Consider the following 72,089-nt stretch of genomic DNA (forward strand, 5'->3'; position numbering starts at 1 on the left):
GTGCAATAAGCGACTAAAACACATAATTATAGTCCACCATCAACCCTCTCCCTATCTGTAGGGATCAAGATAACTGCATGGCGGGATAAATCCAGGAACCTGGTTTCATACTAAGTAACGGTCATGCTACCTTGCTGGAGGTGCTCAAATTGATTGCGGAAGTTCTCTCTAAGTGAAATGGATGAATTTCTCCAAGAATAGCTATGTGAACTGAGCCCAAGTGAGAGGAGGTGAACCTGTTGGTCTGCCTCGAACATACTCCTGCCACCACCTCTTAGTAGAATCGTGCATCTGAAACACTACAAAGTCAACTCCGTTGGACTCCACTATACCCATGTTGGGCAATACCTCATGGCAACAGTCCAAGAAATCATGTGGTCCTCAGAAAGTGTACCACCAAAGCGAGTGGGAAACAACTTTGTAAACTTGTCCAACCTCTTCATCCCATTGGACGATATCGTAGAATGTGTAGCAATAACAAGCTGAACTACTCAAACTGGTGGAACTATCGACATCTAATATGCGTGAATCATCTGCTCTAGAGTGTGAGTAGCGGGAGTTTGGGCTCCTCCCCACGCCTAAGAGACAATTGGTGCCATAGGGAACACACCGACCTGGGTCACACTCTCCATAAGGCCAACCAGCAAACTAGGGAGTCCTGAAGTACTGGGGTAGCAATAAACCCCTCTAGGACCTGAGGTGTTCCAACTAGCATAACTGGAACAAGGATCTCCTCATCATGCTCGATCTGAGGCTCCGTAGTAGGTGTTGTTGTGCATGCTCGAGGTTGAGCTTTGCCTCTACCTGTGGATCTACCTTAGCCCCGGTCTCTACCCCTAGTAGTGGCTACAGCTTGGGGCTCCGACTCCTGATCAGCTAATGATGTAGTACGTGTCCTCACCATCTATGAGAGAATAAGAATAGAATGATTCAAACTCAATGATAGAATAAACTCGCACGATAGAAAAAGAAAGAAGGTAAAATTTCCTAAAGCCTTATTGCCTCTAGAAGATTAGTACAAACGTCTCCATACCGATCTTCAAGACGCTACAAAGCTTTCTCATGACTCGAGAGACCTAAGTACCCTAGTGCTCTGATACTAACTTGTCACAACCTAAAATCCCAACTAATCAAGGTCGTGATGGCGCCTAACACTGCTCGCTAGGCAAGCCAACATAACAGATAATACGAAAAGAAAAAATAATAAATATCAGACAACAGATCAATAAAGTAATATAAAAATAACTATTTGATAACATAATAAAATTTTAAACCAATAACAAACTTAAACCAAGATTTAGTGTCACAAGTACATGAACATCTAGATCGAGCTAAATACAAGGTTCTGAAAGAAATACAACAATGTCTGAAGTAAAATGGAAACACTGCAAAGAAAATATGAAAGTGACTTCAAGGCCTGCGAATGGGATGCAGTTCTACCTTTAATCACCGTGTGGCATCCGCTAAGTACCTCAGGCCTCCACTGGTACCAATGTCAAAATCTGCACAAGAAGTGCAGAAGTGTAGTATGAGAATTACCGACCCAATACACTCAATAAGTGACGAGCCTAATCCCGACGAGGTAGTGACGAGGCTAAGACAAGATACCTATTAAAAACTTGTGCAGTTTTATACATAAAGCAACGGAATAACAAATAAAGCATAAAAAATAACAACAGAGCTAGGACATGTAGAAAGGGACAATAATCAAGAGTCACCAAGTAAACCTCTTTCAAAATAAGCACCAAAACCATCAAGTCAAGCTCCCATTTCAATTATCTAGTCAATGCAATAAAATTAACAAATCGCACGGCATCACCCTTCATGTTTTTACTCTCATCCTCGTCATATATCAGAAATGCAAGTGCACGACATCACCTTTCGTGATTTTACTCTCATCCTCACATGATCATAATGAAAATGTATATGCATGACATCACCCTTCGTGCCTTTAACCTCACAATCACTCAATCTATGATATCAATATGAAAATAAGGCACGACAACACCCGTCATGCTCTTCACTCTTCCTCACCAAGCAATAACAACATAAATATCAAGCAAGATGGGAAGCAAATACACTTTAGCAATAGTATTGAATTCCACTTGCTATACAAGAATCTTTCTACAATTTGAGCCAACAACCAATTACTAGTTCCACGTTTACAACACCCATAAACACAACAATTCAATATAAGAAATAACTCGAAAGCAACTAATCAAAGAATAAGTAATCTATCTAAGGAATGGAAGGCATAGTGAATGAAATAATATGATACAATTAAGGAAAATTCCACCCGCATGCTTAGCCCATGGCCAACGCATATGCACTAGTCGTCTTGCATATATGTCACCCTTAACACATAGTTCACATAGAAAATAAACTCGATTCTATCTTAGTTCCTTCAAATATAAGTTAACCACAATACTTACCTCTTTCCGCAATAAAATCACGATCAACCACTGCTTTTCCTTTCGAACAAGCCTCCAAACCAACCGAATCTAGATAATTATTGTTCAAACAATTCAAAATAAGCTTTAGAAACTAACCACGAGTGAAAAAAGTTCAATTTTGATCATATTTGAAAAAGTCAACAAGAGTAAACCCCGGTTTTGCTTGGTCGAATTATGAAATTTGGACCAAATCCCGATTGTCTATTCATCCTCGACCCCGATTATGTGATTTATTTTGAAATCCGACCTCAATTTGAGGTCTAAATCTTAATTTTACAAAATCCCAAAATTCAACCCAAAACCCCTAGATTCTACCTTGAAATCATAGATTTGATCCTAAAATTCATGGGAGAGTAATGAGAATTGATCGAAAACTAGTTAAAGTTGCTTATAAATAAATTTTGGAAGAAAATGTTCTTCGAAAATTGTCTCTAGAGAGCTTAGGGTTGAAAAGGACTGTAAAATGAGCCAAGTCCCATTTTTTCCAACTTTTACCCAGCTGCAGATATCACAATTGTGAAACATTAATCACAAAAGCGACCAATGCAACAGACCCACGGATGTCGCAAATGCGGATGCCCATTCGCAATTGTGTAGAGCCCCTCCATCGCAAATGCAAACTTGTGAAGCTTCCTGCCCCCAGCTCTAAGTCGCAAATGTGACACCAAGGTCGCAAATGTGCCCACCCGCCTGTCCGCAAATACGACTATTTCTTCGCATTTGCGAAGTCTTCAGTCCTAGCCCCAAATTCGCATTTGTGAGCCTTGACATTGCAAATGTGAGGCTTGCAATTGCGATCATTTCTTCGCAAATGCGAGACCTGCAACTTGAACACACAAGCTGATGTGTATCAGCAGTTCCAAGCTCAAACATAACACATCTGAAACTCACTCGAGCCTCTCGAACTCCAATCCAAGCATTCACATAAGTGTAATAATATCATATAAACTCGCCCGCTTACTCAAATCATCAAAACAACATCAAATATCAGAATCAATCATCAAAACTCAAAATTTCAAGTTTTAAACCAAAATTTTCCAATCTTTCACATAATGTGTCGAAACGCCCTCGAGTCACTCGGGACCCCAACCGAACATGCGTACAAGTCCAAAAATATCATATGAACCTATCGAAATCGTCAAAACACCGATCTGAGGTTGTTTGCCAAAAATGTTTACTATGGTCAACTGTAGCCTCATTTTAAGTTAAAAAATCATGTTGTCTTCAAAATTTCACATAAAAGTTTTCCAAAAAAAGACACAGACCACACACGAAGGTCATATAACATCAAATGAAGCTTTGAGAGGTCTAATGATACAAAAATTAAGGCTAGTACTCAAAACGATCTATTGGGTCGTCACACCCCTGCACAGGATCACGATGCACAACACACTATTGGGTTCCCATTAGTGATCTCTACATGACCGTGATTCACCATTCAGCTCCACTCTACGATTGCGACACCTTTTCCGCGATTGCATAGCACAAAAACATATTGCCTCCATATCCTTCTATGCGATCGTGCGACTACCTTCAGCGACCGTGATTCAATTCTATGCACCAAAAAATAAAAAATCACAAAATGGCTCAAAATGATCCGAAATCACCTTGAACTACACCTGATCCCCTCTGTACCCCCCGTCCAAACATACTAACTACTATATATATATAATAACCCGGCTGATTGTTTTGAGTATTTGAGCCTCGTTCCTCTATTTTATGTTTACCGTATGTGTGTTTGTTATTTTGTGACTTGCGGAGATGGCTGGTTTGGTTCCGGAAATATTTTGGAGTGAATTCGAACACTTAGTTCCTTTGTTGGAAACTTAAGCATAAGAGTTGACCAAGGTTTGACTTTTGTGTAAACAACCTCGGATTGATGTTTAATAGTTCCAATAGGTTCGTATGATGATTTTTGAATTAGGCATATATTTGGAATTAAATTTGGAGGTTCTTAGGGTGTTTTGGCTATATTTGCCGAAAGTTAGCAATTTGTAGAATTGGAGAGTTCATAGATTTGACAGGGGATTGAATTTGATGATATCAAAGTTGGATTGTTGTTTCGAAACTTAGTATAGGTTTGTTATATCTTTTGAAACTTGTTTGCAAAGTTTGGTTGGAATCCGGATTGGTTAGGCTTAAATCGGACTCTAGGTTGCAAGTTGGAAGTTCTTGATTTTAAGAGAGTGATTTTAATCGTCAATCTTGGTTTTGATGCTACTCATGGTGGTTCGCGTCCTTGTAAAAGTTTGAATAAGGTACTAAGATTTGTTGGCATAATTGGGTGGGGTCCTAGGGGCTCGGATGTGATTCAGGGTGGTTTTAGACTATTTCCCCTTATTTTGGATTGTTGGTTTATGGTGTAGGTGGATTCTGTGGGATCGCAGAGAGAGGCTATCGATCACAGAGTAGAGGAGTTGGCATATAAAGATTACCTTTCGTGTTTGCGGGAGTGGCAATGCGTTCACATAAGGCTGAGGTCTGTTGCTTCGCGTTCACGGAAGCTTGTAGTTAGGCAGGAGGATTACCTTCGTGTTCGTGGGTAAGGGACCGCGTTTGCGCAGGTTTAGCTGGGCAGGGATTGCATTAGCAAGAATATCTTCACGTTCGCGAAGTGGAGTTTATAGTTGGGCAGATATTTAGCCTTCGTGATCGCAGAAGTTGTGTCGCGATTGAGTGAACATCATTGGGTAGAATATTTAAGTTGAGATTTCGGGACTTTTACCCATTTTATCATATTTTGAGCCCTAGACTTCGAGAATGAGAGATTTTGAAAGCAAATTCACTACATCATTGGAAGAAAGTAGTTTACACTTGGATTTGACTTTTAATCATATTTTCCATGGATTTCTACACCTAAAAGCTTGGATTGTAAAGAGATATTTTTTACTATAATTTTGGAAAGTGAATAATTGAGATTTGGATCCTGATTTGGAGTCGATTTTGAATGAAACTTGTATATTTAAACTCGTATTGGAATGAATAATCGGGTTTTGTGAGTTTTGTCGGATTCCGAGAAGCGGGTCCAGATTGAATTTTTGCTTGACTTTATGTATTTGATTAAAGATTCGAACTTTACTATTTGGAATTGATTCATATGGCTTTATTTGACGTTATTGGGTTGTATTCTAGATTCAAGCCATTTGGAGTTGATTTTTTGAGGATTTGGCATCTTTGGTGATTTTTAGCTCACGGGGCAGATATTAGTCTCTTGGCTAATCTTGTTAAGAGGAAACATTGACATTTCCGCCTACAGAAGCTATAACTTAAGATAGCCGACAAATATGTATAATACATGTAAAATATGTGTATAATTACATATAATTATTGTACAATTTATATATATTGACTAAAAAAATAAACAGTTAATTTGACCTGCTATCTATACCAAGATCCCTAATGGAATTTTTACATTCTTATTCCATATAGGAAACTATATTACCCTCAATGTTTAAGGTTTGATTTAATTACATTTAGTATACCTAATTACCAATTCTATACCATAATGTGTTTTAATTGTACAATTAATGTACCGTATATCACTCTTAATTAACGCTACCGTATATTCCTCCAAATCCCCCCCACGTTTCTCTCTCCCAAACCCACACCCACACCCATGTATCTCCCCATACCCACGTTTCAAACCCATTATTCCCTCTGCTAAAACCAGAGACATATGTAACACCCTTCCATTAATGTCCAAATTCAAGCGTTTTTCTTCTAAAACCAGTTAAAATTGAAGTCAAATCTTAAAAGTTCATACACACATTTACCTTCAGCTTCAAATTTTCTCAATGAAGAAGAATAAACCTTCAAAGAGACAAGAGAGCAGCAATTCCACCATTGACAGCCATTAAAAAGCTTTGAAGCTTTGAATTCAAATTTGGGTTTTCAAAAATCATTATTTGTTTTGATTGGGTGTTGTTGTAAATAATTGGGAATATATTTTGGAGTTTATATCTCAATTTTGAGGGGGTTTTGGTGAAGATTTAGACTTGGTTTTGGCTGAATTTCAGATTGAAACTCGAAGAAGAAGAAGAAGAAGAAGAAGAAGAAGAAGAAGAAGAAGAAGAAGAAGAAGACATGCCATACATTATATTGCAGTAATTGTAGAAAAAATGTAGATAAATTGTAGACTGTTTTCTGCAGAAGATTTATAGAAGTTTTAGTCGTTTTTTATTTGTGTAAACAGAAAACAAAACATCTACAATCAGAATACAAATAATCCATAATTTATCTACAAAATGGGTACATTGAATTTTAATATCTTAATTCCCATTCAATTGTAGCTTAATTGGTATTTTCGACATAATTACATTTTTTGCAGAAGATTTGTAGAAGTTTTGGTCATTTTTGATTTGTGAAAACAGAAAATAAAGCATCTACAATCAGAATACAAATAATCTACAATTTATCTATAAAATATCTACAAACTGGGTACATTGAATTTTAATATCCCAATTCCTATCGATTGTAGCTTAATTGGTATTTTCGACATAATTGCATTTTTTGCAGAAGATTTTGTAGAAGTTTTAGTCATTTTGGATTTGTGAAAACAGAAAATAATGCATCTATAATCAGAATACAAATAATCTACAATTCATCTACAAAATCTACAAACTGGGTATATTGAATTTTAATATCCCAATTCCTATTCGATTGTAGTTAATTGGGATTTTCGACATAATTACGTTTTTTCTAGAAGATTTGTAGAAGTTTTAGCCGTTTTTATTTGTGAAAACAGAAAATAAAGCATCTACAATCAGAATACAAATAATTTACAATTTATCTACAAAATATCTACAAACTGAGTACATATTTGGAATCGACATGCTTCCCCTGAAATGTATGTGTCACATTTTTATACATATTTTTGTCCAAAACAGTACTAAATCATTCACTTTAATACAATTTTTATACAATGTTGTTCAACTTTCATACAAATAGGTAAATGAATAAAAGATAAATAAATAAACAACAGTCTACAATTTATCTACAATTTCTGCAATATGTCTTCTTCTTCTTCGAGTTTCAATCTGAAATTCAGTCAAAACCAAATCTAATCTTCACCAAAACCCCTCAAAATTGAGATATAAACTCCAAACCATATTCCCGATTATTTTCAACAACACTCAATCCAAATAAATAATGATTTTTGAAAACCCAAATTTGAATTCAAAGCTTTCAAGCTTTTTAATGCTTTGTATTACTGAAGTTTGCGATTGAGAAATAGAGAGAGATGTAGAGAGAATTTCTGGAAATAGAGTGTATCGCAAAAACAAAGGGAAAATCTTGTTCTGCATTGTGGAAGATCAGAGTGAAGCCGACGATAATTATGGAATGTGCGTGATTTGCGTTGGGGAAGATCTGAAAAATATTTAATTCCCCTTTTTTAGCGCGCAAAATAAGAAATCATAAAGTTACAATGATTCCTTATTTAATGCATTGTATATATTAAGTAAAAATACTATTAGCATAAATGATAATAAACAAATTATGAACATATTTGATAATATAGTTCCTATGGTATATATCCGAAAAAGCCTCATCCTAATTTCAACTATCAACCCTATGTTTTTCTATTGGCAAGCTGAGCCAGGTGGGCCCCTGGCCCAAAAACATGTGGCCGACACCGATGTAGAATTTTGGGCAAAGAGCAAACGCGTTTTGGGTTTCTCTATCGGTTCTCTATAAATGTCCCATCTATCAGATATTTTCAACTCCTTTTTATCTCCTCACGCTTCTCATTTTTTTGGAAGCGTATTTCTCTCTCTGTCTTGTAACCCTAGAGAAAAAGGGAGAAATCCTTGGAGGTGGAAGTAATTTGTGTCCACTTATTTTTTCTTATTTATTTTAAGGTCTTCAATTTTTGCTGTCAGATCGACATCGTCAGGTATAATTCTCTATCAATTTCTGATTTGTTTAATGTAATACTTCAGATCTGGATTAACTATATGTTTTTTTTTCATTCAATCGCTGTTATGTGTTATCAAATGATAATCTAGGGTTTCAGATCAGCTTTTCTTTCTTTGTGGTTGATTATTTGTCCTCAAATTTATGCCTTTTGAGCTGTCATTTAGGGTTAATGGTTACTGCTCCAGGTGACTGCAGAGCTTTGAATTAGTTTTCCTGCGCGTGATTCTAGACCTGCATATGTGTTTTTCTCCTTCTGACTGGAAAAGGCTAGCTTGGACCAGCTTAGTTTTATTACTTATACCATGTTTTTTGTTTGTTTTTTAGATGACATGTACACGCAAACAGTGATTGTTGTAGGATTGAGAGATAGTTATTGAATGGTAGTTCATGATTGTTGTAGTTCAGGAGGTTACTGGAGCGGTTTTCCTACTAGCATAAGAGAAAAGGAAAAAGAAAAAGAAAAAGAAAAAAAGAAGTGATATAGGATGTGTTTGGTGCACCCATGGGTGGCCCAGTGGTCATTGAAGTGGGGTGGAGAACCTGCTTAGCGTTAGAACCCCGTACTTCTGCTGATGGGTGGTAGCAAGTACCCGGTAGAATAGTTGAGGTGTACTCAAGCTGGCTGAGACACCGTTGTGATAAAAAGAGGGATGTGTTTGGTGTGGAAGAATTTTCAATTTCCATGTTTGGTTGGTCAAAATATTCTGGTAACACAATTTCTCTAGGAGCACAAGTTCCTTAAAAATTGAAAAAATGACCACTTCCCTAGTGGGAGTAGGGAAAACAAGTTCTATAAGTGGCTTTACACGTGAGTGTCTCCCCCACCCCCAAACACCAAAAAATAAGTAAGAAAATTATTTATTCTCCAAGATAACATTTTGTTACCTTTTTCAAAAAAAAAAGAAGATAACGTTTTCCTTCATATCAAACACATCCATAAGCCTTATAAGTTTAGGAAGAAACTATTTTGGCTTTTGGTGCATCTTGCTATGATATATAGCTGTCCTTCTGTCCAAGAGTATTTTGTTTAAATTTATACCACGTAGCTGTGATCTGTGTCTACAAATTGAAGTGATTGAGTCATCTACTGTTGGATACTATTTTTTTGAACTAGGCATCTCTTTAATTGACATTTTGTTTGGCTGTAGCATGCTTGCTTTGCCTTGACTTAGATAACTACTACTACTACTACTACCACCTTTTTCTAAGTTGTGGTTGGTCATTGGTGATACAAAATAAAAGGAAGAAGCTTTTTTGTAGTCCTTTTTTTTCAGCATAGTTGCTCATTTCTCTCCAAATTTACTTTTCATAATTTTGCACGCTGATGTTATATGAGTCCAGTGGTCATTGGAGACTGAAGTTTGAGATGGCCGTTGTAACTGCATCTTCCGCTGGTCCAAGTTATGCGCCAGAAGACCCTACCCTCCCCAAACCATGGAAAGGCCTAGTTGATGGTACCACTGGATTCATCTACTTCTGGAATCCAGAGACCAACGATACCCAATATGAGAGGCCTGTTCCCTCTTCCCATGCAGTGTCTGCTCCAGCACATAAGTCATCTGTATTTGTAAGTTCATCTGTTGAAAAGCCTTCTCAAGGTCAACGCTATGATGCAGACGGTGGACACAACAGAGGTAGCAATAACAAGGTATCATGTGAAGGGAGATCAGTTGTCTAGTTTTAATGTATCTCTGTCAGTTTAGTTCCTTCTTTCTCCATCTCTTTCTCTCTCTCCCCCCATATCCCTTTTTCTAAAAGAACAGTTTTTTTTCCTGTATTCAGTTTGGACACAGATACAACAAAGCGAATATGTTTAACTATTTGTTGGTTAAGATTTTTTTTGGGATTTCATATTATCGTGTTCTTAAATCCATTTGACATCATTGTCATTGATTAAAGAGAGATTGTCAATGGATAGGTCATTTCTATTTTTGGGATCCTTTAAAATCTATCATTTATGTTGTCATCAAAAGAACTAAGTATCAAGTATTAATAATGAATTTTGGGGTTGAATTATCTTATTATTATACATATGCTTTTGAGCCTGTATATTTTACAAGGGATTCTAATTTGTGAAAAAGAGAAGGTGGTCTACGGTAACTCAAAAAGAGGTTGAAATATCTTTTAGTTTGCACTTTCCTTGTATCTTTGTGGAGACCAGTTTTCTCTTTTTTTTTTTTTTTTTTTTTTTGTAGTTTTAGCTGAGAAATGAGCAAAAAAGTATTAGCATGTGGTTAAAATTAGGTTCAGTTCTTAGTTGAAAGGAAAAGAAAGATCTGTCCCCTTACTTACGCTGATAGGCAATGGGTAATGCAGAATTTCCTAGAGGTTATGAAGGTTTTTATTTAAAAAAAGAATCTGTTCTTAAGTAGTAATTATGGGTAATGGTCAACACTAAATTGCTATAGTAACTTGAACTTTAGTAGTCTAATGTTATTTGAGTTTACCCGTCAGGTTCCCCCCTCCCTGGATTTGTTTCTTTATATTTATCTCTCTGTGTGCAAGTTTCTTTTTCTTATCTTTTTTTTATTTGGTAGATTGCAAGAAGCAGTTCTGATCGTTTTCATGATGGAACATCTGTCCATGAAGGCTATGGTTCTCTAGGTGTAGGAAGTGACATATCTCAAGAATCCTACTGCCGCCGCAATGAAATCTCTGTTACGGTAAGAAACTGTGTCTTCTTGATTTATCTGAAGAGCCATTTCATTTCATTTCACTTTTGGAATTTCACTTTAAAACTCAAATGGGTGTTAACTTGATCTCTCGGAGGATGATTAGTGTTTCCTATGATTTCAATAATTGTGAAATGAGCCATCTCGTTTTTTGCATATTAGCATGTGTCTATTGGACTACCGGGGTTGCAAAATATATTTGGTGGTTTCCTGGAAAGGTAGGATATAATTTAGGCTTTGCACATTTAACAATATGAAGGAAGTCGTGAAGATTTCAAATGTAATCTATTTAACATATAGTAATTGCATTTGATTTTCCTATGCCTTTTGTTTCTTATCATGTTTACGAAAGGCATAGGAATACCCCTCCATTATAAACATCAGATGCAAGTCTTCGACATCATGTAAAGATTTTTAAGAATTTTATACCCTAGCTAAGTCAACACTAAATCATAAAGCACAAAAAAAAACACAAGATTGAATGTGAAGATTTCAGTGAACATTACATCATAGGAAAGGATCATAGATTAGAGTTTATTTTCCACTTGTTGAACTTCATTATCATCATCATTAGTATCTAGCTCAACTACTTTTTGGTAGATAGCTGACAATTCATAGAATATGAATAGCAAAAGGCTCATAATGAAAACAGGTGAATGAATTGTTTCAAATTATTGTTCTTTTCATTACATTTTCAAAAAAAAAGCAGGTGAATGAACTGGAGAAAGATTAGTAATGTGAAAGCAAATAAGGGAGCTAGCAGTATCGTTGTAGAGAATAGCATCCAGATTTCTAATTGAGAATAGCAGTGTCGTCCATATTGCAATATGAAAGAAAAACTTGACAATTTTGCTCGATCAACCAGAAACTTTGGTAAAACAGATGCCCTGCCTATAAGTGCGCGCCCTTTCCCATACTATGCTCTGCTCCACATCCAACACTATAAAATCTTTTTGTTTCAAAAGGTTTTCTTATCCTATTGCATCTGTGAGCTGCCACTATCTTTTGGTGAGAGTTGTATGGGTTTGGACAAAGTAAAAGGTTGTCTTATCGCATTCTAGAGGGCAATTCTCCTCCATTATCATTAGGATGTTGCAGGGTTTGTATGACATGTTTCTGTATATTGAGCTATCTTCACTTGGCTACAGTTGCACCAAGTCTGAATTATTTCATCTTTTTACTACTACAGCTTGGATGATTGAAGGTCTATAGTTTCTTGATTTGGTTTCATTAACTCAGAACACAAGTAAAGCACAAGAAATGCAACTTCGACTACCTTTTATTTTAGGGCCATCATCTTGAAGATGAAATTGTTTAGTCTCTTCTGTCTGGTACTATGTCTTGTGATTTTCCAGTTGTTTATTTGTCTTCTACCTGCTGTAGCATAAATCAGAACTCTAAGTGACTGTGTTCTCTATGTTCAGTTGAAAGTTGTATTAGTCTAGCTTTTCAAAAGAGCTTCATCTTCATCTTTCATGTTAATTGTTCTTCCCTCCCCACCCCCAACCTTGTATAAAAAATTGTCAGTCATACTCATGTTTGCGTCATACTTTCTGTTCCATTTGACAGGGAGGTGATGTTCCTGCACCTTTGACATCATTTGAAGCGACTGGGTTTCCTTCAGAGATTGTGAGGGAGGTATGAATAAACCCATTTCAATTTGTGTTTTAAACGCTCCTTCAGGAGAACCTCTTATCAAAGAATTTACAGTATAATCAAGCGTGTTCTTTCTAAATTTCAATGGTTGCTGGAGGTCCATCTTTGAGCTTCAGTACTCATCCATTTTCCCGTCTGTACTTTCACGCAGGTGCGATATTTGCTCCAAGGAGGAGCTAAATGTCGTACGCTGTTCAACCATCCTTTGGGGGCTTCCATGTATGTGGAGCACCCTTTTTTGGTGGACCAAATCGTCTGAAGGCTTTCCGAATCATCCATGTTCGTGGCTGGGGCTGCTGTCGGTGATGATTCAGTCTGCCACATGGTCCAAACTGAAGAAGAGGCGTCCTCCTGCTCTTGTTTGTATTAGCAAGTGTTGGCTGCCTACTTAAGGGGGATGATGCTTCTTCTTGTGTTGGCCATTCAGATTAGTCAAATAAGTGATCTATGAAAAACAATGCTGAGTTCGTATATATGCTGAATGATGTTGCCAACATTTACAGATGCATCAAGCTGGGTTTTCGGCTCCTACTCCAATACAGGCACAATCCTGGCCCATTGCCCTTCAGGGCCGTGATATAGTGGCTATTGCGAAGACTGGGTCTGGCAAAACTCTGGGTTACTTGATGCCTGCCTTTATTCATCTACAACAGCGTCGCAAGAATCCTCAATTAGGCCCAACTATTTTGGTACTATCACCAACAAGAGAATTAGCCACACAGATACAAGCTGAAGCAGTGAAGTTTGGGAAATCGTCAAGGATATCTTGCACGGTATGATGTTTATGACTTGTGACTGTCATAGTTTTAGTTCTATTACTCCCTCATAGTTTTCTGAAGTCTCACAAAAAGTTAGGCAGTCTGACCCTTGTCTTCCGAATCATGTCACATAAGGTGGAGTGAAGGGAGTACTAGAACTTAATTATCATTTTGAAGTAGTAGTGCTTAGTCTGGCATCTATTTTATAATTAGAACATTTGCTATATGACTTTCGTTCTTGCAACACTCAAAAGCAACAATGCTTTTCAGAAGGCTTTGGTTCTGGAATATCCCCACCCTATAGAATGCTACGTCTGGCTAGAAATCTAAAACTCACAGGTTAAATATTGCATTCTCCGTATTGAGCTGTGAATCATGCATTTTCTAAATTTTTTTGCAGCTTATTCCAGCTGCATACTCACCTGCATATAGAATAGTTGAATAGTTGCTATTCAACGAATGCAGAGATGTCAATGTCAATTACTTACGTTTGTTGATGAGCTTGAAAAATTATGATCTTAATTTTGTTTGAAAACTAACTATGATTTATGTTCTGATGGTTAGTGTCTGTATGGAGGTGCACCAAAAGGTCCTCAACTACGGGAGCTTAGTAGGGGTGTAGATATTGTTGTCGCCACTCCTGGTCGTTTGAACGACATCTTGGAGATGAGAAGAGTTAGCCTTGGTCAAGTTTCTTACTTGGTGTTAGATGAAGCGGATCGTATGTTGGACATGGGATTTGAACCTCAGATAAGGAAGATTGTGAAGGAGGTGCCTGTGCAGAGGCAAACATTGATGTATACAGCTACATGGCCGAAGGGGGTTCGTAAGATTGCTGCTGATCTATTGGTTAATTCAGTTCAAGTTAATATTGGAAATGTTGACGAGCTTGTTGCAAACAAGTCTATCACGCAGGTGTGTTTCTTTATTATTTTCCTGGACAGTTTTCATTATTTAAGATCTTTAAGTACTTGGCTTCTCCTTATTGGGGAAGATGGCTGGGAGGTATGATAGTAGAATCTAACTGATCAAAAAAAAGGTATTGTAGTAGAATCTGTATTATATATGCCTAAGCATAAAAGCTAAACCTGGTGTGGTTACAATTAATTCAAGTAGTTGTCGCTTGCAGCACATTGAAGTCGTGCTGCCGATGGAGAAACAACGGCGAGTAGAACAAATCTTGAGATCCAAAGAACCAGGGTCAAAAATCATTATTTTCTGTTCAACAAAGAAAATGTGCGACCAACTATCTCGCAATCTTACTCGCAATTTTGGAGCAGCTGCAATTCATGGGGATAAATCTCAGGGTGAGAGGGATTATGTATTAAGCCAGTTTCGTGCAGGCAGGTCTCCTGTGCTTGTGGCTACTGATGTTGCTGCCCGGGGTTTGGACATCAAAGATATCAGGTTGGTGCCATTAAACATAATGTTTGATTATGCATTGCTCACGTGCTCCTCAATTCTGATGTCTAATTGGATAAGAAAGTGTTGGTTACGGTATTAGACGTTGGATTGACATATGCTGTCCATTTCTTTATGTAGTGGTGTTTTGACTGGCTGCGTTGTTCAGAGGAAAACAAGTACTTTTTCATGCATAAGCTAAATTTGTATAACATACCAAAGTACCCTTAATATCTAGTAGTATTCAATGTGCCATGTTAATTTCTATAAGAGTATGTTAAGGAAAAATTACAAATGTTAAAATGACTTTCCTTATAGAAAGGTGGCTGTCTTTTAGGGATCGACAAAAACAGTAATAGGTCCCTTTGGTGTGTCTTGGTGGTTTTTTTTTTCCCAAGATGGATGTGCTTGATAACGAAGTTGGTGGTGAATGCATTGCCATGATTTGGATGATTAAGTAGACAGATTAGAAGTTGGCATTTACATTCTGTCCTAGAAATTGAACTTGAGCCAAGTAGTCAAGTTTCTCTCTACAGTTCTGCCTCTTAGTGTGGGATGTGAATAATCAATAACTACTTTGGCCTTCCATAAGTACATACAGCTCCAACTTGGACCATGGTCTTGGACCAAGACCTAATAGTATATTGTGATGTAACCTACTCATTTGATGCGCAATAAGCATAATATGTTTATGCATCCATATGCATATTCGTTTTTTGAAAAGAACAAATGAGGGTTTTGGAGTAATGGCAGTTAATGAGATCATATTGTCACAGGGTGGTGATAAACTATGACTTCCCAACTGGAATAGAAGATTATGTTCACAGAATTGGTAGAACAGGCCGGGCAGGAGCATCTGGTCTGGCCTACACATTTTTCTCCGACCAGGATTCTAAGCATGCTTTAGATCTTGTTAAAGTTTTAGAAGGTGCAAATCAATGTGTGCCAACTGAGCTACGTGATATGGCTTCTCGCGGTGGTGGTATGGGAAGGGCTAGGAATCACTGGGGTTCTGGCCCAGGTGGACGTGGAGGACGTGGTGGACCCTATAATTCCAGCTATGTTGGACGGAATGGAGGACATGGTTATGACCGGGGATCACGTGACAGGTATTCAGCCATTCATAAGTTCCTCTGGATTTTCTTTTTCCCTTTTTTACTTGGTTTTGACTAGTTTCTAATCATGTAGTGACAGATATGGTCATGGTACCTACAATGCGGATGCTCCACGGAAGCGCAGTCGTAGCAGAAGCCCCAATATAGGTTCAGGATGGAGTGGTAAAAAGAGCCGATTTACTGATTGATTTGATCAGGTTCTTCTGTGTAATAGTGAGCCATTTGCTAATGGATCTCATTTGGTTAGAAGAGTAACAAGGCATGATCCGTTAGTAAGTATACTGGGCTTCAGAGTGAACTGTAGGTGTATTGTTTTTTATTATATCCATGATATTTGTCCAGTTGGCTCTAGTGCCTGCTGGCCGCCTCATTTGCTTTTCGGGATTAACTGAAAGAAAGAGGACCCTGTCTTCTGGTTAAACCATCAATAGTAGTACTTCATTCTGGCAATTTTTTCTGAGCTTGTTAGACTGTGTTCTTGAAAGAATCATGGTACCTCAAGTGTAGAAAAATGAAAATGTTACATGAGCGCACACAACAGTGGAAAAGTTTCAATGTATGTAAACGTAAACAGTGTTAATGTTGGTTTATAATTCTTATCGTGCATTACTCAACTCCTGTCCCTCCTGTTTTTTGCAGGCAATTGTGTGGTTTCTCCTAGTTAAATTCTGTGTTTGGCACTTAATGCTGTTGTAGTTGTGAAGTTTGTTCTTTTCATGCATAGGCCATTGCTATGGTTATTAAAGTTTCTCAGGGTATGGGAAGTAAGAGGGGGTTATCTTTCCCATATGTGCTAAAATTGAGGTGAATGAAACTTCACCCTTTTCTGTAGGAGAATTTGAGCATCTTATCTGTGACGCAAGACATCTTAAACAAAATTTTGAGCCGGCTCTTGGGAGATCACAACTGCCTATACAAATATGACTTCCTTTAGGGATGTTGGTGTTTTCTTTGACGGGCAGAAGATAGTGACATGTCGTTGCTTATCCATGCATTTTTTTTATGAGGTTTCAAGAATTATATATCTATTCATTTGGCGTGTAAAGTCCTATAACTCGTATCAATCACTTCTAAATGATTATATGCATTCAAATGTGTGATTTAACATTCAATAAAGTGTGATAATCATGAAAGATTAAAGTTTAAATTCGCAAAAGTGATAAAAATCAAGTGCACATTTGCTAATCGAAGATAGTAATTACTCGATGGAATAGTGCAGTTGCGCAACAGTTGGCATGGACACTACCTTTATAGAAGCCAAAAAAGGTGGTGGCCATGTATTACTCATAATCAGTGACTCTTGTAAATGCTTACGTAAGCTAAATCTACTCTTAACAGTCCCACTTTCCAACATAAGAAAAAGTATTCTACCACATTAAGTTAAGAGAAAATACACAAGATACGTCCCGTACTTGTCTCGATAAATTAGTTTCCTACTTAATCTCTACGGATGTTCCAGTACCACCCTATACTTGATTAAACTGATTTTTTTAAAACTTTTTTAGTCCCTCACCCAGGCGCGTTAAATGTTTTTATGTAATCATAAAATTTTTAAAAAAGAAAAAAATTAATTATCCGCTTTAATTACCCCCCCCCCCACAACTATAATATTTCCCTTTGCATCCAATTAAATACCCCACCCACATCATTTTTCTTCTTTTATCATATCTACCTCAAAAACCCTAATTTTCTTTTCTACCAAATTAGCTTTAACTGTTGTTCAAAATTGAATTTTTGAAGGTAAGTAATTTATTTTGATTTAGGTAATTTTTCAGTCTGTTTCTACTCAAACTCTCTTCCTCCCCCCCCCCCCCCTCGGCCCCCAATTTTTTGTTTCTTTTGTTTGAAACCTACAAGGACAACCTTCAAATACCTTCGAAAAGATTGACTAGGCTTTGTAATCGTGTATCTACTGAAGAGGTGCAATGTAATCATGGATATTTGCTGCCACTATTAACCTCTTGAACCCCTAGGAATCCTAGTAGAAGGTATTAGGCTTGTCCATAATACGGGGAAGTTGAACTGAGTAAGATTGCTAAGTTAATAATTGAACAACTGAACACTGAAATATAATTTTTATGCTTGTTTATGATAGGGTGCTCAAGCATGTGATTTTTGGTGTTGGAGGGATGATGAAATTGACCCTAGATCAAAGTTTGTTATTCCTACATTGAAGAAAGAGATCAGAAAACTTGAGAGATCCAAGTTGAAGCTTTTGGAAAACTTGACAATCTGATGGAAACAAAGAAGGATGACATGAGATTGATAAGATTAGCATTCAACTAGATTAATTGAAAAATAGAGTGAGAAGATGAAAGAAAGGGAGAAGAAATGGAGGAGCAAAACTGCTCGATCAATGTTCTTTGGTTTATCATGTATGTTGTGTTATTATCGACATTAGTACTAGGTTTCAAGTGTTGTATTTGAAGGATGATGGAATGTAGTTGCCATAGGCTCTTTGTTTTATACATTTGGTGTAATTGTTGAACATGGTTAGTGTAGGATTAGTTGTATTTAATGTTGGTGAATACCTTTTGTAAACAATTTTGCTTTATGGAATGAAGTTGGTGCTTGTTTGATTCTCATTTTTTTTTCTGTTTATGCATCTTGAATCAATAGAATTGCAGGCAACAAGCAGTCTAGAATTATATATTGAAAGAACATAGTAAACACAAATCTGTCCCAATTGCAGTCATTGCTGCTCATTCATTAGTTACCATGATAACAGTAGTAATTGTTTTCAAACATAGCAGTCACGACTGCCAACACAAAAAGAGTACTTAAATATAGTCTAAGCTACATAACCATACAATATAAAAGTTTCAGACCAATCTGCTAAGTACACATGACATTTCTAAAGTATTCAGGTATGCGTTGTGGAGCTTCCTTGACTCAACTGTGCAGCCTTGGATCTTGTCTGGATGACCTTCTTTCCTCTCATCTGCTGGAGTTGTCTCTGTGTCATAGATGCTTTTCCTTTCTGCTTCACTCCAGTTGATGATGTGTGTGCAATATCTCCAGTGACCTCTTCTAAAGATATAACATTTCAGGCTGTTAAAGAAAGATAAAAATTGGTTAGTGTTAATAGAATGTACCACTTAGCTTAGCCGTTATATAAAATATGGTAAAACTTACATTATGGCTAGTGAAGCCACTTTCTGTTTGCAGCACCCTATTTCAAAATTATTTTGGGTCTTTTGTAGGGTCTTGCCACATTAGTGGAACTTTTTGGTTTATCCCTTTCTCTTCTAGTTTTTGGTGTTGCACTTGGTACAAAACTGCCACTTGGTGCTCCAATTGATGCTGCATTGGAAGTTGCACTCTTGGTCTTATGACACCCCCTTTTGTTATGTTCCCTTTCGTTATATGTTCTACATATCATCTCCAGTCCTCTCCTAGTCAGTTTACCTATTTTTTTTTTTTCAGTTTGCTCCTTTTTTCGAACTTTGTTGGACCTCCCTGGCATCTTTCTGTCTTGTGGTGGAATAATAGACATATTTTGGGAGTCTGGCCACATTGACATATCAAAGGCAGACTAAATGAAATGACTGTAGACTTTCATGTAAGTCTCTTTGGTATACCAGTGAGCAACATAATTAATTAGCTCCAGCTTATTGATATGAAGGGCAACCATAACATGAGCACTTGTGTATGCCTTTTAGCATCCAAGTTCTGCAGCTGTATGTCATGATTTCTAAAAAAAAACAAGTGTTTCAAATACTCAGTTTCCTTCGCTTCATATTATGTGTCTCCATTCCATATAATATTATACTTCATTGACTTGGCAATATTTTCTTGTAAAACCTTCAATGCCATGGGTGAGATATTGCAGATCCAGCTATTGGCAAATTCCCTCAATTTCCCAATTCTTTTCATCATTTTCACTTGTGTTTCATCAAGCATTGTTTAATTGTCTTGTACCTTGGCTTTAATATCCATGAGTTGAAACTTTCTGCCATATTGTTATTCGCACTGTCACAATTGCTAAAGAACTGGAAGTATACCTTAGACCACTTTTCTTTGTTATACTATAACAAGTCATCAATAATTCTTTTACCACCTAATCTTTTCATGAAGTCAAGATTCTTTTTCAACTCTGCCTAATAAGTACTTCTGGCACATCTCCAGAAACAATTTATTCTTTTAATGCCTCTCAAATTCTTGGATCAATTGACTAGGATGTGTCTGGCACACATCTTATGTTCATAGTTTGGCAGCACATTATTCATTGCTTGAGTCAGTCCCTGCACATTAAGTAAATATCAGTAAGATTTATGAAAAAACAGAAGTATAATATACACAAAGATAGAACTATAAAGAAGATAAATAATATAGGATACTAACCTTCAACATGTCTGTTATAAATGTGAAATTTGTCCCATCTCCAAGTTCAAGATCATCCCTCAACAGCCTCATAAACCAGGTCCAAGTAAAATTGTTCTCAACTTCTACCACTGCCCAAGCTAGTGGCAGCATCTGGTTGTTGCCATCCTTACACACAGCAACAAGCAACTGCCCCTTACAAACACCCTTTGGGTTCGTTTTGTAGGGTGCACAAGAATAATGCTGAATAGGGTGTATTAGTAATGCTAGTATTAGTTATGCTGGTATTAGTTATGCTGACATATTTCTTATCCATTGTTTGGTTTGATGTATTAAAGTATTGCACAATTTCTAAAAGAATTGTTTGTTTACAAAAATGCCTTCAAAACTAGTCCACACTCTAACTTTTTAAAAGAAACATATGTTGAGAAATGTTTTTATATGAAAAAGTTTAAAAAAAATATTTTATTTGTCTACCTATATTGTAAAATAAAATAAAATATTTATTTATAAAAAAGGAAATATGCTAAGTATTTATTTATTTACTAGGGATATAATTTTATTTCTCACTATTTGGATTATTTTGAACTTGCATTAATATACTAACTAGCATATTTTAATCAAGCATAAATTTTGAAGGACAATTTTGTTTTTAACTAAGCTAATGCATGCATTAAAACCCATTGCATTGCTAATACCATTGTTTTCTATGCATTAGTTATGCATAGGATAATACCAAATATGATGTATAACTAATGCCTGCATAACTAATGCATATGTTCAAAATGTCTACCAAACAATGTATTATTACTACACAAAGCCAATGCATACTATCTAATGCATCCTACCAAACGATCCCTTTAAGAAGCAGCCATCCAAACCATACAAGGCCTATACCCAGCCTTGAAAGCCTTCTTCAATGCAGCAAAACAGATGTAGAAGGCAACAAAGATTTTCTTGCTACCATCAAATGTCTTTTACTTAGTTTGACAACACATATACTACCGGGATTGGATCTAACCATTTCATCTCTATAGTCCAAAATTCTTCTAAACTCCAGCACATGGTCACCCATTATTTCATTCAAATCCTTGTTACTTGCTTTCCTACAAACCAACCTCCCAACATACAAGCCTAATTCTTTTCTTACAAGTTCTTGAAAATTTAAAATTCTAATGTTAGGTTGCTCTCTTATTCTATCTTTGAATTTTTCAGCCAGGTATTTGCTGTTGCATAGCTTGTTCTTGTTTGTAGGTTCTCATGTGGTTATTGGAATGTACTTCTTCACCACAAAATCTTTAGTCCTTAAGTCATAACTAGCAAAAAGATGCCATGGACAGCCATCCTGGTTTAAAACCTCACCCTATTTGGCTGATTAATATATTTTTCATCAATCACTTTTTCTGAAACTGCAAAACTAGTAAAAGCTTCTCTAAACTTGTCAACACTCTCAAATGTAAGACCAAGCTCCCATGCAATAGTCTTACAATTTGGATCAAATATCACTCTTTTTTTTACCCTTCTTCTTCTTCTTCTTCTTCTTCTTCTTGTTTTGGGTTTCCATTGATTAACCTCATCATCATCATCCTCCTCATCCTCATCATCATCATCATCATCATCATCATCATCATCATCATCATCATCATCATCATCATCATCATCATCAAAGTTGGCAGCTTCATCTGAAGGATAATATGGTTCATCACCTCCTATTTTACCCTCCAAAGAATTCCTTTGCCTCGACTCAGTCTTAGCCGCATACTCATCATACCTCACATCTACCGTTTTCTTACCCAATTTAACACTCTTAGCTGCAGGAACTCTAACTTTTCTCTTTCTTCTTTGCTCAGTTTTTCTTTCCTCCCTAAAGGACCTATATTCCTAATGTATATCACTACCATAATCCTCTTCTCCTTCTTCAAATAGCTCTAAATGATCTGAATTAGAACTATCCTCAGTGCTAAAGCCATCTTTAGATTCAGCAGGGGGGGTAGTAGGATCAAGGGGAAGTAGTATCAAAAGGAGCACTTGGTGCAACAGGGGCACTAGTGGATGGTGCATTAGATGCCTCTTCGTATGTACCCAAACCCTTCCCCCCAAGTTTTGACCAAATTCTAAGAGAGAGAGGGACCACTACTAGTTCATCAATTATGGGTCCATTATTGGTTCATCAACCATGTCCTCTACAAATACATCCAACATGTCTCCATGTTTTAACACATGATAACTGCCCATAATATCCATGTCCACTTTAATTTCTACTAAACCAAGACAGTTAGGTGGTCTTACAAATACGAGCAGAAGAATGATTGTAGCCATACTCTTTAACATAACCTAAAAACTCCAAGTACGAGAACCTATCTACATCAACATCAAGTGCAGAGATACTAATTTTACCTATATAATCATCCTCCGTAAATGAGTTTAGCTTATCCATGGAGATTTTTCTCCATGGAAGAATCTTACTGTAACGAGTTCAAATGACATTTCAAAACCTATGCAAAGCAGATAACAAACAATATAAGACTAGGGCCTAGCAAATTAAAGCACATGCAACAAAAACTTCTGTATTTTTACAGTAGCAGCAACAAAAAATCCTAGAAATCGAAACCACATAAAGAAGAAAAACAAAAAGTCTAACCTTTACGAGGTACTTTTTCTGTCCAAATAGAAAAAAAATATCGTGGAATCGACGACTGCTAACAGCGACTGAACTCAGTTCCTTGCAACTCGAAGAACTCTAACAACTGGTCAAAACGTAAATTCAATGAAGAAATGCGCTTCAAACTAGGTTTTAATCGAAGGAACATTCATCTTGACCCTTCGATTTTAGATAGGATGGATTTGGATTAAGGTTTTTTCCATCTGAAATTGGAATTTTTTTACGGAGGGGGTGAAATGAAATGAAATGAAAGGAAAAGGGAAAAGGGTTTTGGTAAATATTTAATTGTGTATAATTAGGTAAAATATGATTAAGTTAATTAATTAAATTAACAGACTAATAATCGTTTAATACTTCATTTAACTACGTGGCATCATACGAGGGCGCGTGTTTGCAACACAGTATATAATTCTTGGGAGAGGGCTTAAAAGGGCGTAGAAAAATTTAGTCTGAACAAGTATAGAGTGGTATTGGAACACCTATAATATAAAGGTTAAGATGGAAACTCATTTATCGGGACCGGTATAGAGTGGTATTCAAACCTTTGAGCAACCATTAGCAGCAGTAAATAGTTTTACCTTTTCGGTAGTTGGTAGTGAATTGAATTAGTATATTTTTCTCCAACTGCATTTATGGCTTAGACCAGTGTCGGCACCTAATAAACTGACTCTCATTTCCAAACAAACAATGTGGTTGCAATGGCGGTGTTTGCACTCACTCCCATCACATTCACTCACTGCAGGGGCCAAATTTCCCATTTCGAAACTCAAAAGTATCTGTTTAATGGGCCTCGCTTTCAGAGTTCAGCAAGGAGGAAATTGAATTCTCTAGCTACTGATTTGCCTCCTCCTCCGCTGCAGCTTCCCATTTCATCATCTAAGGAGGTTAGCAAAACACCATTACTGTAATACTTAATTTTATCCACTGTAACAGTAAAGTTACAGACATTAAGATAACAAAATTTTACAGTTGTTTGATTTTCCATCAGTACTAATTTTTAATGCTTCATAGGAGTTGGTGAATGCTCAATTAAATTGTTCATTTCTACGTTTTTTGGTTTTACTTTTGCAGTTGATTGAGTGCTTGTTGAATCGAAAGGACTTGAATGAAGCAGAAGCTGAGGCGTCGCTTGATTTCTTTCTAAAAGATGGCAGTGAAGCTCTTATTAGCGCATTCCTTGTTCTCTTAAGAGCCAAAGGCGAAACCTTTCAAGAAGTATGGCTTTTCAACGTTATGAGTATATTTTCTTTTCAACTTTTGGATGCGTAAATTTGCACAAATGTAGGTTGTAGGACTGGCAAGATCGATGAACATGTTGTAGAAAGGTTGAAGGATTAAATGATGCGGTTGACATAGTTGGAACCGGAGGAGATGGCGCCAACACGGTGAATATCTCAACTGGAGCAGCTATCCTTGCTGCAGCTTGTGGTGCTAAAGTTGCTAAGGTTGGACTAACCTTACTTGGGAGTTAAAGTTATATCTTGGATTTTACTTGTAATGAGCCCTTAAGGCTGTTCTATATTATGCAGCAAGGAAATAGGTCAAGTTCTTCTGCTTGTGGAAGTGCTGATGTTTTGGAAGCCCTTGGAGTGACCATTGAGTTGAAGCCTGACGTGAGTGCATGAAAATACTTTTTCACGCCTACTCTTTACACCAACCAAACAATTTAAACTTACAAGTTACAAATTAAAGTGAGAATACACAATACTTAACCGTTAAAAGTTTATATACACGACTTACGTCATGTATTAATTGGTTTGATGTGAACACAATTTATTCCTACGAGTGCAAGGTGATTCACTTTATTGAATACGTAGTACACGTTAAATGTGGGTATTCATTACCACTATGCTTTCAGACTATGTATGTGTTGCCTGGTTTATGTGACACTTTTGAGTTTTAAGGATATTTGAGGACTTCAAGCTGAGCAGCTTTATGATAGTTTCATGTGCTATCCTAATTAGAAAGAAAAGTTTGACTTGGTTTTGTCAAGGGCTTAATAGTTATATCTGGTTATGGAAATAGGGGGTCAAGAAATGCGTGGAAGAAGTTGGGATAGGTTTCATGATGTCCCCATACTACCATCCAGCAATGAAGATTGTCACACCTGTGAGGAGGAAGCTTCGAGTGAAGACGATATTTAATATCCTAGGTCCTCTTCTGAACCCTGCTTGGGTACCTTTTGCTGTTGTTGGAGTTTACAAAGAAGATATTGTAAGCTTTCGTCCTTGAACTAAAGAAAAAACTGACTGACTGTGTTTATGCTTTCTGTGGTATGATTTTATACGGTAATAATATATATGTGAGAAGTCACTGAAATTTCAACAAATATTATATGCTGGAGCCTATGGTGTCAAAAGTGTGATGGTTCCGGTAGCAAAAACCTTAAAGGTTGAACCTTTCAAGTTTAAGTAAATTGTCTGTTTTCTGTAGGTCAGCAAAATGGCCAAAGCACTACAAAGTTATGGCATGAAGAGAGCGTTAGTTGTCCATTCTGAAGGTTTAGATGAAATGAGTCCTCTTGGTAAGATTTTCTCTGTTGTATTATATATATAAGTTTTCAGTTGGATTTATCAATCACGCAATGGGAATGGACAGGACCTGGAGTAGTCCTTGATGTTACACCTGAAAAGATAGAGAAATTCTCTTTTGACCCACGTAAGAGTCTTTCTTCTCGGCTTCTAGTGTAATTATTCGTGCAGTTCTTATTCAAAGTAATGTTTGCTAGAGATCTGGTTGCAAATTCTCAAATTCTTCGTACTAATTTGTTTTGTTTGTTCGGAGACTGTATACTGTGTGCACACCTGCTAATTCAAGTTTCAGAACGAACATAATTTGCAGAATCATTGTTTAACAAGATGGTAATTCATTACCACAAGTTATGCAAGATAATATAGAGCTAAGTTGTTCCCACACAACAGTTTAGGTGCCGCACCCGTGTCGACACGACACTAGTATGGGTGTGGGTATGGGATCCTTACCGGATTTGGTCAAAAAATTTGGGTATTTTGACCAAGATGGACGAAAAAATTCGGGACGAGATACAATTTGATTCCGAAATCAGAACCAAAACTAGGATAAATTTGAAGAAAATAGCATACCTTATCTAGGAAATCAATCCTTTACTTATCTACAACTTGAGAATGAAAAAGAAATCCACACGTTACAAGCTATACGTAAGTATTCCACAAAATTTCTCATAATTTATTTTTATATTTTTATTTTCTTGAATTATTTTTTGCGGATCCCCGCAACTGTATCTGTACTAGGATCTGTATCCCCAAATCTTAGAATTTACATCTCGAAGAATCCGGCTTGTAGATCCGCACCCGTGTTGGACACCCGCACCCGTGTCCGAGCAACTTAGATATAGTGCATTTCTTTATTACACCATCCAGACTTCAATCCACACCAAAATTAGTCGGAGTAGACTTGATTAATGCAAAGATATGATCCATTGAAGTAGCACTCTCTGTGGCTTTTGCACACATGGCCGTTTGATTGCTTGTGCTGTTAGTACTGATTGCAGTGCAAAAGAAAATGAGGGTTCACAGGTACACGAGCAATCTGCATCAGTTGTGGCATGTTGACTCTAGATTACTCAGTGTCAAATTCAATAGCTAAACATTCACGTATGTTAATGCAGTCGATTTTGGTATACCTCGCTGCACATTAGGGGACCTCCGTGGAGGAGGGCCACGGCATAATGCTGAGGTACTAAGGCGCGTGCTTTCAGGTGAAACGGGGCCAATGGCAGATGCATTGGTAAGTCATTGTTCTCGGATCGATTCATGCTCTAAGTCTGTTTTCCTTGGTCGTCATTTGTGTCACTATGAATTATATCTCTTATTGTCATATGCTATATCTGGTGCGCAGTCTTAGGACGTAGCAACATTAGTCAAGACTTATGATATATGTCATCACTCATCATCGGCTGGTAGATGGCACAAGAATATACTTCTTGGATTATGATGAAGTTACTGAAAAAAAATTCTGTTGATGTACTGTACTCTAGATGATATTCATTGATTGTTTAATTGTTAAGCAGCCTCCTGCATAGTTTTGGCTGTATCCTAGCCAACAAAGATTTAGTGCAGAATATCCTTTACAGTCGTAGCGATGGTTAGTGCCTTGAATTTAGGACGTCAAAGTTAATGGACAGACTCTTATGTTTGTTTACTCTGAATTACGACATATCCTTTCGAGATGCTCTCCATTACTACAAGCATATGCCTCTAATGGTACAGGTGCTTCTTGTTTGAAATTACCATGATTAGCTGTTATCTCTTTTTGGTATGGATTTAAGTTACGTAAATTGACGCCGTGAAGAATTTTTATGGTATCATTGCAATTCAACTGGATATAGCAGTTATTCATTTTCCAGGTTATCGTATCAGACGGGTCAACTTAACCTTATTTTTCCTTCCCATTGATTCCCCAGACAATCAAGTTGTACTTCCTTTTAACAAGTGGCTGAGTGTTGAAGCAACCTTGGCCTCTTGGCAGGAGGTTATTCTATTCCGCCTCTTAGAAAGAAAAGAACTTAAATAAAAATACTTAATAGCATGACGATACATTTATACAAAACTTCTACCCCGAGCACACACAATGGAACCATAGAGAGTCAAGTGAAATCCAATCCATGAACTAACTTGTTCTATGGACAGCATCATTGTGATAAAGGTCGTAACGCTAGATGTAGAAACTCGAAACAATGCCAGTATACAAAATTAAAACTCTTTTGGTATTGTGCACCGACCACATCAAGCCTCAAAAGTCCAAGTTCTGCTTTGACCATTCTTACTTCCATATTTCTTATGTCCTATATCCAAGGATAAATATGAGAAAAATGTTTTATTCTCCATTCTTGAATCATGTTTAGAGATCATTATTTACACTATGCCAACCTCTGTGTGTAAATGTATATGCAGATACTCAATGCCGCAGCAGCATTATTGGTCAGTCGACGAGTTGGTAACTTAGCTGAAGGAGTAGCAGTGGCCCGTATCGCACATCAATCAGGAAAGGCTCTCGATACTCTTAATCATTGGATTGATGTTTCAAGTGTAAGTTAAAAATCACTTCTCTTTCCAAGTTCAAACCAGAATATGTTTCACAACTTAAATCCTAATGGTTATTCAACTCATCATTCTTTACCCATCTGATGCTATTGGAATACAGAGGGTAAAAGAATCTCAGCTAGAGTTTGTAAGGATCAGCATTCAGATAACAAAGAGATGATGTCTTCCTGAAAATTTGAAAATTTCAGTATTTAAGATTCTTGTTCAGCATGGTCAACTCAATTTGATTCATTTCACCACAGTGGAGTTGCATGTATTGCCATTTGCTGAATCCTATATCCTTATGCATCCACTTAGTTTTTTTTATATTGCAAATAAAAAATACTACAATTCTCCCTAAATGATGAATACTAGATTGGAGTTTTACAAGCCCCTTATCAAACTTGAACCGATGACTTATGCCTTACCATGGCATTACTCTACCACTAGTTAAAAGGGCCTTTTCACCATACAGAAACAAGATTCATAAGTTTAGGGACTTGAGAATTGAACAAAAATAGGGAGCCTCAACCACCTCCCAAAAAGAAATGTAGCTATGTTAAAAAGACAAGTATCTCCCTTGCAAACATATCTAGCTGGGTCCCGCTATTCGGAGGTTCGGATCCTTACGTCCCAAAACATGTATATATTCTATGAGAATATAGATTGATTTCTTAACAATGTTATGTTTGAAATCGAAATATTAGCTAGGATTGTTTTTGAAATCCTTTCTGGCATCATCCCATTCCGAGGACTCATAAAAATACCCACGCCAGGGACACAATCCGTTCGGCGTTAGGGCTGCTTATCGGGCGGATTGACGGTTATTTATTCTTAACGGTTATCGGCTTTTAAATGTATTAATCCGTTAGCCACCCGATAAGATATCGGGCGGATTGGTATCGATTTAGCTCTTATCGGGCGGTTTATCGGCCTAACATATTCACTAAATTGTGTTTTCCCTGTTGGACATGAAATAACTGAACTGATTATAGAGCATGAATCGGAAGCAATGCAGAGGTAAGTTTAACACCATAAAAGCAATTGAGAACACTGTTTCTTATTCTCCTTTAACATTTGTTAATGTCGATGAAACACCTTCAAAAGCGGAACAAGACAAAAGAAAGCTAAGTAGCAGTTGGCCTTTCATTACAAAAGCAAAACCAACTAGAACTAGGTACTGCCGTACTGATTACTAAAGTCATTCAAATCTCAAATTCAAATGTTTATCCAGCATAAAAGGTTCATTACCACTAGAAGAGAAAAAGGGAAACAAATCCAGCATAGTAAATTAGTAAGTATAGCTTCATCTCATATCATAGCAGCCCTTAGAACCCCTGATCAATCAAAACACTAACTATTTGCAAAGATAGCACTGAGAGAGACGAGTTTGTTTTTGTTATTCAAGTTCAAGGGTTTTAGTTTTTTTATATTTAATATATATAAATAAAAATAAATTATATATATATATATATATTCTTAACGGGTTTATATTCTTAACGGGCTAACGGATTATCCGTTAAGAAAATTGAATAATCCGCTCCCAAACCGATAAGCCATTAATAAAAAAAATTCAATCTGTTCCCCATCCGTTAAGCCGTTACCAGTAAGCCATTAAGCTTTGGTTCGGTTCGGTTTTCGGTTTCGGATCGGTTTTGAACACCCCTATTCGACGTACAACAATGTGTTAAACTATTTCAACACATATATTAGATTTTCTCTTTAGGCATTATCCTTTTTATAATATTGGTCTAAGATGTGCTTTAGATTTTTTGTTTTGGGATTATATTTTATTCATTTTTATTTATTTCGTGTATCATCGGCTTGAGATGAGCTTAAATGCACTACATGCATAGCCCATAGGTAAGCATAGGGAGGATTCATATAGAATTATGAACGGTCTGAACTTGTTCAGGATTAAGGCATAATTGTCCTTTTTATATATTTTATAATTATGCTAATGGTGATCTCCTTCACCTTCTATTTTGTGGATTCCAAAACCAAAGAAAAACGAAAAAGGTTACAACTTAGACAATTGTCCATCGCCTCCATGCATGACGTCATCTGTCAAATATCTTTTGAAATATTGCCAACAGAAAGTGTAGATGGACCTATTTTAACTAATACGAAAAGTTGAAAGAAATTTTAGAATTTACAACGATAATTACTAACTTGATAAGGATACTATTCACGCACGCTTTTATATGACCAAATGGTGAATACGCCTTTATCACACACAAGGAGGAACATTATCACCACAGTAGGTGAAGTATAACAAGAATAAATGTAATGACCCCGCCGGTCGTTTCATGAGTTATCGCTGCGTTTCACCCATTTCTGCTTCTTATTGTCTTGTTCATTTGTATTATGTGATATCGGGCTGGTTGGTTCGGATTCAGAGAGGTTTTGGAAAGGAACGAGACACTTAGTCTCTTTTGAGTAAGCTTAGGTTGGAAAAGTCAACGGGATGTTGAATTATGTGAAAAGGGATCGGATGTGAATTCCAATGCTTTGGATAGCTTCGGGAGGTGATTTGGGACTTAGGAGCGTGATTGGAATGTGTTTTGGAGGTCCGGAGTAGATTTAGGCTTGAATTGGCGAAATTGGAATTTTGGCGTTTTCCGGTTGATAGGGGAGATTTTGATATAGGGGTCAGAATGGAATTCCGGAAGTTGGAGTAGGTTCATTGTGTCATTTGTGACGTGTGTGCAAAATTTCAGGTCATTCGGACGAGGTTTGATAGACTTTTTGATCGAAAGCGGAATTTGAAAGGTTTTGGAATTCTTAAGCTTGAATCTGATGATGATTTCGTGTTTTGATATTGTTTTGGGTGGTCCGAAGGTTGGAACAAGTTTGAATGATGTTATGGGATATGTTGGCATGTTTGGTTGAGGTCCCGAGGGCCTCGGGTGAGTTTCAGGTGGTTGAACGGATCAAATCTTGTTGCGGGAAGTTGCAGAAAATCTGTTGTTGGTGTTGCAGACATTTGGCCTTCGCGTTCACGAAGGGATGTGGTGTGAGGTAGGAAGTTTAGCCTTCGCATTCGCGATGTGGGTCCCGCGTTTGTGAAGGGTTAGGTTCAGTGTTCATCGCGAACGCGATGAGTTTCCCGCGTTCGCGTAGAGTAAATGGGAGTAGCTGGGGTCCAGGTTCATTTGTGCTTCGCGTTCGTGAGCTAGGGGTCGCGTTCGCGATGGGTTGAGGAGCTGAAGCTTCGCGTTCAAGATGTCGCTTTGCGATGAAAGATTAAGTGGTCAACGGATTTTGTGCTTCGCGAACGCGAGACGTTGACCGCGTTCGCGAAGAAGGAAAGGGTCACGTGGGTAGAATGTTTAAATAGCCAATGTCCACGATTTTGGGTCTAACTTTCACCATTTTTGAGCGATTTTGGAGCTTTTTGGAGGTTTTTGAGAAGGATTGAAGAGGGAATCAAAGGAAAACACTTGGATGTAAGATTTATGGACTTAATACTCGATCCTATTGTGATTTCTACATAATTAAACATGAAATTTGTGGAATTTAAAGTCTAAAATTGGAGAGTTAGTGCTTGGAATTTGAGACTTTGATTTGAGGATTTGAGGGGTCGTTTGTGGTCGGATTTTGATGTATTTGATATGTATAAACTCGTGGGAGTGTAAGGATTTTAGTTTTGTGATTTTTATTGGAATTCAAGTCGTGGGCCCAGGGGTCGGGTTTGGCCAATTTCAGGATTTTTGATGTAAATTGATTATTTTCGAGTGGGCTTTGTTCCCTTAGCATATTTTGATGGTATAAATCTGTTTTTTGTTAGATTTGGAGCATCCGGAGGCCGAGTCAAGAGGCAAAGGCATCACGGGCTAGAGTTTGGACCGGATAGAGGTAAGTAATGACTGTAAATGCTGTTTTGAGAGTATGAAACCCCAGATTTCACATCATTGTGCTATTTTGAGGTGACGCACACGTTAGATGACGAGCGTGGGTTCGTGCATCGTTGGGGATTGTGACTTAGTCCGTCTCGTATGACTGTTAAATCGCGTATTTGATTGAAAACTGTTTGATATCATCGTGTTTTGGAAAGTATTATCCTGTTTTGGACTGAATGCCATATTTGGGCCTCGTGCCAACTGTTTTGGACCCTTAGAGGGAATTTTACTACTATTCCTCACTGTTTTGACTTCATATTTGTACTCAGTCATGCTATATTTTATGGTTTTCATAACTCAGCCATATTTACTCCGTTTTGATATTTTAAATGATATTTTGGGCTGGGCATCATGTTTTAATGTTGCCCGAGTGGCTTGAGAGATTTCTGACTGAGTAAGGCCGATGACCTGTGTTGTGAGGATATTATGGGATCGGGCTACGCGCCACATCAATGTTGTACTGAGTCATGATTATGAGGCCGAGGGCCTGATTTGTTACGCCATGAGGTGGCTTGTTATAGCGCTTGGGTGGTAGGAGCCCCTCCGGAGTCTACACATCCCCAGTGAGCGCGGGCACCCAGTTTGAGATGTGATATTGCCCGAGGGGCTATTGTTATTTCATGTTATTGCCCGAGGGGCTATTGTTATTTCATGTTATTGCCCGAGGGGCTGATACAAGTGATTGTGAGGTAGCCCGAGGGGCTGGTTCTGTTGATATTTTGCCCGAGGGGCTGTTATGGTACTTGTTTTTGTCCAAGGGGTTGATTTATGTTACTATCCTTTTCTCACTGTTTTTATCACTCGTTTGAACTACTGAAAGATGTTTTAAAAAGGCTTTTTACTAAACTGAGACGTTTTTACGAGTTTTACTGCTTTACTGCATTGTTCTGGATTTATACTGTTTTGTTGTTGCATTATGCTGTGGTTTACGTGTTTTCTTACTGCTCAGCTGCCTTTACTTTTATTACTTACTGAGTTGGCGTACTCACATTACTCCCTGCACCCTGTGTGCAGATCCAGGAGCCTCGGGTCACGCTAGCGAGTGCTGATTGTCTTCCAACAGGCTTTTTCGGAGTTGACTAGGCAGCTGCTTGGTGTTCGCAGCCCAGTGATTCTCCTTCCTATATTTATTTCGCTTTGTACTAGCTTTGTATCAGACTATGTTGTCTTTTGATATTCCTAGACGAGTTGTAGATGCTCATGACTGGTGACACTCCGATGTCGGGCTGTGTTTTGGTTTCCGCACTTTTTTATCCTACTTTATTCTATGAGATTTTAGCTTATTAATGTTTTTAAATGACTTATTATACTTGCTTGGTTGGTATTGGGGGTTTGTGTCGGCTGACCTAGTTTCACGATAGGTGCCATCACAAACTGGTCCGTTTATGATCGTGACAAGTTGGTATCAGAGCCTAGGTAACATAGGTCTCACAAGTTATGAGCATGTTTAGTAGAGTCTCGCGGATCGGTACAGAGACGTCTGTATTTATCCTCGGGAGGCTGTAGAACCTTTAGGAAAACTTCATATTCTTGAATTCTTGTCGTGCGAATCTGTTGATCCGAGTACTAAACTCCTGTTATTCTATTCTCTCACAGATGGTGAGGACACATGCTACCGGTCAGGATGGACGACCACTAGTACCACCAGCTGGGGCCACTAGAGGCCGAGGACGCGGAGGCCATGGTAGGGGGCAGGGGTGTAGCCTGCAAAACAACTAGGGCAGCACCTGCAGATCCACCAGCCACCCCAATTCATGATCAGGTCCCAGTTGTGGACGCTCCAGCAGGACCAGTTCAGGCACCAGCTGTGCCTATTGTGATTCCAAGCCTTTAGGAGGCTCTGGCCCAAATTCTACCAGTATGCACTGGCCTAGCTCAGGTGGTCTTAGTTACTACAACCGCAACTACTTCTCAGGCTGGGGAGGCACTCAGACTCCCGCCGCTCGCACACCTGAACAGGTCATGCAGGGACTTCAAACACCGGGGGCACCTCTAGCCCAGCCGGTTGTAGCTGCTCAGGACTATGTAGCTCTTGTTATGCCAGAGGACGAGCACAACAGATTGGAGAGGTTTGGTAGACTTCAGCCTCCGACTTTCAGTGGTATAGAGGGCGAGGATGCCCAGGGTTTTTTGGACAAGTGTTAGAGGATTCTTCGTACATTGGGTATTCGGGAGACCAGCGGGGTAGCATTTACTACTTTTCAGTTTTCTGGAGCTACCTTCACTTGGTGGGGGCTTATGAGAGGCGTAGGCCTGTTGGTGCAGCGCCCCTTACCTGGCAGCAGTTCTCCGTTCTCTTTTTGGAGAAGTATGTGCCACAGTCTCGCAGAGAGGAGCTGCGCAGGCAGTTCGTGCAGTTGCATCAGGGAGATATGACTGTGACGCAATATGAGATGAGGTTCTCAAAGTTAGCTCGTCATGCTGTTTGGTTGGTTCCTACGGATAGAGAGAGCATTATGAGGTTCGTTGATGGCCTCACGTGTTCAGATTCTCATGACCAAGGAGAGGGTGTCTGGTGCTACTTTTGAGGAGGTTATTGACATTGCTCGCGAGATTGAGTCAGTTCGTCGCTAGGAGCGAGATGGGAGGGAGGCCAAAAGGCCTCGGGGATCTGGTAGTTTTGGTGGTGCTCCTTCGAGGGGTCAGTTTCAGTACGACAAAGGCCATCCATTCAGGCATGCTCAGTCAGCTCGCCCAGGTTATCGGGGGGCATCATTGGGTCATGGTTCTCATAGTTCTCATCAGGGCCATTCAGCACTCAGTGCCCTTCCAACCTAGAGTTCGTCCCGTGCTCCATCAGTTCAGAGCTCCTCTATGCCAGGTGCATCTGCTAGTCATTTCGGTGCTAGGGGTTCCCTTTAGTCCCCGTCTCTAACACCAGGGAGTTGTTATGAGTGTGGAGAGTTGGGTCACATATGGAGGTGGTGTCCTCGTCATCTTGGGGGTTCGTCTCAGCAGAGGAGTCAGCCATCGGCTTCAGCGCCAATTACTTCACCACCACCCACCTAGCCAGCTAGGGGTGGAGGTCAGTCAGCTAGGGGTCACCCCAGAGGGGGAGGTCGATCAGGTGGTGGTCAAGCCCGTTTCTATGCACTCCCAGCTAAACCCGATGCTATTGCTTCAGATGCTGTGATTACAGGTATTGTCTTAGTCTGCCACAGAGATGCCTCTGTGTTATTTGATCCCGGTTCCACTTTTTCATATGTGCCATCATATTTTGCTCGTTATTTAGATACACCTCGTGGGTCTCTTGTTTCATATGTTCGTGTATCTACTCCGGTGGGCGATACTATTGTTGTGGACCGTGTGTACCGGTCGTGTGTGGTGACTATTGGGGGTATGAAGACCCGAGTGGACCTGTTATTGCTTTGTATGGTGGACTTTAATGTGATATTGGGCATGGATTGGCTATCTCCGTGTTGTGCTATTTTGGACTGTCATGCTAAGACAGTGACGTTGGCTATGCCGGGTGTGCCACGGATTGAGTGGCAAGGTTCGACTGATTTTGTCCCCAGTAGGGTGATTTCATTCTTGAAGGCCCAGCGGATGGTTGGGAAGGGTTGTCTTTCATACTTAGCCTTATTGAGGGATGTCGGTGTAGAGACTCCTAGTATTGATTCTGTTCTTGTTGTGAGGGATTTTTCCGATGTGTTTCCTGCAGACTTGCCGGGCATGCCACCGGACAGGGATATTAATTTTGGTATTGATCTGGTGCTGGGCACTCAGCCCATTTCTATTCCACCGTATTGTATGGCACCAGCGGAGTTGAAGGAGCAGCTTCAGGAACTCCTTGATAAGGGGTTTATTTGCCTAGTGTGTCGCCTTGAGGTGCGCCTGTTCTATTTGTGAAGAATAAGGATGGCACGATGAGGATGTGCATTGATTACAGATAGTTGAACAAAGTAACAATCAAGAACAAGTATCATTTGCCTCGTATCGATGATTTGTTTGACCAGCTTCAGGGAGCGAGAGTGTTCTCCAAGATTGATCTTCGTTCAGGGTATCACCAGCTAAAGATCAAGGACTCAGATATTCTTAAGACAACTTTCAAGACCCAATATATGGTCATTATGAGTTCCTGGTGATGTCTTTTGGGCTGACCAATGCCCCAGCAACATTCATGCATTTGATGAACAGCGTGTTTCGTCCTTATCTCGACTCGTTTGTCATAGTTTTCATTGATGATATTCTGGTGTACTCGCATAGTTAGGAGGAGCACGCGAAACATTTGAGAGTTGTGTTGCAGAGATTGAGGGAGAAGAAGCTTTATGCAAAGTTCTCCACGTGTGAGTTTTGGCTCAGTTCAGTGGCATTCTTGGTGCACGTGGTGTCCAGTGAGGGTATTCAGGTTGATCCGAAGAAGATAGAGGCGGTTCAAAGTTGGCCCAGATCGTCCTCAGCCACGGAGATTTGCAGCTTTCTTGGTTTGGTGGGTTTTTACCGTAGGTTTGTGCATGGATTTTATCTATAGCATCACCCTTGACCAAGTTGACTCAAAAAGGTGCTCCATTCAGATGGTCGGAAGAGTGTGAGGAGAGCTTTCAGAAGCTCAAGACTGCCTTGACCACATCTAGTGTTAGTTTTGCCATCAGCTTCAAGTTCATATACCGTGTATTGTGATGCTTCGAGAGTTGGTATTGGGTGTGTGTTGATGTAGGAGGGTAGAGTTATTGCTTATGCTTCTCGTCAGTTGAAGCCCCATGAGAAGAACTACCATGTTCATGATTTGGAGTTGGCTGTCATTGTCCACGCGTTGGAGATCTGGAGACATTATTTGTATGGTGTGTCTTGTGAGGTGTTTACTAATCATCGTAGCCTCTAGCACTTGTTCAAGTAGAAGGACCTCAATTTGTGGTAGCGGAGATGGTTGGAGCTGCTAAAGGACTATGATATCACTATTTTGTACCATCCGGGGAAGGCCAATGTGGTGGCCAATGCCTTCAGTAGGAAGGCGGTGAGTATGGGCAATTCGGCGTATATTCCTGTTGGGGAGAGACCTCTTGCAGTTGATGTCCAGGCCTTGGCCAATCGGTTCGTGAGGTTAGATATTTCGGAGCCCAGTCAGGTATTAGCTTGTGTGATTTCTCGGTCTTCCTTATTTGATCGCATCAGAGCGCCAGTATGATGATCCTTATTTGCTTGTCCTTAAGGATAGAGTTCAGCACGACGATGCCAGAGATGTGACTATTGGTAATGATGGGGTATTGATGATCCAGGGCCGGATATGCGTGCCCAATGTAGATGGGCTTCGGGAGTTGATTCTAGAGGAGGCTCATAGCTCACGATATTCTATTCATCCGGGTGCCGCAGAGATGTATCAGGATCTGAGACAGCATTATTGGTGGAGGAGAATGAAGAATGACATTGTAGGATTTGTAGCTCGGTGTCTCAATTATCAGCAGGTGAAATATGAGCATCAAAGATCGGGTGACTTGCTTCAGCAGATGGATATTCCAGAGTGGAAGTGGGAGCGGATCACCATGGACTTTGTAGTTGGGCTCCCACGGACTTTGGAGAAGTTCGATGCTATTTGGGTGATTGTGGATCGGCTGACCAAGTTCGAGCACTTCATTCTTGTGTGTACTACCTACTCTTCAGAGCGGTTGGTAGAGATATATATATCCGGGAGATTGTTCGTTTGCATGGTGTCCTAGTTTCCATCATTTCAGATCGGGGTACTCAGTTTACTTCACAGTTTTGGAGGTCTGTACAGCGAGAGTTGGGTACTCAGGTTGAGTTGATCACATCTTTTCACCCTTAGACAGACGGGCAGTCCGAGCACACTATTCAGATATTGGAGGACATGTTGCGCGCTTGTGCCATTGATTTTGGAGGGTCATGGGATCAGTTTCTACCGCTCGCAGAGTTTGCTTATAACAACAATTATCAGTCGAGTATTCAGATGACTCCAATATTTAATGTTTCTATGCTCCGGAAGTATATTGGCAATCCGTCTCATGTTTTGGATTTTAGCACAATTTAGTTAGATGATGATTTGACTTATGATGTGGAGCCAGTAGCTATTTTGGAGCGTCAGGTTCGAAAGTTGAGGTCAAAGGATATAGCTTCAGTGAAAGTGCAGCGGAGAGGTCGGCCCGTGGAGGAGGCTACCTAGGAGACTGAGCGGGAGATGCGAAGCAGATGTCCTCACCTATTTGAGACTTCAGGTATGTTTTTTGACCCGTTTGAGGACGAACGTTTGTTTAAGAGGGGGAGGATGTAACGACCTGATCAGTCGTTTCATGAGTTACCGCTCTATTTTTCCCATTTCTGCTTCTTATTGTCTTGTTTAGCTGTATTATGTGATATCGGGTTGGTTGGTTCGGATTCAGAGAGGTTTTGGAAAGGAATGACACTTAGTCTCTTCTGAGTAAGCTTAGGTTGAAAAAGTCAATCGGATGTTGACTTATGTGAAAAAGAGCTCGGATGTGAATTCCGATGGTTCAGATAGCTCCGGGAGGTGATTTGGGATTTAGGAGCATAATCGGAATGTGTTTTGGAGGTCCGGAGTAGATTTAGGCTCGAATTGGCAAAATTGAAATTTTGGCATTTTCCGGTTGATAGGGGAGATTTTGATATAGGGGTCGGAATGGAATTTCAGAAATTGGAGTAGGTCCGTTGTATCATTTGTGACGTGTGCAAAATTTCAGGTCATTCGGACGAGGTTTGATAGACTTTTTGATCGAAAGCAGAATTTGGAAGTTTTTGAAATTCTTAGGCTTGAATCCGATGATGATTTGGTGTTTTGATGTTGTTTTGAGTGGTCCGAAGGTTGGAACAAGTTTGAATGATGTTATGGGATATGTTGACAAGTTTGGTTGAGGTCCCGAGGGTCTCGGGTGAGTTTCGGGTGGTTGAACGGATCAAATCTTGTTGTGGGAAGTTGCAGAAAATCTGCTATTGGTGTTGCACACATTTGGCCTTCGCGTTCGTGAGTGGGCTCTTGCGTTCGCGAAGGGATGTGGTGTGAGGCAGGAAGTTTGGCCTTCGCGTTCGCGATGTGGGTCCTGTGTTTGCGAAGGGTTAGGTTCAGTGTTCATCGCATTCGCGATGAGTTTCCCGCGTTCGCGTAGAGTAAATAGGAGCAGCTGGACAGCAAGGGACTTACAAGAGGATGAGCATAGTTTTCTACTGGCCTAACATGAAGGATGCTTATAAATGGGTTTCAGAATGTGATATTTGTCAAAGGGTGAAGACTTAGAATATACATACACCTGGCTTACTACAGCCTCTACCTATTCCTGAGTTACCATGGCAAGATATAGCTATGGATTTTGTGGAAGGGTTGCCATCTTCAGGCCATAGAAATGCCATACTAGTAGTGGTTGACAGGCTGACCAAGTATGACCATTTCTTAGCTCTCAAACACCCCTTCACAGCACAAGATGTGGCTGATTTGTTCTTGACAGAAATCTACTGACGGCATGGGTTACCTAACACTATTGTTTCTGACAGAGATAGTGTATTTACTAGCCAATTTTGGCAAAGGCTTTTCAAATCTATGGGGGTCAAGTTACATATGTCCACCTCTTACCACCCCCAAACAGATGGCCAGACAGAAAGATTAAACAGATGCTTGGAGTCATATCTAAGAGCTATGGTGTTTTCCAAACCTAAACAATGGGTTCAATGGTTACCCTTGGTTGAGTGGTGGTACAACACTAACCACCACAGTTCATTAAAAACCACCCGTTTCCAAGCCTTGTATGGGTTTGCACCACCACAGATCCCTTTGGGATCCCTTCCCCAACCAGCACAGTCCCAAGTGGGTGCATGCATAGCCTAGAGGCAACAAATGTTACAACATTTAAATGATAACCTCACACAAGCACAAGCAAGAATGAAGTTTTATGCGGACAGAAACAGATCTGATAGAGTTCTAAGTGTAGGGGACTGGGTTTATCTGAAGCTTCAACCATATCGGCAAGCTTCAGTTGTTGTTCGAAAGAATCTTAAACTAAGTGCTAGATTCTATGGCCCCTATAAAGTTCTACAAAGAATAGGTTCAGTGGCTTAGCGGCTGGAGCTTCCTCCAGGTTCTCAGATCCATCCGGTGTTTCACATTTCCCAGCTGAAGAAGAGAGTAGGTCCAAACATCAATCCATATCAGCAAACACCGATTTGTGATGCAGATGGTGGTGTCTTGGTCCAACCAGTGGCCATTTTGCGAAGGAAAATGGTAAAAGTAAACAATGGGGTGGGAGTCAAGGTGCTAGTTCAATGGGCTAACTTGAGTGAAGAGGAGGCAACTTGGGAAGATTGGGGCTACATCAGAAGTAGATTTCCAGATTTTGTGGCCAACCTCTGACTTTGAGGACAAGGTCATTTTTTCATCGGAGGGTTATTGTAATATGTCGCATAAGAAGAAGAATGAATTAGGAAAGTAAAATGGAAGAATAGGGTTTAGTAATAAAGCACGTGAGCTGCACATGTTGATCGGATGGCTGGAATAAAAGATTAAATGAAGGGTGGAGATTCAATATCAACCCAAGGTCGGTTTGGGCCAGTATGAGCTTATAACTAACTTGGGCCTAACAATCTAAGGCAGTTATGACCGGTAATCTGATACTCCCCCTCAATTCTTTCCTTCCTTCTACCTTCTTCCTCTTCAACTTCATCTCTAACCAATTCTCTCATTCTCAGGTTTAATGGCGGATTATCATGGAGCTTAGGAACCATTTGGTTTACTGTTAATCATTCTGTTACGAGATTGCTTGTAATTTGGTTAGAATTAATAAAAATCCTCATTTCTGCCTTAATTTCCCTTTTTAGTTTACAAGTTTATTACATAGTATAGGACCCACGACGAATTCTATTAAAATCGAAGTGAATCGCTTATTCCGTATTCACTTCCAATTTTTTTTTTTTTTAATCCAAATAAATCATCGACTTTATCGCAGACCAATTTCTATTGCTTCCTTTCTCGCATATATTGTAGACAAACATATCCAGACCCAAATAAAAAGGCAACGACTTCAACGCAGCAAAACATCAAAACAAACTGTAGAAAATACAAGTATTAAAGAGAAAACCATGCAAAGAGAAGAAAAAAAAAGGATTCAGAAAGAAACATACCTCCGGTGAATCGGTGACGGACAAAAACCAGCGAGAATTGAGCAGACGGAATTGGAAGAGGTATCAAAACTGGGTAGTATTCTCCTTTCTAGAAGCTACTGTTAGGGGAAAGATTTCGTGCGACGTGTCACACACTATTTAATCTGGTCCGCATGAGAGTTAAAGAATCACTTGAGAGATTAGCATATCGCAATTGCTCGTATTTACTAGTGAGTTGCACTTCGGAATTTTCTGGTAGTGCTGATGTATCTTGCCACCCCGAAATGAACGGGTTTTATGACACGTCAGCATGGATTTGTTTTTTCTTTCTTTCCTTTTTAGACCGGACGTTTTGTTTTTGAGCGAATTAGGAGGACTAGGGTCTAGGGGTGAGAAATATCGCTTCAAAATGACTTAAGAAATTAATATGTATCTTCTTTGAATAAGAAAAATCAAATTTAATCGATGTACAGAATAATTTATTTTCATCGAAAATTGTTATAATTTTTTTTTCTTAAGTTAACCTAGACATATTTGTGATCCTTATCTGAAAACATAATTTCATTCAATTTGAATATCATAGATATCACTTTGTTTTATAAATACCCCAATCTCTTTGTTCTTTTATTTTTGCAAGTCAAAACTTATTTAACTCGTCTGTACTTTTTGAATTAGATTGAGATATTGTTTTATCAACACTGCTTAAAAGTAAACGAAACAATTCAACGAAACAATTCAATGTTTAAGTTTCATATTGAGATTTGCATATAGTTCCATGAGACATATTGCGAAAAGTAAGAAGGGAAGTGTACAATTTATGAACATTAGAAAGTAGCAAATATATAAGAATTTAGTAAATTGCAATAAACATAACTAACATCAGCCTCCCAAAAACAATATTAGTCCAATTTAATCGCTTCACCAATGAAGTAATAAACTCTCGTTTTGGATCGATTCATTGCTTTAAGCGACGAAGTCAAAGCTTCTAATAACAACTCCGTGCACAGTAAGCAGAGCTAACACTTCAGATAGCCAAACTCTCCTCCTCTATTTACCCAAAACAACGAAATGACAATAGAAGAACCAATTTACGCCAAAGGCTGAGGTAAGGCACATGTTTGAAAATTTTGAAGGCGTCACCGTCACATGTCTAGAAAGATATAAACCGATCGTTGAGCTCAGTTCAGGGGAAATTAAAGAGCTAGCTTATTGCTCCATCAATTGGAGTAATATAAGCTCGATTACTCCCACAGATTTTGGCTTTCCGTTAGAACACATATAGATGAATCCAGAAATAATAGAAATCTGCATGAAAATTTATGCCATGTCAAAACATCTTTCCGTTTAAGTAGAGCCAAAAAAAAAACGACACTCATGCGAATATTTTCTATTTGGCTACACAATAAAGGTGGAATGGTTTCCATCTTTTAACTTTAAGAATATTTGTGTATCAAAATGCATACATGCATCAATACGTACGTGTGCCCAGACATACATACATTTGAGTAAAATTGTGAAAGGAATACACACATACACATATATTTCATACGTAAAGACAAAATGTTTATTTTTGTTTAGAGGCTTTGCCATATATTTTATTTAAACGGATAAGAGATAGCAATTTAAAAGAAAGGGATAAGTAAGTGAAATCAACATGGACAGAGACTATGGAACACATTTTAAGAAAAGGCCAACATCATGGTCTTGAAGGAGGATGTCTATGCAGTGAAAGGTTTTATCTCTATTTCTTAAGTCAAAACCACTTGAATTTTCCCCTGAATTTGAGTTAGGAAGCAAATCCAACAATAAAGAAGTAGAAGACTAAAAAGAAGGATCGACATGTTCACTCCAGTTCACTCAAAGAAAAATATACAACAACATACCCAGTGTAGTCCCACTAGTGGGGTCTGGAGAGGGTAGAGTAGCAGTCCTTACCCCTACCTTTAGCAGAGAGGTTGTTTCCGGTAGACCCTCGGCTCAGGAAAGATAAATGGAGCCAAAGAAAAATATCTCCTTCTATTAATATTGAAGATAATAAGACTACCTTCTATTAGAGGGATGTTCTACAATCATTATCAATTGGTTATAGCTCTTTTTGGACCCAAATGAACTAGTTCTGAAGATACAAGTGAAGTATAATTCAAAAGCAAAAATCACGAACAAATCATCTAATTCTGGTGCACTCCAAGTATGAACATAGATTGCCTTCCATGTTTTCTATCGAATCTACAGAGAAAATATAATTACCTACAACAAAGATAAATTTAACTCAATCTGATCTAATTAGCAGCTGACCTTAGCTTAAATTCTTCAAAATTTTGCTCTTAAGCAGAGACGACGCCTCTTGCCATGAAGATAGGGGCAAAAGCCACCAACTCCCCAGAATTCCAACAAGAGTAAACTCCTGATCTTTTAGTTCGACCTTAGCCACAGAGAGAAACAGATAATCTGCAACTTCAACTTTCTTTGCATATAATGACTGCAGGAAAAAGTTTAAGAGGACAGCTACAAGTATCAGTAAGTAGTGCCGAAGCAAGATTTCCGCTAAGGGGTTCAAAAAAAGAAAAAGTTAAAAAGGTTGTAGCTAATGGGAATATAACCAATGACCTTACAAAGGTTTTGAACTCCCTTGACCACTAAGCTATGCTTTTGGGTTATGTCGAGGGAATTCAAAACATAATGTATAGAGGTAAAAAACAGATTTTGCCTTATATACACAGTGTAATTTTTCAGCGAAGGGGGTTCGGGTGAACACCCTTCCGTCCCCCTAAATCCGCCTCTGTCAGTAAGTCACATTAAAACAATGAGCATATGTTTTCTAATTGAAAGGTGCCACATCCTATTTCACGATGTGCTATAGTATCAACTGCATGAGTGCAATTAATTTGGCTATTTTGACTACTTGAACTTGAATTAAAATGCCAGCAGCATCCATCCTCATACTACACCGAGGAGCTAGATCATGAAACTAACCTTGAACTTATAGATGAATGGTTGTTGGCGAACTGCTTGATGTCGCAACTGAAATATTTCACATCAAGTGTGAGCAAAACATGTCAGATATCTACCTCTTGATTGAGATGATGCTATATGCACGCTAAAATACAAACTCCATTCACAATTTCTATGGAATAGACAGAGAAGATATATAAAAGGAAACATGTTAATTAATCCACCAGAAAATGACGATGAATCCAGCTATTCTGCCCCTGCTCTAGCGCAGATGAGGGACTTGGACAGAATGTATAGAAAGAATGGTCCTTTACCTGTTCGACAAGGACATAAACTGATAAAGGGCTTGGCTTTGTCGTAAGAAGAATAATAGTGACTTTAGCTGCAATAATTATTGGATGACCCCAGTTCATCAACACAGTAATCACAAACAAGAGAGGAACCAACAGCTTCCTTAAAGTCATTAAGAGAGATCGACGACCTTCTTCAGTATCTGAATCACCGAACAAGCCCAAATGATGTTCATCCAATAGACCATCAAGACCTAGAATGTGATTAGAAAAGAGCAAATATTCACATAAAATTAATTAGACCACACTTTCCAAGGCAAGAATAACATGCTGCATTTAGAAAAGAGCGCTGGTACACATATAGAATGTTTAATTCAAATTATCATAACCATAAACTTCTCACCATCAGAAGAATATGCAATGCGAGGAGAAAGCTTAATAGATCCAAGCAAAGCCGATAAACCAAATGCACTCCATAAAGTGTAACTGCGCCCTACAAGTATACCAACAATGAAACAAAGATCTTCAATACAAATCAGGAATCACAAGTGGTCGTAAAGGCTAACTAAAATATAGAACAAAAAGTACCAGCGATATTTTATATCTTTTTGTTGCACAACTTAATAAGAAAAAAGGGGAATTATACTCGATAACTATCCATCGCAACGTACTCAAAGATGCAAAAGATAAAGATAAGCTCATTAAGTTATACCCTCAATTCAAAACCAACTAAACCTTTTATAAATAGGATGGATGCAACTAAAACAACACATTTTAATTAGCGACTAAACATTAGTAAACACTTGATTTACATAATATACCAATTCAACTTTTGCATTTGAAAAAAAAAGGAAATTAACATGTGCAGATAAAGACACAGATCTTCCGCGATAGATGAAGATAAGCATTTCCAGTATTTTCCAGCTGATAAACTAGGAAAGAACCATGACACATACCACTAGTTCTAAGTTGAGTCTGCTTAACTTAATCTTACAATATATTTGGCTAGAACAGAAGGAGAATGGAAAGTAAAAGTGGAAAGGTAGATATCCTACAAGTTAACGTTTCCATTACATTTCAAAGTACCATGGAAAAAACAGTATTCCATTTCTCTTCTATTTTCCTTTATACTATACCAATCTACCTATGCATTGAATACTACATCTTAGGGACGGAAGTGATCCTAAAAGAGAAGTCTTTCTTTAAAGTTATGAAACTGTAAGCTGCTCTCTCCTCTCCTTCTTGGACCAAACAAACGTATTACAACGCCATACAAAAACACCACTTGGGGGCAGCTCCGACTCCCTAATAAGCTTCATAAACAAAAACATCAAAACTCTAACAAGGTACACATACAGAGACTATACTCCAAAACTTACCTGAATTTTGCACTTTTCTAAAGTAATGGTGGAATGTCTCAAAATTAGATCCCCCAGCGGACTTTGACACCCGACTGTACACCTGAGGCTTTAGGCATCTCATGAAGGTCTTCAAAGGTGCAAATTTTCCATCAACTGCAACAAATTATGAAGAAAAAGAAACAGGTATCTGAATTTGCTACACCTATAAAAGAGAAAAAAGAATGATTCATCAAACTACAAATAGCAGGATGACAGTGATTTTAATAATACTCCCTCTACCCCATTTTATGTGGTAGAATTTTAGTCTAGAATGACATCTTTTTTTTTTATTTAGAAACAATTGAACTTTAAACTTTCCATTTAGCTAATGAGATGATTTAGCTGCATAAATGTCTATTGCTTATTTTAAACTACAAGTTTCAACAGATTTTCTTTCTTAACCGCTATATCCGGTCAAACACCTCACATAAATTGGGATGTGGGTCCGATACCAAATACTTAGCTACTGTACTTTCCGTTGGAACTGAATGCAATATTGGTATGTTCCATAAGTTTTACTCCCTCTATCCCAATTTATGCTATATTTTTCTTTTTAGTCTATCACAAAAAAAATGACACATTTTTTTTAAATATTTTTAGATTAACTTTAAACTTCTTAATGAGATGATTTATAGCCACATAAATATCTATGACTCGTTTGAGACCGCAAATTTTAAAAGTAATTTTTTTTTTAAAACTTTGTTCAATCAAACACCATTGAATAAATTAGGACAGAGGGAGTAATAATTAATTTTCATGTAAAAGTAGCGCAGGCGTTTAAGAGAATAGGACCTTACATGGGATTGTGGAACGAGAGAGATGGAAGTAAGGAGAGGCCAGAGAAGTCCCAAATGGCTGTAAATATCTTACTGCAGACATTATTGAAAATGAATGTAAAGAGTAATTTATCAGTATTTCAAGTTTGAAGCTTCATAGGCGTCTGCCGACGGTCGGAATTGTCAACTCGGAGAAGAAATTGAACAGAGTAGCTGGATTTGCCAGCCGTAACCAAACGTGTGCACTATTACGACGGAAATCTCGCCGTTTCACCTACAGGAAAGCCACGCAATTGATTAATATTGAATAATGATAAAAATGGCTCTTTATATTTGGGAGTTAGGTTCAAAATGGTCCCTTAAATATATCTTAAATAATTTTGATCCTTTAAATTTTCTAAAATTAAACACTTTTGGTTATTAAACTTTTCGAAATCGTTTTTTTTTTACATGAATTCACATTTGGAGGTACATTTTTTTCTAGTTTCAGCTATATGTGGTATTTTCTAGAGCCTAATTCAGCTTTTAGGTGTAATTTCTACAATTTTATTTATTTATTTTTATGTCAAATGTAATCTTTTAGTATTATAATTTTTAGATTTAATAGAATTTTTTGTATTTTGGATTAATGTTTTTTCAAAATTTTACATAAAATCTGACCGTCAAAGTTTATTAATTATTTAACAGAGTCTAAAAGTGCTCACTTTTAACAACCTTAGATGATCAAAGTTATAAAAGTATATTTTAGGGATCAATTTGACCCTATCCCAAACATAAGGGATCATTTTGTCATTTTATCAATATAATATGTGTAGGCATGCAAATTTAATTCAAAGGGAAAATTTAGACTATATTTTAAATATACTAGTCCAAATAAATATTATGGGCTAATATAATTAAATTAATTATTTAAGTCCAATAAATATTGACTGGGCTGGCCCATTTAATTGGGCTACAAATGATGAGCCCATATCATTAGGCCCAAGAAGTCATCTTCCTAGAGGCCCAATGCCATGACGTGGCACGCCAAGTCAAACAAAAGAGCCAATATGATCGTGTCATGTGTCAAAATGACAAAGCATGTCCAGTCACACTAAAAGACCAATGAAATCACGCCACGTGTGCAAGTGACATGTTCTGGCCAATCAAATGCGGTCATGTCGCATTTCAATTTGATTGGTCGGAAAGAGTTTGTTCTTATCACAACTCCTTCTTTCCACAACTATAAATAGGGGTTTTCATAACTCAGAAAAGACACCAGAAGTTATAACAAGAAGCAAGAAAGAGCTCGTGGATCAAACGCTGCAAATTCCTCCACAAGTTTCAGGCTTCAAGTTCAAGTTCAAGAAATCAAGTGCAAGTCCAAGAACGAAGAACAAATCAAGGTCAAGTTCAAGCAATCAAGTTCAAGCTCAAGAACAAGATTATCGTTCGAGGCAACAAATACATATTCAAGATCAAGCTCAAAGGCCCTTGAATTTTATTTACTATTGAAAAGAAGAATCAGAGGATTCATAGAGATTGTAACACTCAAATATTCGAAATAAAATACTACGATTGTTGCGATATTTTTCGGTCTTGATTTTATTTTCTCGACGCAAATTATTGTCTACAAATTCTGGCACGCCCAGTGGGACAATCTCTACCTTTCATCTCAACTTTTCAATCACCAAAGTTCAAGAACATTGAAATGGCTTCGAAGAAAATCAACTCCAAATCAACATCCACCAAGGCTGCTAACTCCAGGTTCTATGCTGATGTGGAAAGCATCCTCGATGTCACCTTTGGAAGCTTCGAACCAGTTACGAGGAGCAAAGCAAGCTCTTTAGGACAACAAGCACCCCAAGTGTTGTCCGCATCAACCCCTGTTTTCGGATCTTCATCCTCAAAAGGAGCAAGATCTTCCACAAATGCATCTGAAGGAGGAAGCGAAGTTGCTGAAAAGATCAAGAAAACTCTTGCTCTGCTTGACCTCTCTGGCTCCAAGCACTCTGCTATGAAGGAAGATGATGATGCTTCAAGCGATGGATCCTCCCCACTTACACCACATAGCGTGACCCAGTCAAGGATCAATCTGTGTGAAAATCCATGCTATTCTCCGTCATCGATGACAATCATGCAAGCCATGGTGACAAACACTTCATCTATGGAGGAGCAGTTGGCAAACTTGATGGAAGCAATCACTAGCTTGACCAAATGCATGCAAAATCAAGAGGCTAGAATTGACAAGCTAACAGACAGGGTGGGAATCTTGATGGAAGAAGAATCTACCCATGCACCCGGCAAGCTCCCAGAAGTTCTAGAGAGTGACTCTCCCCAAGACAAGCAGCATCCACTAAGGCTATCCCTGTCTCATCTGAAGGGATGATTCCAATCGATCAACTGAAGGAGTTCATCGAAGGAACCATTAAGAACAAAATATGAAGTTGCTGCCAAATCCTCCCTTACATATGCAAAGTCGTACACTGCAAGGGTCGATATGTTGAAGATGCCTGCTGGCTATCAACCTCCGAAGTTTCAACAGTTTGATGGTAAAGGTAACCCAAAGCAACATATTGCGCACTTCGTTGAGACGTGCAACAATGCTGGGACTTATGGAGATTACCTCATCAAGCAGTTTGTTCGCTCGCTAAAAGGAAATGCTTTTGACTGGTACATGGACCTCGAGGCTGGATCTATCGACAGTTGGGATCAACTAGAGCAAGAGTTCCTCAATTGCTTTTATAGCACAAGACGCACGGTAAGTATGATAGAGCTCACAAATACTCGTTAATGAAAGGGGGAACCAGTTATCGACTTTATCAATCGTTGGAGGAATGCAAGCCTCAACTGCAAAGACAAGCTTAGTGAAGCTTCAGGCATAGAGATGTGCATCCAAGGCATGCATTGGGGATTGCTCTACATCTTGAAAGGTATCAAGCCTAGCACATTTGAAGAACTTGTAACTCGTGCCCATGACATGGAATTGAGCATGGCTTCCGCTGGAAAAGAAAGGCCACCCATCTATGAACCTCGCAAAGTGAATGACAAGCAAGAAGTCAGGAAGTGGGGCAAGTTCGTACCCAAGTCTGAAAGCAAAGAAGCTATGAATGTCAATACATCACTTGTGAAGTTCACGACGAAGGAGAGCAAGAAGCAGAGTATGAAATCCACTTCGTTTCAAGATAAGCTAAGTGGGAAGTTGACTCTAAAAGAAATGCAGGAAAAAGAGTACCCATTCCTGGATTCTGATGTGCCAGCCATTTTCGAAGAACTCCTCGAGTTAAATCTCATTGAGCTTCCGGAGATGAAGCGACCAAATGAAGCTGGGAAAACAAATGACCTGAACTACTGCAAATATCACCGACTTGTAAGCCACCCTCTGGAGAAGTGCTTTGTCTTCAAGGATAAAGTCATGGACTTAGCTCGCGAAAAGAAGATCGTGCTTGAAGATGAGAAATCAAGCGCAAACCAAGTCTCCATCACCTTTGGCTCACTCAGTCCGGATGACTTGTGTGGTTTTAAAGAAAGTAAAGATGAAGAATTACTGGAGAGCGACAAAGCTGAAGTCAATCAACCTGATGGCGATGAAGGTTGGACATTGGTGACTCGTCGTAGGAACCACAAAAAGAGCCCTAAAAAAGAATCAATAGAACAACCAACAAGGAAGATGATGGTAAAAAGACCAACGAAAAAGAATCCAGTTAGGCATTTGAAGAAGGCAAAAGTGGAGATGCACCATCCTCAAAAGCCACGAAATCTAGTGACCTTGGAGGAGTTTTTACCAAGTTGGTTCCGCACGAAGATTTCCCATGAGGGCATTGATGCCTCTTGTTGCCATGCTGACAAAGGGGAAGAAAAGATTGATGACCTACCATTGGCACCACCTTCGGAAAAGCCCATTGAGTCTTTTCCTCAAGAAGTTAATGCTTGTGAGGAAAAGGTCACGTTCACAAATGACGATCTTTTGCTATGTGACACTCCTCATAACCGCCCATTGTACCTGGTTGGCTATATGCGCGATGAAAGGGTAAATCGAATTTTGGTTGATGGAGGATCCTTAGTGAACATTTTGCCAATCCATACTGTGAAAGAACTTGGTATTCCCATGAACGAACTCTCAGAAAGTCGTGTGATGATCCAAGGATTCAACTAAGGGGGGCAAAGAGCCATAGGCGCGATCAGGCTGGGAATCACTATTGAAGATATGCGATCAAGTGCATAGCTGCATGTGATCGACGCAAAGACTTCATACAATGTTTTGCTTGGGAGGCCTTGGATACATGAGAATAAAGTTGTTCCATCTACCTACCATCAATGTTTGAAATACTGCGAGGGCGAAGTCGAGAAGACGGTAGTTGTTGATGATGAGCCATTCACCGACGCTGAGTCACACTTCGCCGATGCAAAGTTCTACTTGAAAAACCGCATTGTGAAGGAGCTGAAAGTTGATGATGGTATGAAAAGCAAGAATGACGAACCCATAACTAAAAGCGCTAAGGTGACTATTGGTGAAGCTAAAGTTGTTACTGAGGAGATACCCGCCAACGTGAATAAATATCATAAAGGGGGTATTGCGTCTTATGGAAAGAAAGTAAGTCCCGCGCTCCAATATGTCCCTAAAAGGAAGAAAGATGAGGGCGAATCATATAATATCCAAACCAAGACGCTAAGGGAGTTAACTCTTCCGGTAAAACAAATTGAGGCAGTAAAGTTGCCCTCAAAGTCGCTTGCAGGGTTTGTAGCCCATAATCGTTTGCAGAATGTGGCACTCCCTACAAAGCGAACAGATGAAGGTTTTGATTCTAACGCTTACAAGCTATTTGCAAAAGCTGGATACAATCCCAATGAGCTGTCAAAGTTAGGGAAGCTCCCATCAGAAGCTGCAACGAGGCAACCCCGTGAAGGTCTGGGATACAAGCAATCGTCACCAGTGCGCATCTCAATAAGAAGGGCAAGTAGCAATTATATCACTGTAGAAGACGAAACTGCAGCTTCCAATAGGCCTTCTGTCTTTGATCGGCTTGGAAAATCAACTGTGAGAACTTCTGTATTTGAGAGATTGGGTCCATTAAAGAAGGGGAATAAATTCCAGAGAAATCATCGAAATACAAGAACACCCGCTTCACCCAAAATTCAGGAGATTTCTAAGGATTTCCAAAGTTTGGTTTCTTCCAGAATGAGGCGACAAACAAAACTGATAGTTTCATGTGAAGAAGTACTGAAGGTAAAGCCATATATTGTGGTCTACACTAAGGAACGTAACGAAGATGAAGAAAGTGTAGGTTCTTCGTATCATATCACTGTATAAGGCGAGAATGGTGTTTCATCTTCGATGGAAGATAATGTGGAATTGGAGGATGTTTCGCCGTGTTATCACATATCCTTCAATGATGGGGACCCTCAAGAAGATGAAGATGCGAAAGATGCTCCACCTGAACTTGAAGAAGGAGTGAAGACAACAGTCGATGCCTTAAAAGATGTTAACCTTGGCACTGATGAGGAACCAAGACCCACCTACCTAAGTGCTTTACTAGAAGCTGATGAAGAGAGCACTTATATTGAGTTACTCAAAGAATTCAGGGATGTCTTTGCTTGGAGTTACAAAGAGATGTCTGGCTTGGACCCGAAAGTAGCAGTCCATCACCTTGCAGTCAGAAATGGTGCTCACCCTGTTAAACAAGCTCAAAGGCGTTTTAGGCCAGACTTGGTTCCCCTGATTGAAACTGAAGTTAACAAACTCATTGAAGCTGGATTTATTCGAGAAGTTAAATACCCAACATGGGTTTCAAGTATTGTCCCTGTAAGGAAGAAGAATGGCCAAATTCGAGTATGTGTTGACTTCAGGGACCTCAATAATGCATGTCCCAAAGATGAATTCCCGCTTCCTATTCCAGAGCTGATGATCGATGCTACTATTGGTTACGAGGCAATGTCTTTCATAGATGGTTCACCGGGCTATAACCAAATTCGCATGGCACCAAAAGATGAAGAGCTTACTGCATTTCGCACCCCCAAGGGTATTTATTGCTACAAGGTAATGCCTTTTGGCTTGAAAAATGCTGGTGTTACTTACCAAAGGGCTATGCAGAATATTTTTGACGATCTTCTCCACAAGAATGTTGAATGCTATGTTGACGACTTGGTGGTGAAATCAAGAGAGAAGGGTGACTACATGAAAGACTTGAGGATGGTATTTGAATTGCTCCGGAGGTACCAACTTAGGATGAATCCGTTGAAATGTGCCTTTGGAGTTACTTCTGGAAAGTTCCTTGGTTTCATTGTCCGACATCGAGGGATCGAAATTGATCAAGCCAAAGTGGATGCCATTTTGAAAATGCCTGAGCCTCGAGATATCCATGAATTGAAGAGTCTGCAAGGAAAGCTAGCATACCTTAGAAGATTCATATCAAACCTGGCTGGGAGGTGCCAACCATTTAGTCACCTCATGAAGAAAGGTGTTTCTTTCAAGTGGGATCAAGCTTGTAGCAATGCCTTCGAAAGTATCAAAACCTACTTGATAAAGCCTCCAGTTTTAGCAGCTCCTATACCAGGAAAGCCATTGATACTATACATTGCGGCGCAGGAAAGGTCTGTTGGAGCATTATTGGCCCAAGAAAATAGTGAGGGGAAAGAAAACTCTCTTTACTACTTGAGCAGGATGATGACACCTAACGAGTTGAACTATTCGCCAATTGAAAAGTTATGTTTGGCGCTAGTCTTCTCAATTCAAAAGTTGAAGCACTACTTTCAAGCTCATGTTGTCCGTCTTGTTTCTAAAGCAAATCCCATCAAGTTCGTGATGTCAAAACCTGTTCTTAGTGATCGACTAGCGAGATGGTACCTCCAATTTCAACAATTCGAGATTTTGTACATCCCTCAAAAGGCTGTAAAAGGACAAGCATTGGCAGACTTCTTGGCAGATCATCCGATACCTGATGACTGGGAGCTAACTGATGAACTACCTGATGCGGATGCAATGGTCGTTGAAGTTCAACCCCCATGGAAGATGTACTTTGATGGTGCTGCGCATCGTGGGGGAGCTGGGGCTGGCGTAGCATTTTGTCACTCCTCAAGGTGAAGTCTTGCCCTACTCCTTCACCTTGACACAACTCTGTTCCAACAATGTTGCTGAATATCAAGCATTAATACTTGGGCTTGAAATGGCCGTTGATATGAAGCAATTGCAATTGCAAGTCTTTGGTGACTCCCAGTTAGTGGTCAATCAGCTTTTGGGTAGTTACGAGGTCAAGAAGCCTGAACTACGCCCATATTATGATTATGCAAAAAAGTTGATGGGGTGACTCAGCGATGTGACTATTCAGTATGTACCAAGGAAAGAAAATAAGAAGGCTGATGCTTTAGCTGCTCTAGCTTCATCATTAACTCTACCTGACCAAGCGCAAGTTACCGTCTGCCAGAAATGGGTAGTACCGCCGCCAAATAAGGTCGAATGTGAAGAAAACGAACTCAAGCATCTTGTTGCTATTTCTGAAGTTGAGAAAGAAGAATGGCAACAACCCATCATCGACTACTTATGCTATGGGATACTTCCAGAAAATCCGAGGAGGAAGACTGAAATCCGTCGTCGTGCACTTCGCTTCCTTTACTATAAGGATACTCTATACAGAAGGTCGTTCGAGGGAGTACTCTTGCGATGCCTAGGAGAAGAAGAAGCTCTCCAAGCTTTGCAAGAGGCACATTCTGGGGTATGTGGGTCACACCAGTCCGGACCAAAGCTCCACTTCCATATAAAAAGGATGGGATATTATTGGCCAACGATGGTAAAAGATTGCTTGGACTACGCTCGAAGATGCAAGGCTTGTCAATTCCATGCGAATTTTATTCATCAACCTCCTGAAGTGTTGCACCCAACTGTTGCATCCTGGCCATTTGACGCTTGGGGATTGGATGTTGTTGGACCACTACCAAATTCCTCTGGTGGACATCTATACATCTTGGCTGCAACTGACTACTTCTCAAAATGGGCTGAAGTTGTTGCTCTTAAGGAAGTAAAAAAGGAAAATGTTGCAAGTTTCATCCGAGTAAACATTATTTATCGCTTTGGCATACCTCGTTACATAATAACGGATAATGGAAAGCCATTCGATAATAGGTTGATGAACAGGATTTGTGATCTTTTTGGCTTCAAGCAACGTAACTCTTCGATGTACAATGCTGCCGCCAATGTCTAGCTGAGGCATTCAACAAGACTCTATGCAACTTGTTAAAGAAAGTTATCTCCAAATCCAAACGAGATTGGAATGACCGTATGGAAGAAGCTCTATGGGCATATAGAACGACTCATCGCACACCAACACAGGCGACTCCTTATTCCCTCGTTTATGGAGTCGAAACTATCTTGCCACTTGAGCGTCAAATACCTTCGTTACGACTGGCTATTCAAGAAAGGATCACCGATGAAGAAAATGCTCGACTTCGATTAGCAGAGTTGGAAGCTCTTGATGAAAAGAGATTGAAAGCTCAACAAAGTCTTGAATGTTATCAAGATCGATTGTCTCGCGCCTTCAACAAAAGAGTTCGTCCGAGATCCTTTTAAGTAGGAGATCAAGTCCTTGCCGTACGAAGACCCATAATTACTTCCCATAAACCTGTAGGGAAGTTCACTTCAAAATGGGATGGGCCATATGTCGTACAAGAAGCTTATTCAAGTGGGGCTTACAAGCTGGTTGATGCAGATGGTTTGAGAATCGGCCCTATCAATGGCAAGTTTTTGAAGAAGTATTATCCATGAAGTTGCAAGTCATGACGCTCCTCGACATATGAGCCTAAACTGCAAGTCACGATGCTCCTCGACGTACGAGCCTAAACTACAAGTCATGACGCTCCTTGACGTACGAGCCTAAACTGCAAGTCATGACGCTCTTTGACGCATGAGCCTAAACTGCATGTTGCTACACTCCTGGCCCGCAAGAGTATAAACTGTGTACGGCCCAAAAAAAAGTCCGCTTGGTTGAAAATCTCGAAAGAGGTGGCCTAGGAAAAAGTTAGGACGTAAAAAAAAAATCTACCCAGTCTGAACTACGGTATGACTTGATCCTCTTCACCGAGGTACGTAGGCAGTTTAGAGTTTCATTCTAAGTTCAGTCGCATAAGTTCAAAAGATACATATTGCCCCAATTGTTGTCCGAGTGAAGTATGGAGGAATGCAAAATCAAGCTGAAATGTCATCCTCTTGTTGAACTTTGATCTCATTTGATTTTAAAAAGCAACCCTCCACGGTAAATTGATATCTTCAAGTCCGTTGGTATTCAAGTTGAAGTCCCCAAGTTAAAATCTTCAACTCTGTCGGTCTTCAAGTTGAAGTCTTCAAATTCGCCGATCTTCGAGTTGAAATATTTAGGCCCTCCAAGTCTCAAAGTTGAAGTCTTCAAGTCCTTCGGTCTACAAGTTGAAATATTCAAATCCGCCGATCTTCAAGTTGAAATATTTAGGCCTTCCAAGTCTCAAAGTTGAAGTCTTCAAGTCCGTCGGTTTTCAAGTTGAAGTCTTCAAATTCGCCGATCTTCAAGTTGAAATATTTAGGCCCTCCAAGTCTCAAAATTGAAGTCTTCAAGTTCGTCGGTCTTCAAGTTTCAGTCTTCAAATTCCCCGGTCTTAAAGTTGAAATATTTAAGCCCCCCAAGTTGAAGTCTTCAAGTTCGTCGGTCTTCAAGTTTCAGTCTTTAAATTTGCCGATCTTAAAGCTGAATTGTTTAAGCCCTCCGAATCTTCGAGTTGAAGTCTTCAAAGTCCGCCAAATCTTTAAAGTTTTCCAAGTGTTCAATTTGATGTCGTCTTCAAGTTGAAGCTTTGTAACTTTCCAATCTTAAGGTGGACATATAAGCCCCTTTGTACCTTAAGTTGGCCTCTTCGTGGGTTTGTCCTTAAAAGGAACTATAACTTTCCAATCTTAAGGTGGACATATAAGTGCCTTCGCACCTTAAGTTGGCCTCTTCGTGGGTTTGTCCTTAAAAGGAACTATAACTTTCCAATCTTAAGGTGGACATATGAGTCCCTTCGCACCTTAAGTTGGCCTCGCCGATAGTCGAGCCATTTTGAGAGTAATCTCTCCAAGAAACGGGCCATTTTGAGAGTAATCTCTCCAAGAACCGGGACACATTGAGAGTAATCTCTCCAAGAATCGGGCCATTTTGAGAGTCATCTCTCCAAGAATTGGGCCAAGGCCGAATTGAGAGTAATCTCTCCAAGAATCGGACCATTTTGAGAGTAATCTCTCCAAGAACCGGGACACATTGAGAGTAATCTCTCCAAGAATTAGGCCACACTGAGAGTAATCTCTCCAAGAATCAGGCCATTTTGAGAGTAATCTCTCCAAGAATCGGGACACATTGAGAGTAATCTCTCCAAGAATCGGGCCATTTTGAGAGTCATCTCTCTAAGAATTGGGCCAAGGCCACATTGAGAGTAATCTCTCCAAGAAACGGGCCATTTTGAGAGTAATCTTTCCAAGAATTGGGCCACATTGAGAGTAATCTCTCCAAGAACTGGGACACATTAAGAGTAATCTCTCCAAGAATTGGGCCACATTGAGAGTAATCTCTCCAAGAATCGGGCCATTTTGAGAGTAATCTCTCCGGTAGTCAGGCCATGAAAGTAATCCCTCCGATATTTGGGCAGGGATGAGTACCCATCCCTTCACTCCCTAAGATTGTTCTCTTCATGCATGGATCATCGTTAAACAAGAACATATCCTTCTCGTTTGACCTAAAAAATAAAAATAAGACACAATAAAAAAAAAAGAAAAAAAAACGTTACCTGTCGGGGATGAGCTCCAGCAAGTTTGCAAATTGTAGATTGATGCTTAATAATCACAAGAGCATGAGATTTATATAGGTGTGCAAAGGCAACAGTCGGGGGACTTTGTGCGATGTGGGAACTACGACATTAGTCTTCGAAACGGACTCGGACTCGTTAAGGAAGGCGGCTGAAGTTTTCATTCTCCAAGTCAGCAATGAAGTAACAAGAGGAGATTCTTTGGAATTAACAAGGCTGAAATTTTTGTGCTACTCTACGTGTCATTTTAATAAGGGAACATGTTTAGAAAAAGGGGGACAAAATGTAATTGACAAACATTTGGAATTGACGTTGAAGACATCATGCTTTTGTGAAAGGATTCAAATGCGAACAAACTGATCTTGGCATGAATAAATAAATGGGTCATTTGATTAAAGATTAGATTATTAGGTGGTTCTTAATCTGATCGTTTGGAGGAAGTATGTGGTTTCAGAGATTTGTACTTCAACTCTAGTCTTGGGTAAATATCCCGACAAGTCTTGAAGTAGGGGCATTTGTATGCATGCAAATTTAATTCAAAGGGAAAATTTAGACTATATTTTAAATATACTAATTCAAATAAATATTATGGGATAATATAATTAAATTAATTATTTAAGTCCAATAAATATTGACTGGGCTAGCCCATTTAATTGAGCTACAAATGATGAGCCCATATCATTAGGCCCAAGAAGTCATCTTCCTAGAGGCCCAATGCCATGACGTGGCACGCCAAGTCAAACGAAAGAGCCAATATGATCGTGCCATGTGTCAAAATGACAAAGCATGCCCAATCACACTAAAAGGCCAATGAAATCACGCCACATGTGCAAGTGACATGTTCTGGCCAATCAAATGCGGCCATGTCGTATTTCAATTTGATTAGTCGGAAAGAGTTTGTTCTTATCACAACTCCTTTCCACAACTATAAATAAGGGTTTTCATAACTCAGAAAAGACACCAGAAGTTATAACAAGAAGCAAGAAAGAGCTCGTGGATCAAACGCTGCAAATTCCTCCATAAGTTTCAGGCTTCAAGTTCAAGTTCAAGAAATCAAGTGCAAGTCCAAGAACGAAGAACAAATCAAGGTCAAGTTCAAGCAATCAAGTTCAAGCTCAAGAACAAGATTATCGTTCGAGGCAACAAATACATATTCAAGATCAAGCTCAAAGGTCCTTGAATTTATTTACTATTGAAAAGAAGAATCAGAGGATTCATAGAGATTGTAACACTCAAATATTCGAAATAAAATACTACGATTGTTGCGATATTTTTCGGCCTTGATTTTATTTTCTCGACGCAAATTATTGTCTACAATATGATTACCTTTTTTTTTTTACAAAGTAAAGTTAGATAATGTGAAATAGAAAAAAGGTTTAATAAATTCACTCACTCCGGGATAACAAATGCAAAATAAAATAAATAAATAAATAAAATTCTTATGCTAATATAGCTTATTGAGTTATCAAGTGTATAAGGAGTTTGGGGTGATGACTTGCTAGTTGAAAAACATAAATTTGATGATCATATTATGTATTCAAGTAAATTATCATTTTCATGAAATTAAGTGCACCAAATAATTAATAGTTGTACTAATGGTGTTATATAATTCAAAACATTGGACTTAAAAGTTAAAATGCCTGGAAGATGACTTGGAATAAGATCCTATATAAGCTTAAGGTAGGGTTAATTTCTTAAGTAGTCACCAACTTATGAGAATATTTTATCAAATTTATTTGTTTTGGGACAACAAAGTTGCCCAATTTTTATTTTTGGCTTTAGAACCAAGAATACCCATTTAGTATGCCATGTCATATTAAAAAATATATTTTAATGATAAAATCAATGTCTCTTATACCCATTTAACCTACCCAATAAGAAAATGGGACTATATTAAAATGATCTTAGACAAAATTGGTCATAGTTGCCATATTATTGTTTCTGTTGTATGATGGTTTAATATATTAACGATAGGAACTTTCTAAAGTAGAGCCATATTTTTTTTCAAACTATTATGTATTAAATTATTAGAATAATTTACATTCTCTAAAGGCCAGAAAATAGTAAGAAAGAGGGCGGTGAAAGCCAAAATATTACAATTTTTAAAGTTAATAATCATTTTTTAATTTAAAGGTTAATTGAATAACCTATTTTAATTTAAGTATAAGTTATACCGCATGTATACTTTCCTATGAAGGTACTAGACTTCCAGATTTGGTTTTAAAAATAATTCTGAAAAAGATTCATGTATTTAGCTCATTAGCTTTTGGTTTCTACTGTAGATTTTTAAAGCCTCACCTTTTGGAGGTACAAAAGCAACGAACATTGAATAAAGAACCAGAAGAAAGAGCTTCTAACATCAGATTTGGTGGTATTGTTCGCCCAAAAGATAATACAGTTAAATTCGTAACGTGGTTTGTAGATACGTAGATTAAATTGATCCGAAAAAATAAAAAAATGAAACGCAAAAACAAGTAAAATAAGAATAATTAAAGAAAAGACACGCTTGAGTTTTGAATTGATTTTCTCCGGAAACAAGAACAATGCCAAAAACTTAATATTAGCATAATAGAGTTTTGCAGGATAAGAGAGTAGTATTTGTCACAACGCAAACCGATGGGTTGCGACGGGTGCGTGAGTCCTACCTATCAAACGTCTTTAAGCATGCGTCTAAAATATAAACCTGAATAACATCTGCTGAATTACGAGAATAATGTACATGAAGGAAATCTGCCCAAAAAGGCATACATTCATATACGTGCAACATACGTAGAGCGAGCCGACAAGACTGTTATAAACAACTATACATTTCAAAACTGGAAGCCGGCAAGGCCACATACTATCTAACTAGACATACTGTCTACAGACCTCTAATAGAAATATAACTGTACAAAGACGGGACTGAATCACGTCATATATATACAAACATATCGTACCAAAGTCAAATGCAGCTCCGGATCAAGTGGAGCACGCCAACTCTCGCTGATCAAGGATCTTAAGGAGGGGGATCGCCAGCTTGCCTCCTGCACCCGCGGGCATGAACGCATGCCCCGTGAAATAGGGCGTCAGTACGAAAAATGTACTGAGTATGTAAGGCATGAAAATTAGTACTGATAGCGTCAAAATAAAAGTGAAAATGACCGACGTTTATTTGAGTTTTAGTATTTTACTGTAAAATAATCTTTCTTATTTTGCAGCAAATGTCATCTTTGTATAAGAAAAAAAGATGAAAAAATAAAAATAAGAGAAAGAAGAAAAGAAACCAAAATGCAAAGGAAATTCCATAAACGAGAGCCAGTACTGATATAAGGAAGAACTCTTTTACTACATCAAATTATAAACAAAAATTGCATGTTGGAGCAGCAAGTGGACATAGGAATATTCCAACTAGACTCATTGTCTAGCAATTAGAAGACAACAATGCAAGTGGCATATGCAAAAGGGCGAATAATTCAATTAAAGAAGAATTCAAAACAGGAGCTCTCACAACTATATAAAGCAACCATTTCCTTGGCTTCAGACATCAAGGAAGAGGGAGAATTCGGTGTAAATAAATTGCCAAATCAGTTGCCTTTCCCGTTCTTTTCATCTTTAGCTTCTTTGTTAAATGCTACGTTAGTGTGAAGCCAATTTTGAATTGGCTAGTTCTATTTGTGTTTGAAATAAAAAACTCCATTGTCATCATTATTCTATTTTGTGATAATAATTAGTTAGGGAGATTCACATCGAATATTTCTTTCTATTTTCTTATTTGATGAAGAAAAAAGATTCTTGTGATAGTAATTACTTCACTATGGAGTAATTTTTCTAGTGCTAGGAAAATGATGAAGCTTGATATTCTGTTATAACAGTAGTAATTATTCTTCAACTTCATGTGTTTGGCCTGAAACTTTATATTTAGCATCTACTTCAGCAGTAGATATTAACCAGATTTCCTGGCATCTATTTAAGTTTGTATAAATTAACTTTTACAAATTTTGTAATCGAAAGAGCAAAATAAGTAATGAAGTTAATTTTAGTATAAACAAGTTGTTGCTTGAATGTTAATTACCTGCTGCAATATATAACTAAGATGGTATTAAGGATTGTAATCGCAAGAGCAATTCGAATCTTAATTAGTTATAACAAGTGAGTTAATCGAAAGAGGCTCCCCAAAATAAAAAGAGCATGTTTTAGTTCTGACATATATTCCCTGCGCTTAATATTGTCTATTTTTATAGTAAAGTTGTGTAATCGAAAGAGCATGACTAACTAATAGATTTAAGTGATAATATGTGAGTGTTAACTGCCAAGGACATTCATGTATTTGTGGGAATAGAAGTTGAATAATAATTGAACCTATGTTATAATTGCAATATCAAGTGAAGTCAGGATTCCAGCACTTTCTTTTAATCATATTTGTGAAAGAAAATAATTTTTTTTCTCGCTGCTACTTTATTTATTGACTGTTAATTAATCAATTCACCACTCCATATCTTCTCAAATAGTAATTCAAACAAAACTTATTTGTAAGAAAAGATTAACCAATCCCTGTTGACCGACATCTCTCTATATTATAATAATGCTCTTTTATACAAGGAAAGAGTAAAAAGATGGCATGACAAGATGATCAAGAACAAGAATTTCAAAGAAGGTGACAAGGTTCTTTTGTACAATAGTCGCTTGAAGCTTTTTTTAGGTAAATTCAAATCCAAATGGACAGGTCCATATACAGTCACTAAAGTTACTCCATATGGGGCATTTGAAATCCAACATGTCAATGGTGGTGACAAGTTCAGAGTAAACGGGCACCGATTAAAAATATACTTGGGTGGAGGATATGAAAGGCAGACTTCTGTCACTTTCATCCAATAATCCAAAAGCAGATAATTCGTCTTGAAGACATTAAACTTAGAACTAATCTATCTCCCTCTCTCAAATATATATATATATATATATATATATATATATATATATATATAATATTGTTAAATAAAAAGAAAAAAAGGAAAAAAGAGAGAATCAATAAAGTAAAAAAGGAAACAATTGCAAGAATTGAGGCTCGTCAAAACGAGCTCAACAATAAGAAAGCTCTCAAAAAGTTTTATTTTATTTTATTTTTTTATTTTTTATTATTATAATAAAGGGTTTGCTAGTATATAAAATTTTACTAAAGCAATCAAAACCATTTAATTAGTATTGTTTCTCTCTCTTCCTGTCGCCGACCTGCACCCTTCAATTTCCATCCCACCTCTTTCCACCATGAAAACTTATTTCGAGCTTTTCCGGTCACAACCTGTCACATCAAATTTATTCCTCGTTCTTATCATTCTTTTTTATTCTCTTTTCTATGCAGCAGCCGCAATTGTTTTCACCAATTTCAAGTGGTTCCAGTTCTATTTAAACTTCATGCTCTTTTTCTTCTTTCTCAAAGTAGTTTTTCTCTTTCACTCATCTCATAAAAAAAAGGGAAGAGATTTTTTTTTCTTTTCCTTTCTCTCCACCAGGCCAACACCAATATCCTCCATTGCCCAAATTTTAAACTCTGGCATGGGATCAAGAAGAGACCACTCTAGCTCAAGAAGCAGGAGAACTGAAAATTATGATTCATCCAAATTTGTCTCCCCACTTGCACAAACTTGGTTTAGAAACAATATTCATCGCAATTTCATCCCAGAAAAAGGAATGAAAATTTTGCCTCCAAGGGCAAAGAGCGAGGAATCTATTGGGGCTTATTTACCATCACAATTGGACCAAATTCCTGCAACAACCTGATGAATTCATTCCTACTTTGGTTCAGGAATTTTACTCAAACATCGACAATGATGGTAATTACACATGGGTACGAGGTAAGATCATTTACTTCTCTGCTGATGCTATCAATACCCTATATGGACTTGACGAAGTAGATGACACTACAGCAATTGATGTTCTTAATCATTCCAATATTGGTGAAATTGCTGATGTCCTTTGTCCGTATGGGATGGATTGGATTTATAAACCGACTGGTGAGCCAGATTTCTTTAGAGGAATAAATATACATCGTATTGGTAGGGCTTTATTATATTTTATTAACAGTCGTCTTTTCCCAAATCCAAACCATGATGAAATTCGAGTAAGAAGAGCAACACTGATTTTTGCAATATACAAAGGAATGCGGGTAAATGTGGGTAAGATAATTAATGAGCAAATCAACTTCTGTAGAAGAGACAACAGTATTGGATCATTTTACTTCCCATGTTTAGTGACTGCTTTGATAAAAAAAATGCTAAAGTGATAATTCCAGAAGATTTGCAAAGGATCATCCTAAGAGATCCTATTATTATGGCTTTTCTAGCTAGTCAGGGAGACACGACTGGGCCACGTCATGCAGAACGAGCTGCCCTCAATCAAATACAAGTTAGAGAATGTCAAGCACAGGTAATATAAGCTGATTTAGATCCACCGTAACCAAGGAGAGAAAGAAAGAATGTTGTTGAAGGATCTAGAAGACTGGAGGATCAGATGATGACCATGATTGGTCGTCAAGAACAATTACAACATGACATGGCAGTTATGAGGAATATTCAAGAACGAACCTTTGCCCACTCCACATCCATGCTACAATCTCTGGAAGCACTCGTAGGGAATTTAGTTAATGCATATCAAATTACTAATCCTCATGCATTTTTTCCATACACAGGACAACAAGGGAACATGGTAGCACCACTACCACCAGCGGGGAATCTACAGTTAGAAGTCTTGCCTCCTCTTCCTCCAATAAACATATCAGATTTGCGAGGCATAGATAGAACAAATTACATGGGAAATTATATTCCTACTGAAGAACCAGACCCTTTCCAGCTATTCCCAATAGCTGGTGATTTTGGTGGGTCATCACAAGTCCTGGATCCTCATATGTTTGGAGACTTGGGTATTGTACCTGAATCTATGGCGTAGGAAACTAATGCTACATTCATATCCATGGATCCATTGATGGTATCTGCTCCACTCTTTTCGAAAGCAGAAGAGATATGTGAAACAAGTGGAGATTTTACCCAGCATGAGGGTGATCAAAATCAGCAATAATAATTTCAAAAAAAAAACTATATATATATATATATATATATATATATATATATATATATATAATTGTTAAGTAAATAAAAGGGCCAAGTTTGGGGGAGGCTGGGGTATCACTCGCTCCTCTCTATCTCTCTATTTTGCTACCTTTGTTTAATGTTATTGTTGATAGTATGTTTTGGTGGACGCGTGATGATGAGAAGTGTCACGACCTTAACCCCGAATCCGATCGTGATGGCGCCTCTCGTGAAGACAAGGCCAGCCAGACCAAAACAGAGTACCTCATTTAAACAGTTAAATACCATATGTAGTTCAAAACATGATATAATAACCATAATTTGCGAAAGTAATGATAACAACAGTAGAAACCATCCCGATACAGCTCAAACCGGGGTGTCACAAGTCATGAGCAACTAATAAATCCGGATACCAGTCGACTAGATACGAAATCCGATACAAAAGTTCAAGGACATGAAAATAGTAAGATAAGGGAGGCACGGGGGCTGCGGACGCCAATAACTACCTCGTATTCTCCGAAAACACTACCTGGACTGGGAGGATCATCACTCAGGAGCGGACTCTGCGATGCCTGAATCTGCATACACGGTACAGGAAGTAATGTGAGTACTCCGACTCAGTGACTAATAATCATAAATAATGGCTGAAAGCAAGAAAACACGTAAAGGCACACATCAATTCTATATCAAGCAGTAAAAAAATCACTTAAAGCAGTAAATCACTGAAGAAGTCAAGTGAAATCTCTTTAAATCAGGTAAAACGGGTAATTTAGCAGGTAAATAACAAGTAGAAATCCACCCCTCGGCACAGTGTCAATCACTCAGAACAATATCAGCTCCTCGGCTCACTCTCATCACTTAATGCTCATTCTCAGCTCTCGACCTATATATCTCTCATAATACAGCTGCGTGCAGCCCGATCCGTACATCGCTGCGGCGTGCAACCCGATCCATATAGATAGTCGACTACGCTCACTGGGGGTGTGCAGACTCCGGAGGGGCTCCTACAGCCCAAGCGCTATATTGCTGCGACGTGCAGTCCGATCTATATAAGTATTACTGCGGCGTGCAGCTCGATCCATAACATATATAATACCTCACCATTGGGTTCTCAACCCCTCTCAGTCATTAGCCTCACAGCCTCTCGAGCACAATAATAGAAGATAGGGATCTCAGCCCACAAATTCCTCCATTTAGGAATAGTATGATAAAACTAGCTCGAATCGTTTAAAACAGAGAGAAACATGACCGAGGATATGATTTTTAACAAGTATAGTGAGGAAAAATCAGTCAAAATCCCCGAAGGGTTCAGATAGTTGGCACGAAGCCCAAATATGGCAATTAGCCCCCAAATCATGATGATAACAAATAAGTTTCGATCAAATACGCGGTAAAATCATCAGTCGGGACGGACCAAGTCTCAATCCCTAGTAGTAAAAGACCCCACGCTCATCATCCAGCACGTGTCTCACCTCAATATAGCACTACAATGTGCAATCCGGGGTTTCAAATTTTCAGGACATCATTTACAATCATTACTCACCTCGAACCGGCTACAACTCTAGCTTGCAACGCCTTTGCCCCTCGAATCGGCCTCCACACGCGTCGAATCTATCCGAAAGTAGAACGAATACGTCACAATATGCTAAGGGAACAAAGCCCAAGCGAATACAATCGAAAAATATCAAAAATTCCGAAATTAGCAAAACCCGAGCCCCGGGCCCACTTCTCGAAACTCAAAAATTTTCACATCAACAGGTTCCTTATCCTTCCACGAGTTCATACATATCAAAAGTTCTCAATTCCGACCTCAAATGGCCCTTCAAATCCCAATTCAAAAAATTCAAAATCCCAAGCCCGAGTTCTTCCATTTTTAGCTTAGGTTCCATGAATTTCTAGGTTAATTTCACAATAGAATCACGTTTTAGGTTCATAAATCTTACCTCCAATCAATTCTCCTTGAATCCCTCTTCAATTTCCCTCAAAGAGCTCTCAAAATACTCAGCTATGGTGGAAAATGGTTCAAAATCGCGGATGAAATGTTTTATAAACTCACTGCCCAGTTCTTATATTCCTTCTTCACGATCGCGAAGCACAAATTTTTACTTCCCAAAAATAACCCTATGCGAACGCGACTCAATCCACGTGAACGCGAAGCTTCAGGCCTCACACTTACGCGAACGTGTTCCCTCACACGCGAACGCGAAGAACAAACTCCACTGGGCTCCAAATCCTTATACGCGAATGCGACCCTCTCACTGCGAACGCGAAGCACCAATTCTTAACCTTCCGCAAACGTGAGCCTTCAAGCGCGAACGCGAAGGTCTAATTCCTGGCTTGCCAAAATCCTTCTACGCGATCGCGACCAGCTCCACGCGATCGCGAAGGCCAATTCTTCTGCAACAGCTGATGATCAATTTCTGCAATTTTTCAACATGGAAAATGGTCCGATTGACCACCCGAAACTCACCCGAGGCCTCCGGGACCTCAACCAAAAGCACCAACACATCCTAAAATCTCATTCAAACTTGTTCCAATCATCAAAATACCTCAAACAACGCCAAATCCATCAACTCACATCGAATTCAAGCCTAAGTTTTCTAAAAACTTCCGAAATACGCTTTCGATCAAAAACCCAACCAAACCACGTCCGAATGACATAAAATTTTGCACACACATCACAAATGACATAACGAAGCTACATCAACTCTCGGAATTCATTCCGACCTTCACATCAAAATCTCACCTACCAACCGGAAATCGCCAAAATACTAACTTCGCCAATTCAAGCCTAATTCTACGCCGGACCTCCAAAACCAATTCCGATCACACTCCTAAGTCATAAATCCCCTCCCGAAGCTAACCGAACCATCGGAACTCACATCTGAGCTCTCTAACACACAAGTCAATTTCCGGTTGACTTTTCCAACTTGAACCTTCTCAAAAGAGACTAAGTGTCTCATTTTTTACCAAATCCACTCCGAACGCAACCTACTCAACTCGATCATATAAAACCCGGATAACGAAGCATAATAAAGCAGAAATGGGGGAAATGAAGCGGTAGCTCATGAGACAACTGGCCGGGTCGTCATATCCTCCCCAACTTAAGCAAACGTTCGTCCTCGAACAAGTCAAGAAACATACCTGAAGCCTCAAACAGGTGAGGATATCTGCTCCACATCTCCCGCTCGGTCTCCCAAGTAGCCTCCTCCACGGGCCGATCTCTCCACTGCACTTTCACTGAACCTATATCCTTTGACCTCAACTACCGAACCTGACGACCCAAAATAGCTACCGGCTCCACATCATAGGTCAAATCATCCTCCAACTGAACCGTGGTGAAGTCCAAAATATGAGACGGATCTCCAATATACTTCCGGAGCATAGAAACATGAAATATCGGATGCACGCTAGACAAACTGGGTGGCAAAGCAAGCTCATAAGCCACCTTCCAATCCTCCAAAGCACCTCAAAAGGCCCAATGAACTGCGGACTCAACTTCCCTTTCTTCCCAAATCTCATAACACCCTTCATGGGCGAAACCTTTAGCAAGACCTTCTCACTAACCATCTAGGACACATCTCGAACCTTCCGGTCCGCATAACTCTTCTGACGCAACTGCGCTGTACGAAGTCTCTCCTGAATCTCCTTCGCCTTCTCTAAGGCATCATGAACCAAATCTGTCCCCATTAGCTTAGCCTCGCTGGGTTAGAACCAACCAACTGGAGATCTATACCGCCTCCCATACAAAGCCTCATACAGAGCCATCTGAATACTCGACTGGTAGCTGTTGTTGTAAGCAAACTCTGCAAGCGGCAGAAACTCGTCCCATGAACCTCCGAAATCAATAACACAAGCACGCAACATGTCCTCCAATATCTGAATAGTACGCTCGGACTGCTCGTCCGTCTGAGGATGAAATGCTGTGCTCAGCTCCACCTGAGTACCCAACTCTCTCTGCACGACTCTCCAAAACTGCGAAGTAAACTGAGTGCCTCTATCTGAGATGATGGAAACCGGAACACCATGCAACCGAACAATCTCTCGGATTATATCCCTGCCAACCGCTCTGAAGAATAGGTAGTACACACAGGAATGAAGTGTGCGGACTTGGTCAGCCGATCCACAATCACCCAAATAGCATCAAACTTCTTCAAAGTCCGTGGGAGTCCAACAACAAAGTCCATAGTAATCCTCTCCCACTTCTACTCGGGAATAACCATCTGCTGAAGCAAGCCACCCGATCTCTGATGCTCATATTTCACCTGCTGACGATTAAGACACCGAGCTACAAATCCCACAATATATTTCTTCATTCTTCTCCACCAATAGTGCTGCCTCAAATCCTGGTACATTTTTGCGGCACCCGGATGAATAGAATACCGCAAGCTATGGGCCTCCTCCAGAATCAACTCCCGAAGCTCATCCACATTGGGCACACAAATCTGGCCCTGCATCCTCAACACCCCATCATCACCAATGGTCACATCTCTAGCATCATCATGCTGAACTCTGTCCTTAAGGACAAGCAAATGTGGGTCATCATACTGGCGCTCTCTGATGCGATCAAATAAGGAAGACCAAGAAACCACGCAAGCCAACACCCGACTAGGCTCTGAAATATCTAATCTCACAAACCGATTGGCCAAGGCCTGAACATCAACTGTAAGAGGTCTCTCCCCAACTGGAATGTATGCCAAACTCCCCATACTCACTGCCTTTCGGCTCAAAGCATCGGCCACCATGTTGGCCTTCACCGGATGGTACAATATAATGATATCATAATCCTTAAGCAACTCCAACCATCTGCGCTACCTCAAATTAAGATCCTTTTGCTTAAACAAATGTTGAACACTACGATGATCGGTGAATACCTCACAAGATACTCCATACAAGTAATGCCTCTAAATCTTCAATGCATGAACTATGACAGCCAACTCCAAATCATGAACGGGGTAGTTCTTCTCATGGGGCTTCAACTGACAGGAAGCATAAGCAATAACCCTACCCTCTACATCAATACACAGCCAATCCCAACTCTCGAACCATCACAATACACAGTATATGAACCTGAAGCTGATGGCAAAACCAATACTAGAGTTGTGGTTAAAACTGTCTTGAGCTTCTGAAACCTCTCTTCACACTCGTCCGACCATACAAATAAAACACCCTTCTGAGTCAACTTGGTCAAGGGCGATGCGATAGATGAAAATCCCTGAACAAACCGGCGATAATAGCCTGCCAACCCAAGAAAGCTACGAATCTCTATGGCTGAGGATGGTCTGGGCTAACTCTAAACCGCCTCTATCTTCTTTGGATCAACCCGAATACCCTCGCTGGACACCACATGTCCCAAGAAAGCCACTAAACTAAGCCAAAATTCACACTTGAAGAACTTTGCATAAAGCTTCTCCTCCCTTAGTCTCTGCAGTACAACCCTCAAATGCTCCGCGTGCTCCTTCTGACTATGAGAGTACACTAGAATATCATCAATGAATACTATAACGAATGAATCCAGATAAGGCTGAAATACACTGTTCATCAAATGCATGAACATTGCTGGGGCATTGGTCAACCCGAAAAACATGACAAGAAACTCATAATGACCATATCTGGTCCTGAAAGCAGTCTTAAGAATATCTGAATCCCTGATCTTCAACTGGTGATAGCCCGAATAGAGATTAATCTTGGAGAACACTCTCGCTCCCTGAAGCTGGTCAAATAGATCATCAATGCGTGACAAGGGATACTTGTTCTTAATTGTTACCTTCTTCAATTGCCTATAATCAATGCACATTCTCATGGTGCCATCCTTCGTTTTCACAAACAGGACTGGCGCACCCCAAGGTGACACACTAGGCCGAATGAACCCCTTATTTAGGAGTTCCTAAAGCTGCTCCTTCAATTCTTTTAACTCCGTTGGTGCCATACGATATGGCGGAATAGAAATAGGCTGAGTGCCCAGCACCAAGTCAATATCAAAATCAATATCCCTGTCCGGTGGCATGCCCGACAGGTCTGCAGGAAACACACCGGGAAAATCCCTCACAACTGGAACAGAATCAATGCTAGGAGTCTCAGCTCCCACATCCCTCACAAATGCTAAATATGAAAGGCAACCCTTCCCAATCATACGCTGGGCCTTCAAGAAAGATATCACTCTACTAGGAACATAATCAGTCACACCACGCCACTCGATCCGCGGTACACCCGGCATAGCCAAAGTGACTATTTTAGCATGACAATCTAGAATATCACAACACGGAGATAGCCAATCCATGCCCAAAATGACATCAAAATCCACCATGCTCAATAGCAATAGATCTACTCGGGTCTCTAGACCCCCAATAGTCACCACACATGACTGGTACACACGGTCTACAATAATAGTATCACCCACCGGGGTTGATACATGAACAGGTAAAGCAAGAAACTCACGGGACGTACCCAAATAACGAGCAAAGTATGATGACACATAGGATAAGGTGGAACCGGGATCAAATAATACAGAGGCATCTCTGTGGCAGACTGAAACAATACCTGTAATGACAGCATCTGAAGCAATAACATCTGTCCTGCCTGGAATAGCATAAAGACGAGCCTGGCTACCGCCTGATCGACCTCCCCCTTTGGGGCGACCCCTGGCTGCCTAACCCCCACCCCTAGCTGGCTGGGCGGGTGATGAAGTAACTGGAGCAGAAGTCGAAGGCTGACCCCTCTGTTGAAGTTGACCATCACGAAGTCGAGGGCACTGCCTCCTCATATGTCCAAACTCTCTGCACTCATAACAACTGCCCAGTGTTGGAGATGGGGACTGAAGGGAACTCCTGGCACCAGAATGACCAGTAGAAGGACCTGGCATGGAAGAACCCTAGACTGATGGAGCACGTGACGAGCTCTGGGCTGGTAGGGCACTGAGTGATGACTAGACCCGCTGAGATCCATGATGACCATGACCCGAAGATGCCCCGCGATACTCTGGATGGACCAACTGAGCAGTCCTGAAAGAACGACCTCTACCATGCTGGAACTGGCCCCTCGAAGGAGCACCACTATAACTGCCCGATCCTCGAGGCCTCTTGGCCTCCCTCTCCTCTCGATCCTGACGGCGAACCGTCTCAATCTCGCGAGCGATATCAACCACCTCCTCGAACGTAGCACCCAACACCCTCTCTCGGGTCATAAGAATACGGAGATGATAGTTAAGGCCATCAACAAATCTCCTGATCCTCTCACGATCTGTCAAAACCATCCAAACGGCATGACGAGCCAACTCAGAAAACCTCGACTCATATTGTGACACAGTCATATCCCCTTGTCTCAACCACTCAAACTGTCTACGCAACTCCTCTCTGCGAGACTACGATACATACTTCTCCAAGAAGAGAGTGGAGAACTGCTACCAAGTGAGGGGCGCTGCTCCCACAGGCCTACGCCTCTCATACGCCTCCCACCAAGTGAAGGCAGCCCTAGTAAACTGAAAGGTGGTAAATGCCACACCACTAGACTCAAGAATCCCTACTGTACAGAGCATCCGCTAACACTTATCTAGAAAACCCTGGGCATCCTCACCCTCATCACCACTGAATGACGGAGGCTGGAGTCTACCAAACCTCTCAAGACGACGCTGCTCATCATCCGGCATAATCGGCACAATAAACTCCTAAGCTGGTGCAACCGGCTGGGTTGGAGGTTCCCCCGGTGCCTGTAGTCCTAGCACTACCTGCTCAGGTTTGCGAGTAGTGGGGGTCTGATTGCCTCCCCCGGCCTGTGAAGTAGCTGCTGCTGCTGTGGTGGCTGAAACTGCCTGAGCCAAGCCAGTGCAAACTGTCAAGATCTGTGCCAAGGCTTCCTATAGACCCGAG

General features: G+C 39.4%; 3 protein-coding genes and 2 long non-coding RNA genes across 11 annotated transcripts; 3 read left to right on the top strand and 2 right to left on the bottom strand.

Annotated features, from left to right (window-relative positions):
* The first annotated feature begins 8,060 nt into the window (after nt 1-8,060).
* Nucleotides 8,061-16,585, top strand: LOC107769931 (ATP-dependent RNA helicase-like protein DB10). Of its 2 annotated transcripts, none has more exons than XM_016589186.2 (9): nt 8,061-8,346; nt 9,711-10,017; nt 10,907-11,032; nt 12,611-12,679; nt 13,201-13,470; nt 14,020-14,370; nt 14,585-14,862; nt 15,633-15,965; nt 16,045-16,585. In XM_016589186.2, exons 2-9 carry the CDS (start codon nt 9,736-9,738, stop codon nt 16,157-16,159), a joined length of 1,824 nt encoding a protein of 607 aa, XP_016444672.1. In that variant the 5' UTR covers nt 8,061-8,346; nt 9,711-9,735; the 3' UTR covers nt 16,160-16,585. The 2 variants fall into 2 exon arrangements, with proteins under 2 accessions (XP_016444672.1, XP_016444673.1); XM_016589187.2 differs by having other exon boundaries at nt 8,070-8,346; nt 16,051-16,585.
* Nucleotides 16,586-23,593: 7,008 nt separating this feature from the next.
* On the top strand, nt 23,594-28,378 carry LOC107769932 (anthranilate phosphoribosyltransferase, chloroplastic). The gene is given in 11 exon segments (XM_016589189.2): nt 23,594-23,840; nt 24,028-24,171; nt 24,242-24,264; nt 24,266-24,401; nt 24,486-24,569; nt 24,982-25,170; nt 25,390-25,480; nt 25,555-25,614; nt 26,603-26,721; nt 27,888-28,022; nt 28,138-28,378. Coding segments are annotated over 11 exon segments (1,227 nt in total). The 5' UTR covers nt 23,594-23,654; the 3' UTR covers nt 28,198-28,378.
* On the bottom strand, nt 26,039-41,166 carry LOC142176360 (uncharacterized). Its single transcript, XR_012704874.1, has 2 exons — nt 40,994-41,166; nt 26,039-26,523 (listed from the first exon to the last, which is right to left on the bottom strand). It is a non-coding gene; the product is annotated as an uncharacterized LOC142176360 (long non-coding RNA).
* Nucleotides 37,777-40,677, top strand: LOC142176361 (uncharacterized). The gene is made up of 2 exons (XR_012704875.1): nt 37,777-40,475; nt 40,562-40,677. It is a non-coding gene; the product is annotated as an uncharacterized LOC142176361 (long non-coding RNA).
* Nucleotides 41,167-41,696: 530 nt separating the features above from the next.
* LOC107769935 (uncharacterized) lies at nt 41,697-57,167 on the bottom strand. Of its 6 annotated transcripts, XM_075244509.1 has the most exons (8): nt 57,149-57,167; nt 46,412-46,664; nt 45,594-45,728; nt 44,618-44,707; nt 44,239-44,468; nt 43,946-43,993; nt 43,268-43,451; nt 41,697-42,277 (listed from the first exon to the last, which is right to left on the bottom strand). In XM_075244509.1, the coding sequence occupies exons 2-7, from the start codon at nt 46,491-46,493 to the stop codon at nt 43,269-43,271; spliced, it is 768 nt and encodes a 255-aa protein (XP_075100610.1). In that variant the 5' UTR covers nt 46,494-46,664; nt 57,149-57,167; the 3' UTR covers nt 41,697-42,277; nt 43,268. The 6 variants fall into 6 exon arrangements, with proteins under 6 accessions (XP_075100610.1, XP_016444678.1, XP_016444680.1 ...); XM_016589192.2 differs by lacking the exon at nt 57,149-57,167 and having other exon boundaries at nt 45,594-45,777; nt 46,412-46,700; XM_016589194.2 differs by lacking the exon at nt 57,149-57,167 and having other exon boundaries at nt 46,407-46,700.
* Between the last annotated feature and the right edge of the window lie 14,922 nt (nt 57,168-72,089).

Source organism: Nicotiana tabacum, chromosome 22, assembly GCF_000715075.1.
Source record: "Nicotiana tabacum cultivar K326 chromosome 22, ASM71507v2, whole genome shotgun sequence".
Lineage (NCBI taxonomy): Eukaryota > Viridiplantae > Streptophyta > Magnoliopsida > Solanales > Solanaceae > Nicotiana > Nicotiana tabacum.

Excerpts from the sequence above, each read along its gene's own strand:
- LOC107769931 (XM_016589186.2), top strand. The coding sequence starts at position 9,736 with ATGGCCGTTGTAACTGCATCTTCCGCTGGTCCAAGTTATGCGCCAGAA. Across the intron at positions 12,680-13,200 it reads CTTCAGAGATTGTGAGGGAG|ATGCATCAAGCTGGGTTTTC; the intron begins GTATGAATAAAC and ends CAACATTTACAG. Across the intron at positions 14,371-14,584 it reads CAAACAAGTCTATCACGCAG|CACATTGAAGTCGTGCTGCC; the intron begins GTGTGTTTCTTT and ends TGTCGCTTGCAG.
- LOC107769935 (XM_075244509.1), bottom strand. The coding sequence starts at position 46,493 with ATGTCTGCAGTAAGATATTTACAGCCATTTGGGACTTCTCTGGCCTCT. Across the intron at positions 44,469-44,617 it reads CATTGCATATTCTTCTGATG|GTCTTGATGGTCTATTGGAT; the intron begins GTGAGAAGTTTA and ends ATCACATTCTAG. Across the intron at positions 43,452-43,945 it reads CATTCATCTATAAGTTCAAG|TCATTATATGCAAAGAAAGT; the intron begins GTTAGTTTCATG and ends TTTTTCCTGCAG.